At 36.5% G+C, this 62,587-nt stretch overlaps 3 protein-coding genes across 3 annotated transcripts; 2 read left to right on the top strand and 1 right to left on the bottom strand.

Annotated features, from left to right (window-relative positions):
• The first annotated feature begins 2,020 nt into the window (after positions 1-2,020).
• Positions 2,021-9,797, top strand: LOC145702415 (beta-1,3-galactosyl-O-glycosyl-glycoprotein beta-1,6-N-acetylglucosaminyltransferase-like). Its single transcript, XM_081779642.1, has 10 exons — positions 2,021-2,159; positions 2,211-2,332; positions 5,288-5,456; positions 5,591-5,807; positions 6,604-6,772; positions 7,232-7,553; positions 7,599-7,810; positions 8,087-8,200; positions 9,512-9,654; positions 9,698-9,797. Exons 1-10 carry the CDS (start codon positions 2,021-2,023, stop codon positions 9,795-9,797), a joined length of 1,707 nt encoding a protein of 568 aa, XP_081635768.1.
• An 8,573-nt stretch (positions 9,798-18,370) lies between these two features.
• LOC145702385 (UDP-GlcNAc:betaGal beta-1,3-N-acetylglucosaminyltransferase 7-like) lies at positions 18,371-32,691 on the bottom strand. The gene is made up of 6 exons (XM_081779610.1): positions 32,134-32,691; positions 23,557-23,737; positions 23,282-23,518; positions 20,264-20,399; positions 19,835-20,097; positions 18,371-18,892 (listed from the first exon to the last, which is right to left on the bottom strand). Exons 1-6 carry the CDS (start codon positions 32,161-32,163, stop codon positions 18,597-18,599), a joined length of 1,143 nt encoding a protein of 380 aa, XP_081635736.1. The 5' UTR covers positions 32,164-32,691; the 3' UTR covers positions 18,371-18,596.
• A 25,376-nt stretch (positions 32,692-58,067) lies between these two features.
• Positions 58,068-58,659, top strand: LOC145695370 (uncharacterized). The gene is made up of 4 exons (XM_081772367.1): positions 58,068-58,113; positions 58,157-58,250; positions 58,307-58,466; positions 58,513-58,659. The coding sequence occupies exons 2-4, from the start codon at positions 58,196-58,198 to the stop codon at positions 58,652-58,654; spliced, it is 357 nt and encodes a 118-aa protein (XP_081628493.1). The 5' UTR covers positions 58,068-58,113; positions 58,157-58,195; the 3' UTR covers positions 58,655-58,659.
• The last annotated feature ends 3,928 nt before the right edge of the window (positions 58,660-62,587 follow it).

Raw genomic sequence — 62,587 nt, 5'->3', positions numbered from 1 at the left:
TTGCGATAAAAACGGCGCCATTAAGGCTATGCGGCATAGCCTATGCCCGCAAGGGTATTCACAGAGCCAAAGTGACGAAAAATAGGAACAAATAAAATTCTTTCTTGATAAATGACATCAATGTAAATGATTGATGTTGATTATGATTAATAATAAGCGCGCACGCGGTAGCCAATTCATAATATTGCTCGCAATTTGAGATAAATTATCTCTCCTATAATTATTTAAATCAAACTTGATGTTATTTTTGCAACTTATATCAAATTTTAAAAGAGATGATTTAAAGTACATTGAGTCAAAGAAACGTCTCTTCTAATAGAAAATTGATAAAATTAATAAATTAATTAAGGGGGTAGAACTAGGTCTTTCGAAATGTAGTGATTTTTGAGAGGCGCTTTTAATAAGAAAAACCTGTTTTTACTTATGATCACGAATTTTCCTCATAAATGTTGCTAGATAAAGGGTTAAACTATCTAAAAATGAGATTTAAAAAAGTTCGCTAGTCACGTGACTCTAGAAATTTGAGGACGCGAATACGCTAAAATTGCGATTTTCGAAGAGGTGGGTTCACGCTTCGCTCTCTAGCCCCAGAATGTGTTGACGAAAAAAAATTTTAAGAAAAATGTTGTTAGATCTAGGTTTGTTCTATCTTCAGCCGAAGAGAGAATTTGAAAATCAAAGCTCTCCTGGCTTTGAGCGCCGGTCTAGAATCGACTTTTTTCGAAAAACCTACTTCTACCCCCAGGAGAGCTTTGATTTTCAAATTCTCTCTTTGACTGAAGATATAACAAACTTAGATCTAACAACATTTTTCTTAAAATTTTTTTTCGTCAACACATTCTGGGGCTAGAGAGCGAAGCGTGAACCCACCTCTTCGAAAATCGCAATTTTAGCGTATTCGCGTCCTCAAATTTCTAGAGTCACGTGACTAGCGAACTTTTTTAAATCTCATTTTTAGATAGTTTAACCCTTTATCTAGCAACATTTATGAGGAAAATTCGTGATCATAAGTAAAAATAGGTTTTTCTTATTAAAAGTGCCTCTCAAAAATCACTACATTTCGAAAAACCTAGTTCTACCCCCTTAAGGTAAAAAAGTATCCTATATAAATATCGTTCCTTGAGTCGCGCTAGTAGTATTTTGACCGGTTCCTGATAAATGTTTCATCTGAATAATATTTTTATGAAGAATACTGCTGATGAGTGCTTTCAAAAGAAAACAAATTTATTTGATCGGAGTGATCTTTTCTGCGATTACTTTTTCATCGCGCTGGACGGCTTTCCTAACCACGCTGACGAGTCACCTCATTTTCTGGATCAAACGAGCAGTTCGAGAGTTCCAAAGAGCATCAATGCGAAAATATCAAAGGAATCAGGCTTGAATTAAGATTCTCATCTTTTCAGGTTATGCTTAGGTCGTTATCGCTTACTTGAAATCTTCTTTTAAATAATATATTATTTTAAATACAGTTTTTTTCCTCTCTTGTGGATCCCAACTTTGTGGGCATTGTCTTCATTTTAAGGGGTTTTTATGGGAGACTTCTGCAAGGATAATGTTCCACTTTTGTGGACATTTGTCCAGCCGAAAAAATTTATTAGGAAGAAATAGGGTGTTTTTTTCAAAAATCAGGACGTTTTTGATAAGAAATCAATGTCTAATACAGTTTAATTGACCAAAAATGGGATAACAAGGAAAATAATGGCGTTTTGATGATAAAATTCGCCATTCTTCGAAGAAAAATTTATCGAAGAAAAAATTTTAAGGTCGTACAGTTTTACGTTTTTTTGGAGACTCTTGCCCACTTTTGTGGACATTTTTATGAAAATTTGGGACAAAAAATGTCCACAAAAGAGGAAAATAACTGTAAATGACTCTTTATAAGAGCTTGAAATAGTTTCATTTTCATTTCCCAGCTGATGAGTATTTTGGAGTAAATTGCGACGCGATCATCAATTCTTCATTATCAAATGCAGAATTGGACAAATTACAGCAAAGAATACAGAATACAAAGCAAGAAAACATGGCTGAGTACATAGCAACAATGTCGGACACGAGCTTGACTGAGTGGATAAAAAACAAGCAATGCGCCTCATTCATCAAAGACCGCAAATACGTTACATCAACATTGAGCAAACAAGAAGCTGACTTTCCGACCTGGGGTCGGGAACCCACGTCTGTGGTCAATCACACTATTTTCATAAAATTTTTAGATATCAAGTTTTTTGAAATTTACTGTTTGAACTGGGTGTGGGGCGGCTTCGTTCGCAATTTGCGAACGCCGTTCACAAAGAAAAAAAATCTTGCCTTGAGAATGCGCTTCGCGCACTTGCTGGTAAAGAACTCATTGGCTTGGCTGGAGCAGTCCTTTTCTACCGCTGGGACACATTTTGAAGAAAGTTGTGTACGATTTTCGGCAAAAAATTTTTCGTTTTTGCGAACGCCAGTCGCAAAATGGCCTTTGCGAACGAAGCCGCCCGCCACCCTTTGAACTAGCGAAATCCTAGGCAATACAGACTTCCACAATGTAAGATGAGACGCTCTCGAACAATTTTTTTGGAGTCAAATTTCTAACCCTTACCCGAATTTCAATTATATAAGTATTTTTTAAATGATTTTTATTTGCCGTTTTTCCCGCACGGCGCTACTTTTTGGGGCAGAGCCCGTTAATCCTCGATTTTCTCAAGTTTTTATGATCGAAAGTTTTCTTTACCTCACCGGGATTCGGGATAATTTTAACGAGAGAATGTCTTTTCTTTTTTGACGAAGACTTGTCTTGACTTAAGAATTCGCGCGAGTAAATTATACTTGCTAAAGACTGATTTGAGTTCGGGGCGCCGTGCGCTCATCTATAAAAAATTTTGTTGGTTCCCGCATGAATAAGGCAAAATATAGACCATCATGCTGCATGATTCATGCATTTTAAGTAACAAACAAGAGAGCTGCTTTTGGTCTTCTGGCCAATCAAAACCCTGATCCAAAACATCACTTCAAGTTTTGGTTTTGCTTAAAAATACACATTACTCAAAAGCTCGCTAATTCTACCCATAACCAATTTTTGACATTAATCCAAAACGGGTACCCAGTACCAAAAAGTGTCAAGATTAATCAAAAGGGTGAATTCGATCAATACGAGGAGGAGAATCACAGTTCAACCGCGGAACGGACTCTTGTTTTTTTTAATGAGCCAAAGAATTGTTAAAATTGGTTAACAATGATGTGGGTTCCTGACCCCAATTTTCGATCGCGTTTGCAATTGCTGTTTACGAAAATGCTGGAGAAGTTGAGGTCAGTTTTTTAGGTCTTAATCATAAATTGCCAATTTAAGGGTACAGGGGTCGACGTTATATGTGGTCTTAACTTGAAAGTATCACAATATCAATTATGCGACGTGAATTCTCCGCAAGAAATAAAGTAGACGTACAGTTGAAAGTGAGTTGTTAACATTTGTAGTTTCCGAGATACGAGCGCTAAAACTTTGACCGAAAAAAATTTTTGGCTTGGATTTTCGTCATTTGGGGCTCTTTCGAAAGCGCAGAGCACGAAAAATCTAATGGTAGCCTTGGTTTTTAATGATACCAGATATTTTGGATTTTACAGCAAAAATCGTTTATCGTTATTTCAAAAAATGCAATTTTTAACGAGATTCACTTTTCAAAAAATTAAATTCGATATTTTTATTGATTCTATCCGGGAACGGTCGGTTACAATACCAAAGCTTTTTTGGTATTCCAATACCAAATTTTTTAGACAATTTGGATTTTCCGCCCGAGAAATTATTAAAAACAATCCTAAAGTATCGTATAATACAGGCGCGGAGCGCACACCCGATTTTAAATTTTTAAAAATTGACATTTTTTGCGGACTTTGGTATTGGAATACCAAAATTCCAAATCTATCCACGATTTCTTTGTATACAAAGGCTTCAAAAGGTTTGAAATTTTATTTAAAAATATACTAAGTGTAGGTTTATAGGTTCAATTCTTCAGAATTGAAGCCAATTTTACCGGTTGTCACTTCCAACCTTTCGGGATCCCGAATCTTTCGGGATTTCCCGAATCTTTCGGGATTTCCGGAACCTTTCGGGATCGCCCGAATCTTTCGGGAGTTTTGGTGAGGATAACGTTAAAAAAAGTGGCCTAAATGCCGAATTAGGGCATTTTACTAACCAAAAAGATAACTCTACCTGCCTTCGTCGAATTCGATGGTCTAAGAAGTCCAGACCTTTTATAAATGTTGAATTTGTAGTCAAAGAGAATGTGTGCGCTCCGCGCCTGTTTTATAGAGAACTTCATGAGTTAAAGATCCATTTTTTCGAGTTAATTATTTTTTTTTCCTTCGCGCCTCCATTTTCTTCAATAAAGATGTACTTTGACGTTACTGTTTGGCTTAAAATATTTTCTAGGATAGAAACTATTGAAAATCATCCCCGAAAGGGTCGAAGACAAAAAGGCCCTTTTTTACTGCGAACGTTTCGGGAAATCCCGAAACATTCGGGATCCCGAAAGGTTGGAAGATTCAACCAATTTTACCCTAATATAGGTCGAGATGCCAACTTTGAAGCGATTTTTTGGCAAGAAAATGCCTATCAACTTTAGGTTTTCTTCTATACAAGTCATGATCTAAGTTCAAATTAACTATTAATGAAAGATTCAAGCCCCCAACTCTTTTGGGTTTCCCGGAATAAGGCCATGGTTAGAGCCTCGTCGACCCCCGTAGCCTTAAAATTGGAAATTATAAGATAAGAATACAGTCATTTGTATTCTTTTGTTATTGTTTTCCCATCTTTGATTTTCTTACCACTAAACCCGCGGAGCGGGCATTTAAAGCGCACATACTCAATAAAAATAGCTGATTACTCATAAATTTTCTATCTTTTAGCGCAGGGGTCTGGATTTCGGCCAAAAATGAAAAGCGAAAGCGAAGCGAAAGCGAAAATTTTTCAAAAATTTAAAGCGAAAGCGAATCAAAATTTCGAAAGCGAAGCGAAGCGAAAAAATTTTCCAAAAAGCGAAAGAAAAAGCTTAGTTCAATCAGCAAAATTTACAACTCTTAGAACGTTTTCTTATGGGCGATATTTTCGCGAAAATTTTTGGTAAAGCTCTGCTTCGCTTCGCTCATGAGCGAATTCGCTAAGCGAATCCAGACCCCTGATAAGCGTAAAAAATGTTGAAATAAGGAAATTTAAGTAAAAATGCTTATCGTTTCAAAATAGATTCATCCTATTTTATTGGTTCATTTTTTTGGTTAAACCCTTTTTAAAAAAAAATTTGGCTTATCTCTGTTTTAGCGCCTTTTACGGTCGATTTATCATCCGCAGAATGTCTACTGCATCCACGCTGATAAGAAATCTCCTGATGAGTTTTATGAAGCCCTTGAAAGCCTCGCCAGCTGCTTTCCGAATGTCTTTTTAGCGTCGAAAAGAGAAACCGTCACTTACGCTCATTATTCAAGGATAGGTTGCATTTATGACTTCCAAATTATTTAAGAATGCCTGATAAATTATCAGTGATAATTTATTCCCATAGCTAATTAAGACTCAAATTGTTCCAATTTAAATCGAGAATGCATAACCAGGTTATGCAAAATCCAGGAAAATGCATAACCTGGTTATGGCATAACCTCAGCGCCCGACACCCGATTTCAACCGTTCTGAGACTGCAAGCGGATTTAAACTGTATGAAAGATCTTTTAAATCACCCGATCAGATGGAAATACTACATCAATTTATGCGGAACGGACTTTCCTCTCAAGACGAATGCAGAAATGGTCCGCTATTTGTCTTATATCTTGGCTTTCCATGAACAAAAGTGAATTATTTCTAGCCATGAAAAAAGTGATCTTTCAGTAGCAGATTGTTAAATACGATTATTTATTAAAAACGTGCCAAATTAACAGGTGAAGCGGGACTGATTGGTCCGTCAATAAACGGGCACAAATTAAAAAAAGTAAGAATAAAGAAAGGAAGTGAGAAAAAAAGGACGTGCGTTTTTGGAAGACCAATAAGATGGCTTCATTTTGCCTACCGGCCAATGAAAACCCATTCCAAAAACATCACTTCCTTTTTTGTAACTTCCTATCTTTACACCTATTTTTTTGGTTTGGCCAAATAAACGGGGGTCATTCATAAGAGAAAGAAATCGGGTCAAAACAAGAAAAGGAACAAATAAGGCAAGAAGTGACGAGGTTGAAGTTTAAATTGAAAGTTTTTCTGCTAAGTTTTTACAAAACAGTATAAGTAAGAGGCTAGTTGGTGATTTTCTGGTCGAGGTGTCGGAATTGCTCGGGCTGCCTTATAATAGGTGAAAATATTTTTGTGAGATTAGTTGACACCTAAATGTTTTTTTTAGTCGCGGGTAATCCGAAAGGACCCGGAATCAACAGCCCTGGAGCTGATAATAATTGGAAGTGATTTATTTCAAAAATCTAACATCAAAAGACTTTAACGAAAGCGGCATCAGAATCAGAATCAAATTTTACCCTATCATGGAAGTTTTCAGAGAATTCTAATTTTTAGTCTTCCATATCTTCATTTTTGAAGATTATCCAGGCTGAGCTTGATCATGATTTCCGGCTCAACATGCACCTAATTTCTTTTTACTCAAGGATTCACACCGAGACTTGCGCCAACTTGGGCCCAGGAGCAGTCTCTGCAGGAGTTCACACCGGCGGCGTTGTCCCTTGCATCTCCTTCACTCGGCTTGACACCTCCTGCACGTTCACACTCGGCGGGAGTTGGGCCAACCGAGTCCGTTTTCCCCCGTCACTTCATGCCGTATTTATTCCTTGTCTTGGTTTGTACCAAAAGTGGTATTGATTCGGAAAAAACCGCACAGACCCGCACAATCTTGATCCGACTTTTTTTTGGGAAACGGTCGGACTCATTTCCAATTGGTAACACATTTCTAATTGGTAACACATTTCCAATTTTGGTAAGGCATTACGGTAAATTCGACGAAAAACTGTCAATTTTTTTTCATTCGAAGAGCGAATTTGTGCTCCCGCAATTTACTCGAAAAAATCAAAATAAATTGGTAATGAACGACCAAAAATTGGTAATGAGTTACCAAAATTTTCGGTAATGAGTCCGACCATCCCGTATTTTTTGGGTCGCAAAACTTTAACCGCATAGGTAAGAAGGGGGGGGGGGAGAGGCGCTGGGACAGAAAGTGCATTCCACTGTCATTCATTCCACTGATAATGTGTACCAAAATTTAGTTTCCTTTAATTCAAGCGCGAAGCGCACACTCGTTCGATGATTTCGATTTTGAATTTTTGTAACGCCGTTACAATTTTAACTACTTGTAACGTAGCCGCCCTACACCCGTTATTTGTCCACTGTGGGTCAATATCTGTGCAAGGCTTAATCATGGCTAGAAAAATAGTCAATGTTTTTCATGGAAAGCCTTCTTTTATAACACCACAGAACGAAATCGAATCCGTGCCGATGACTCCACAAAAAGAAGATCGACTAAGGTTGCGCTTCAAGTTGGAGAAAGGGGAAAACGGAGAGCTTGAGGTTGTTAGTACAAAGCGGGAGAATTCCTCACCACCACGTAAGAAATACATAAGCAATTTGAATTGTTAGAAATGTGTTTAAGACGGAATCGGAAAATTTGCAGGCTCCGCGTACAATATCCTCTCCCGTGCGTTCGTTGACTACACGCTTAACAATTCAACTGTGTTAGAGATTCTCCATTGGAGCCGCGATACGCTCACGCCAGACGAGTTTCTCTGGGCAGCACTAAGCAGATTTCCAGGAGCGCCAGGCTCCTTACCGTCAAATCGCCAATATGACAAGAATGAATTCCAGGTTCGCTTTTTACAAAAGATAAAAAAATCAATATACTCTTCGACATTTTTTTTCGTTGATCTGAGATCAATGATCTCCCAATGAATAAACATTTCGGCCCAACGACTAAACGTTAACCAGGGGTCTGGATTCGCTTAGCGAGTTCGCTCATAAGCGCTTTCGTTTTGGCCAAAATCCAGACCCGCGCGTCAACCAAAAATAATCACAAAACACGCACGAAGTCATCTTATTACAAAAAAATAATAACAGTCAAAAAACTAACAAATAAATTTTCAGAGTCTCGCAAGAATTGTTAAATGGCGAGGTCACGTTCAAAATGGACTCTATCCAAAGTGCTATGGAAGCTATCGCCATGGAATCTGCATCTATGGAGCAGGCGATTTGCCCTGGGTAATTTAAATAAGTCCTTAAGGCATGAACGCATGAATTAATTTTTCATTGAGAGAATATGGAAATATCCAAATTTTCAAACTAGGCCCTAGTTCAGAACCAGATCCAACGAACCTCTTCTTCACGAAAAACTCTTACGGTTTTGGCCAGAAGAGTTGTTGATAGTAATTAAAGATAGTAATATAATTCTGTAATGGTTTTGCAACCTATGCAAATGAGTGAACACAAGAGAAATATACAGACAAGTGAGCAAAGTTGGCTGTGTATAAAAGAGTAAAGTTTTTGAGCTTTTATTTGATCTATTCTCTGAGCGAGCAAAAGTGAGAATGACTGTGAGAGAGATGGTGAGCGGTTTTTATAGTTTTTCAAATTTTCGGGTTCCCAGTAGATTAATCGGCTGTTATTCGATCGTATCGTTTCCATCGGATAAATTGAACATTGAACGTAATAACTCGTTACCAACGGATTTTGTCACTGGAAAAGGAATAATTCCATTTTAGCGGACTAATCGGATTTCGAGCATCAGGACGTGAGAATAATTTGAAGAGCGGCGTTTAGAAACGGATTATTTGGTTTTTCAGGAAGAGCGCGCGTTTTAGAGTCGATTATTTCGCCAGCGCAAGTGCGCCATCATTTCACTTACGCGCCGTGCTCGCGTGGCAAACTTTGCTTTGCCCCGCGGCGTGATCGTAATTAGAGCAATTCTGTAAAACCACTACAATTCCTAAAAACCTCTCACAAAGTTTGACTGGTATCCTTTTTTTCTAGATTTGAAGAGATAGGCTCTTTCAAAGGAGAAGTGAAGCGGTTTCGGAAAAAATAGCCATTTTCAAACGGCCGTCACGCTCAGATGGGCAGGAAAAGTTTTAAAGAATATTTTTTGTTTGTAGCATTAATCGGGTGGCGACGGCTTCGTTCGCAAAGGCCATTCGCAAAATCGAAAAATTTTTGGCCGAAATTTGTTCACAACATTTTTCAAGATGTGTCCCAGCGGAAGAAAAAGACTGCTCCTGCCAAGCCAATGAGTTGTCTACAAGAAAATGCGCGAAGCGCACACTCACGGCAAGATTTTTTTTTGTTGCGAACGGCGTTCGCAAGATTACGAACGACGTTCACAAATTGCGAACGAAGCCGCCCTACACCCCATTAATTTTTAACTAGAATTTTTCAACTTTAGTTTTAAATTTTTGTTATCGAAACAATTTATCTTTGTTTTCCCCATCATCGAAGCTATTTAAAATCGAGAAAAAAAGTGTTAATTTTAATCAAGATTCACCAGGATAACGCCACTACTAACAGAGTTTCATTTAGCTACTCAAACAGAAGCACCTCTTTGCGAACAAGTTCAGCGCATGGAACGACGATTTGGCGCTACAGTGCTTAGAAAATTATTTGAGAAAAAAAGAGCTGTCTGAAACAATTGAATTTTCTAAAAAAAATAAAACTTATCATTTGTAAGACTTTTAAATTTTCTCTTTTTTCTAAGTTTGTTTATAGACCACTACGTCAAGTGGGTAGGCTTGACTCTCCCAGAAGCTTCATCTGCCCAGCCTGGGAGAATGAAGCTTCTGAGTCCAATGAAACAAAAGTTATGTAAGTAACTTTCTCCTAAGTTCAAAGTTATACCTAGGCTTACCGCGGTGTTTTCTATTTTGCAGGTTCTTTCGAAAAATCTTCCCATACTTTCAGAACATATGCATCGATTTTGAAAAAAGGCAATTTTTGAAAAGGAGCGGATTTTGAGTCTTTGCTAGATCGATTTTGATAATTTTAAGCATACAAATGACCACTCTAAGGAACGTCTCTTCTCAGAAAATACGTTAACCCCTGCCCGCATATCGACTTACGCGTAGGTAAATTGACTTTTTTACGCAATTTTACTTCTGGAAAAACGACATTTGTTCATATTTGACATTAGACATTAAAAAATTGATTATAATAATGAGCTTATATGCGCTCCGCGCCTGATTTGTAAGAATACTCTCTCATAAGGATGCCAATTTCGTTAACTTTCACGATTTCAATGATTTTAGCTCATATTTTGGTAAAGATTTGGTGAAGACAAAAGCCACCCACCCAGAGCATCAGTCACTCGAAAAATAGATTCTTTAGAGAATATAAATACTTTTTGCAGAATTCAAAATTTATTCACAGTACTGTCACGACAAGCATTGGCAGCTGCCAATTCTGGCAGTCAATTGACAGTGGCAGTCGGCATTTTAAAAAAACTTGCAGTTACGAGCAGCTGCCAACCTACTGTCACTTCGAAAGATATAAATTTCTATATAAAGTTTTCTTTCTTGAACCACAAAAAAACAAGAGAAATTGGCCTAGTCAATAAGTATGACGGGCTTGCAAAAATAAAAAAAAGTATGCTGGCTAGCGTTTTCCTCCACTGTTTGCCAACTGTTATAGTTTGGCCAACATCTTGGCGCTTGTATGACTTGCTCAATTTAAATACGACCAACGATTATAAATTTGTCTCTTATGGTCTTGAATCGAGAAAAAAAAACGTCTAGAAATGAGTCCACAATAAACATAAAATGCAAGCAAAACTACTTGCATATCTTAACTGGGGTCGGCAACTTACCACTTGCCAACTTGCCAACGACTTTTATTTGAGTATTTTTTTGTAGACATGAATCAATTTGTATGGCTTTAAAAATAATTTGAACATTGCTCTTGCTCATAATTTCCCGTAGTATGAATTCATAGAAATTTTATTCATCGGTCGTTGAAAATCAATGTATGATTTTTATTCAGGAAATCTAGAAAAAAAATTCAATCTTTGTTTCTTTTATATTTATTTGAGAGTGGAGGAAATTTTAACTCGTCTGGACATTTAAACCCATTCCGGCGTTCGCAAAACCGAAAAATTTTTGGCCGAAAATCGTTCACAATTTTTTTCGAAATGTGTCCAAGCGGTAGAAAAAGACTGCTCCTGCCAAGCCAATGAGTTCTTTACCAGAAAGTGCGCGAAGCGCACACTCGCAGCAAGATATTTTTTCGTTGCGAACGGCGATCGCAAGATGACGAACGGCGTTAGCAAATTGCGAACGAAGCCGCCCTACACCCGTAATAACGAAGAGTTACAAAAGAGACATTGTTGGTATCTACAATATTTATTACAGCTCTGATCACAGAAAAATGCAGAAATATTGAAGAGTGACAGGATATTTACAAATTCATTCTAGTTAATTGTAAAGTCGTCGAAGAATCCTCCTGATCCTCTTAAACAGTGAAAGAAACAGTGTGTCGGACCATTGGCAACTGCTTATTTAAATTAATTTCTTTGTTTCTCGCAAAATGCCGGGCCATTCCAGTTTAAATTTGTATGCCCTTGTCTTGAGCGATTTCTCGGAAGATTCCAGTAAACATCACATCCTCGAGGATGAAACCAGATAGGCTTTTAATTGGTCAAAAAGAGATCAAAATTATGATTTTAAAAGCGACCGTTCCGATGAGTTCTCGCAATTTCAAAAATGTCCTCTGAAGCTTTTTTCGAAAAAGATGCAGCAGGTCCATTCTGGGTTCGGCAAGCTGAGCTGTGTTAAAACCTGTCACAGGTCCTGTTTCCTGTTTTTGGGGAACCTGTCTGAGTACCTGTGTAAAATCGGGTAATAATGAGCCCAGGGTCCATTGGCAATGGACCATTGCAAAAGCAGCCATTTACTGCATTACAACATTACTACCCTACTTAATTTCTAACTTTGTTTTCGTCGGTTTTCGCTGTTTTTACGTGTCTTTCGGTAGGTTTTCTTAGTGTCAGCGGAAGGGCTGCAGCGTCGGAAAGATCTCTGGCGCTGCTGTGTACGGCCCTCATCTCTCTCTCGGAGAGGGATCACTCTTGTGAGGAGCCGCCCATGACTCCTTGTTAATGACGAAGAAAGAATGCCGCTCAGAAAAAATCAATAAGACTCTTATATTTATTTTCTTTTGCTTTATTACAATAAAAAAAAATTGAAAATGCACAAATAAAAGGCGCATCGAAGGTAGTATGACCTCAAAATTCGGCCAAAAGCCGAATTTTTATGAAATCATATATTAATATGGATCCATATGGATGAATAATTCGGCCAGCTTGGGCAGAATTTTTCACCAGAATACTTTGTAAAATCTGAGCAATAATTCGGTCAATTTGGCCGAATTTTTCACTCAGAATTTTTGAAAATATAGACGAATTATTCGGCTATAGGTGGCCGAATTTCGAGATCATACTACGGCATCGAATCATCGATCGCAGTCCAAGTTTTCAGTCGCAACTTTGTGAAATATCAATTCTAGTTCTGCAGGATTTGACATCTCGTGCGCCACAGGCACCTTCCGTAAAGCACAGAAATCACCTTCACGAATGGCATCCTTTGAATGAAGAATTCCTTCGCAGATTTCATTCGAGCTTCGCGCTTTTTCTCGCATTCCAGAGGCATCAATAAGGGAACCAATGTAAACATCGTCCAACGGCAACACAGATACATCGGAAATTGCTTTCGCCAAATTCATTGAAAATTTCCCAGTTGTCAAATAACCTGCGCCCAGAGTTCGAAAATCTGAAAGATAATGGCGACTGCCACTGCCAAGCGTCTGCCAGCTTTTAAAATGGCGACTGCCAATGCCAACTGACTGCCAAAATAGGCAGCTGCCACTGGCAGCCATAGTTGGAAAAACACCCAAAAATCGCGTGCGCGTGCGAATTATTATCGAAATCCGAGTGCGCGTGCGTGCGTGCGCGTGCGTGCGTGCGCGCACGTGCGAACACGCCTGCGTATTTTTCAAGGTATATTTTCAAGTATTTTTGGCGAAAATTTTGGTTTTTTTAAGAATTTTTCTTATGAATTATGTTTTATGAAGACTTTATACCTATAGAAGGTAATCAGGGGCTCTTCCAAAAGAACGAAAAATTATTTTTCTTTGTTAAGGTATTCGCAAAATTTCCGAGGAAGGAAAAAAACTCCAAATTCCGAATAAAAACCCTTTTTTATCCTATTCGTGCGCGCACGAGCGCGAGTTTTCGAAAATCTTGCGTGCGAGTTTGTGCGCGTGCGCCGTATTTTCAAACTATCCAGTGGCAGTTACCAGTCGACTGCCAAAAGCTGCCAATTTTGATACTATTTTTAAGAATTTTTAAAGTCAAACTAAGTTAAAAACAGTCTTTTTGACGGTTTAAACTTATAGAAGAGACAATATCTGAGATAAAAATGTCTCTTTTGATTAAAATGATTGAATAATTTAGGTCTCGAGACTCTCGAGTCGAGAGCGAATTTGGATCATAACTTATGATTCATAAGCGTTGTTTTTTTTGTGGTTCTTGAAAGAAAACTTTATAAAGAAATTAACATCTTTCGAAGTTGAAGTAGGTTGACAGCTGTCAGCCCTTGAAAAATTTAACTGCCACTGCCAAGTGACTGCCGATATTGGCAGCTGCCAGTGGCAGTCGTGGCAGTACTGCCAACGAATTTCGAACTCTGCCTGCGCCAGAATAGAAATCGGGAAGACCATCTTCTTCAAAGAGTTGTTTTGGGATAAAATACTTGCTCTTTAGGTTTCTTATTGCAAGAGATTCCTTTTTCAAGCAGCCGAGAGCTTCGAACTCGTCCGTGTTCCTGAGCTTGTCAATCTCTTGTTTGAGATTTCGAGGGATCAGAAGGATGTCATCATCGCCTTTGAACACGAATTGGACAGAAGAGCAGGATTCTTTGATGAACTTTAGGAAGGCGATGTGGTAGTATGACCTCAAAATTCGGCCAAGTATAATTTGATTTTTTTATTTTTCCTAATCCTACTCCTAACCCGGGGGCTTCGCTTCCTGGGACCCCCCTTGGGTAAAAGTACGCAGTTCCTAACCCTAAGGCCTAACCTAGGGGGCTTCGCCCCCTTGGAGCCCCCCTAACACTAACCTAAAATGAGGGTGGCCGAATTTTGAGATCATACTACGGGCGATGTCTTTGAAAGGTAGGTTGTGATGGCTTTCTTCCATGTCGAGTGTCAATATGTCATTGTTTTTCTCGATTTCTTCCTGAAGAGCATTCTGTTCTGATGATCTACCGTATTGTGGTCGGCAACTAGTCAGGAAAGCAAGGGATAGGCTTCAATAGTTTGAATTAAAAATGCAATTTTTTGAGTTCTTTAGCTTTTGCTAGGCTATTTCGCTGTCATGTAGTCTATAGAAATGGGGTAGACTATACGGGAGACCCTCGACTCGCCGGGATTTTCGCCTGATCCTCGACTCGCCGGGAAAAAATATGCAGACAGAATCCCGGCGAGTCGAGGGTCACCAACCCTAACCCTAACCCTAATCGCTAACACCATTTCTCAACACTAACCCTAAACCCTTACCTTAAACCCAAACTATAACTCCTACTGAACCATTTCTTAGGGAAATATTTGGTAAGGAATGATTTAAAATATCAAATATATCTGCGTTAAAAATGGGTTTAATTGATGATTCTAGCAATTTCTAGAAGACCCTCGACTCGCCGGGAAAAAAATGCAAACTCCCGGCGAGTCGAGAAAATCCCGGCGAGTCGAGGGTTCCCGGACTATACTGTATAGTCTATACAAGATTTTACGATACAGATGTAAAAAGACGTAAGGGGGTGGTGGTCGAGACTAAGATTTTTCAACCTAAAAACCTCAAATTTTTTCGAATAATATATTTTATCTCTCAGTGTACAGTGAAAACCCATTTTAAGGCCACTTTTTGGATGACAACGGATTTCAAAAATGGCCTTAAAATGGATATTTTGCCTTGCGTCGGATGACAACAAATTTTTCCATTTTTCGGACAAAAATGAATCATAACGGGGGTCTATACGGGAATGCCCGAGTCTACTGCATGTTTCTATCGCCCGAACAAAGTATGATTCATAGCAATTGCCAAAATATGTTGTTTAAATTGGACTATAGGTGATTCTTTCTTTCATTCTCTCAAAAATATTTTTTCTGCCAACATGTCAGAGAAATGGATCAAAAATCTCTATCGAAATCGTCATGCACTCGAAATCTTCGAGAGGATTATTTACGGATTAAAAGTTTTAAAGAATATTTTTTGTTTGTAGCATTAATCGGGTGGCGACGGCTTCGTTCGCAAAGGCCATTCGCAAAATCGAAAAATTTTTGGCCGAAATTTGTTCACAACATTTTTCAAGATGTGTCCCAGCGGAAGAAAAAGACTGCTCCTGCCAAGCCAATGAGTTGTCTACAAGAAAATGCGCGAAGCGCACACTCACGGCAAGATTTTTTTTTGTTGCGAACGGCGTTCGCAAGATTACGAACGACGTTCACAAATTGCGAACGAAGCCGCCCTACACCCCATTAATTTTTAACTAGAATTTTTCAACTTTAGTTTTAAATTTTTGTTATCGAAACAATTTATCTTTGTTTTCCCCATCATCGAAGCTATTTAAAATCGAGAAAAAAGTGTTAATTTTAATCAAGATTCACCAGGATAACGCCACTACTAACAGAGTTTCATTTAGCTACTCAAACAGAAGCACCTCTTTGCGAACAAGTTCAGCGCATGGAACGACGATTTGGCGCTACAGTGCTTAGAAAATTATTTGAGAAAAAAAGAGCTGTCTGAAACAATTGAATTTTCTAAAAAAAATAAAACTTATCATTTGTAAGACTTTTAAATTTTCTCTTTTTTCTAAGTTTGTTTATAGACCACTACGTCAAGTGGGTAGGCTTGACTCTCCCAGAAGCTTCATCTGCCCAGCCTGGGAGAATGAAGCTTCTGAGTCCAATGAAACAAAAGTTATGTAAGTAACTTTCTCCTAAGTTCAAAGTTATACCTAGGCTTACCGCGGTGTTTTCTATTTTGCAGGTTCTTTCGAAAAATCTTCCCATACTTTCAGAACATATGCATCGATTTTGAAAAAAGGCAATTTTTGAAAAGGAGCGGATTTTGAGTCTTTGCTAGATCGATTTTGATAATTTTAAGCATACAAATGACCACTCTAAGGAACGTCTCTTCTCAGAAAATACGTTAACCCCTGCCCGCATATCGACTTACGCGTAGGTAAATTGACTTTTTACGCAATTTTACTTCTGGAAAAACGACATTTGTTCATATTTGACATTAGACATTAAAAAATTGATTATAATAATGAGCTTATATGCGCTCCGCGCCTGATTTGTAAGAATACTCTCTCATAAGGATGCCAATTTCGTTAACTTTCACGATTTCAATGATTTTAGCTCATATTTTGGTAAAGATTTGGTGAAGACAAAAGCCACCCACCCAGAGCATCAGTCACTCGAAAAATAGATTCTTTAGAGAATATAAATACTTTTTGCAGAATTCAAAATTTATTCACAGTACTGTCACGACAAGCATTGGCAGCTGCCAATTCTGGCAGTCAATTGACAGTGGCAGTCGGCATTTTAAAAAAACTTGCAGTTACGAGCAGCTGCCAACCTACTGTCACTTCGAAAGATATAAATTTCTATATAAAGTTTTCTTTCTTGAACCACAAAAAAACAAGAGAAATTGGCCTAGTCAATAAGTATGACGGGCTTGCAAAAATAAAAAAAAGTATGCTGGCTAGCGTTTTCCTCCACTGTTTGCCAACTGTTATAGTTTGGCCAACATCTTGGCGCTTGTATGACTTGCTCAATTTAAATACGACCAACGATTATAAATTTGTCTCTTATGGTCTTGAATCGAGAAAAAAAAACGTCTAGAAATGAGTCCACAATAAACATAAAATGCAAGCAAAACTACTTGCATATCTTAACTGGGGTCGGCAACTTACCACTTGCCAACTTGCCAACGACTTTTATTTGAGTATTTTTTTGTAGACATGAATCAATTTGTATGGCTTTAAAAATAATTTGAACATTGCTCTTGCTCATAATTTCCCGTAGTATGAATTCATAGAAATTTTATTCATCGGTCGTTGAAAATCAATGTATGATTTTTATTCAGGAAATCTAGAAAAAAAATTCAATCTTTGTTTCTTTTATATTTATTTGAGAGTGGAGGAAATTTTAACTCGTCTGGACATTTAAACCCATTCCGGCGTTCGCAAAACCGAAAAATTTTTGGCCGAAAATCGTTCACAATTTTTTTCGAAATGTGTCCAAGCGGTAGAAAAAGACTGCTCCTGCCAAGCCAATGAGTTCTTTACCAGAAAGTGCGCGAAGCGCACACTCGCAGCAAGATATTTTTTCGTTGCGAACGGCGATCGCAAGATGACGAACGGCGTTAGCAAATTGCGAACGAAGCCGCCCTACACCCGTAATAACGAAGAGTTACAAAAGAGACATTGTTGGTATCTACAATATTTATTACAGCTCTGATCACAGAAAAATGCAGAAATATTGAAGAGTGACAGGATATTTACAAATTCATTCTAGTTAATTGTAAAGTCGTCGAAGAATCCTCCTGATCCTCTTAAACAGTGAAAGAAACAGTGTGTCGGACCATTGGCAACTGCTTATTTAAATTAATTTCTTTGTTTCTCGCAAAATGCCGGGCCATTCCAGTTTAAATTTGTATGCCCTTGTCTTGAGCGATTTCTCGGAAGATTCCAGTAAACATCACATCCTCGAGGATGAAACCAGATAGGCTTTTAATTGGTCAAAAAGAGATCAAAATTATGATTTTAAAAGCGACCGTTCCGATGAGTTCTCGCAATTTCAAAAATGTCCTCTGAAGCTTTTTTCGAAAAAGATGCAGCAGGTCCATTCTGGGTTCGGCAAGCTGAGCTGTGTTAAAACCTGTCACAGGTCCTGTTTCCTGTTTTTGGGGAACCTGTCTGAGTACCTGTGTAAAATCGGGTAATAATGAGCCCAGGGTCCATTGGCAATGGACCATTGCAAAAAGCAGCCATTTACTGCATTACAACATTACTACCCTACTTAATTTCTAACTTTGTTTTCGTCGGTTTTCGCTGTTTTTACGTGTCTTTCGGTAGGTTTTCTTAGTGTCAGCGGAAGGGCTGCAGCGTCGGAAAGATCTCTGGCGCTGCTGTGTACGGCCCTCATCTCTCTCTCGGAGAGGGATCACTCTTGTGAGGAGCCGCCCATGACTCCTTGTTAATGACGAAGAAAGAATGCCGCTCAGAAAAAAAATCAATAAGACTCTTATATTTATTTTCTTTTGCTTTATTACAATAGAAAAAAATTGAAAATGCACAAATAAAAGGCGCATCGAAGGTAGTATGACCTCAAAATTCGGCCAAAAGCCGAATTTTTATGAAATCATATATTAATATGGATCCATATGGATGAATAATTCGGCCAGCTTGGGCAGAATTTTTCACCAGAATACTTTGTAAAATCTGAGCAATAATTCGGTCAATTTGGCCGAATTTTTCACTCAGAATTTTTGAAAATATAGACGAATTATTCGGCTATAGGTGGCCGAATTTCGAGATCATACTACGGCATCGAATCATCGATCGCAGTCCAAGTTTTCAGTCGCAACTTTGTGAAATATCAATTCTAGTTCTGCAGGATTTGACATCTCGTGCGCCACAGGCACCTTCCGTAAAGCACAGAAATCACCTTCACGAATGGCATCCTTTGAATGAAGAATTCCTTCGCAGATTTCATTCGAGCTTCGCGCTTTTTCTCGCATTCCAGAGGCATCAATAAGGGAACCAATGTAAACATCGTCCAACGGCAACACAGATACATCGGAAATTGCTTTCGCCAAATTCATTGAAAATTTCCCAGTTGTCAAATAACCTGCGCCCAGAGTTCGAAAATCTGAAAGATAATGGCGACTGCCACTGCCAAGCGTCTGCCAGCTTTTTTAAAATGGCGACTGCCAATGCCAACTGACTGCCAAAATAGGCAGCTGCCACTGGCAGCCATAGTTGGAAAAACACCCAAAAATCGCGTGCGCGTGCGAATTATTATCGAAATCCGAGTGCGCGTGCGTGCGTGCGCGTGCGTGCGTGCGCGCACGTGCGAACACGCCTGCGTATTTTTCAAGGTATATTTTCAAGTATTTTTGGCGAAAATTTTGGTTTTTTTAAGAATTTTTCTTATGAATTATGTTTTATGAAGACTTTATACCTATAGAAGGTAATCAGGGGCTCTTCCAAAAGAACGAAAAATTATTTTTCTTTGTTAAGGTATTCGCAAAATTTCCGAGGAAGGAAAAAAACTCCAAATTCCGAATAAAAACCCTTTTTTATCCTATTCGTGCGCGCACGAGCGCGAGTTTTCGAAAATCTTGCGTGCGAGTTTGTGCGCGTGCGCCGTATTTTCAAACTATCCAGTGGCAGTTACCAGTCGACTGCCAAAAGCTGCCAATTTTGATACTATTTTTAAGAATTTTTAAAGTCAAACTAAGTTAAAAACAGTCTTTTTGACGGTTTAAACTTATAGAAGAGACAATATCTGAGATAAAAATGTCTCTTTTGATTAAAATGATTGAATAATTTAGGTCTCGAGACTCTCGAGTCGAGAGCGAATTTGGATCATAACTTATGATTCATAAGCGTTGTTTTTTTTGTGGTTCTTGAAAGAAAACTTTATAAAGAAATTAACATCTTTCGAAGTTGAAGTAGGTTGACAGCTGTCAGCCCTTGAAAAATTTAACTGCCACTGCCAAGTGACTGCCGATATTGGCAGCTGCCAGTGGCAGTCGTGGCAGTACTGCCAACGAATTTCGAACTCTGCCTGCGCCAGAATAGAAATCGGGAAGACCATCTTCTTCAAAGAGTTGTTTTGGGATAAAATACTTGCTCTTTAGGTTTCTTATTGCAAGAGATTCCTTTTTCAAGCAGCCGAGAGCTTCGAACTCGTCCGTGTTCCTGAGCTTGTCAATCTCTTGTTTGAGATTTCGAGGGATCAGAAGGATGTCATCATCGCCTTTGAACACGAATTGGACAGAAGAGCAGGATTCTTTGATGAACTTTAGGAAGGCGATGTGGTAGTATGACCTCAAAATTCGGCCAAGTATAATTTGATTTTTTTATTTTTCCTAATCCTACTCCTAACCCGGGGGCTTCGCTTCCTGGGACCCCCCCTTGGGTAAAAGTACGCAGTTCCTAACCCTAAGGCCTAACCTAGGGGGCTTCGCCCCCTTGGAGCCCCCCTAACACTAACCTAAAATGAGGGTGGCCGAATTTTGAGATCATACTACGGGCGATGTCTTTGAAAGGTAGGTTGTGATGGCTTTCTTCCATGTCGAGTGTCAATATGTCATTGTTTTTCTCGATTTCTTCCTGAAGAGCATTCTGTTCTGATGATCTACCGTATTGTGGTCGGCAACTAGTCAGGAAAGCAAGGGATAGGCTTCAATAGTTTGAATTAAAAATGCAATTTTTTGAGTTCTTTAGCTTTTGCTAGGCTATTTCGCTGTCATGTAGTCTATAGAAATGGGGTAGACTATACGGGAGACCCTCGACTCGCCGGGATTTTCGCCTGATCCTCGACTCGCCGGGAAAAAATATGCAGACAGAATCCCGGCGAGTCGAGGGTCACCAACCCTAACCCTAACCCTAATCGCTAACACCATTTCTCAACACTAACCCTAAACCCTTACCTTAAACCCAAACTATAACTCCTACTGAACCATTTCTTAGGGAAATATTTGGTAAGGAATGATTTAAAATATCAAATATATCTGCGTTAAAAATGGGTTTAATTGATGATTCTAGCAATTTCTAGAAGACCCTCGACTCGCCGGGAAAAAAAATGCAAACTCCCGGCGAGTCGAGGAAATCCCGGCGAGTCGAGGGTTCCCGGACTATACTGTATAGTCTATACAAGATTTTACGATACAGATGTAAAAAGACGTAAGGGGGTGGTGGTCGAGACTAAGATTTTTCAACCTAAAAACCTCAAATTTTTTCGAATAATATATTTTATCTCTCAGTGTACAGTGAAAACCCATTTTAAGGCCACTTTTTGGATGACAACGGATTTCAAAAATGGCCTTAAAATGGATATTTTTTGCCTTGCGTCGGATGACAACAAATTTTTCCATTTTTCGGACAAAAATGAATCATAACGGGGGTCTATACGGGAATGCCCGAGTCTACTGCATGTTTCTATCGCCCGAACAAAGTATGATTCATAGCAATTGCCAAAATATGTTGTTTAAATTGGACTATAGGTGATTCTTTCTTTCATTCTCTCAAAAATATTTTTTCTGCCAACATGTCAGAGAAATGGATCAAAAATCTCTATCGAAATCGTCATGCACTCGAAATCTTCGAGAGGATTATTTACGAGAAGAAATCGATCAGTTTGAAGATCTCGATGTTGAGTAAGTGTTCTGGACAAACAAGAAAAAGAATTTGTCGAGCATTTTCTGGCGCTTCAAATTGATGAAACGCGTCCAAGTACTCCTATAGAGATTGAAGAAGTGCCTCAAGTTCAAGTGACAGACAATGCCGACACTGAAAAGCCATCGACTTCAAAATGGTCGAGGATACAGTCGAAGGTAACTAGCTTTTTTCTAGCGAAACTGTAACTTTCGGAATTCGAAAAAAAAGTGGCCTTAAAGTGGATTTTTTTTAGGATGACAGATTTTGGAGATTTTTCGAAAACGTGGCCTTTAAAGAGTGGGCCTTAAAATGGGTTTTCACTGTAAATAAGTTAAAAAGGGTCCAATTTGTGTGGGCGGCTAATTTTGAAAAAAAAAATTTTCTCGAAAAAATGGCGAAAGATTCCCTCAAAGTAGACCCATCTCTTTACCTAAAAAAGTCCATCTCCTAATCATTTTTTTCTTAAGGGACCTTGGCGAGCAAGATCGGGCGCTACTTCAAGCGCGCCTCATATATTTTTCACTAGGTGTTTTTCAAATTTTTTTTTTGAAAAAAATATCTACAAACACTTGGCGTCCTATTCCAGCTTTCTGTTTTTCTCTATCATTTATAGTAGTTTAGCAGTAATTGCAAGAACGCCCGCCGCGGAACCGATCCACTCCGGAAAAAGCTCCCTTGATCTCGCCAGGTAATTGCTATCATAGACCCTCATAAGCAACTTTTGTAGAGAATTGTCTGCTCTTTCTGCTGAATGTGCTTTCAATTTCATACAGTGAAAAATGAGGGCGCTGAATCCTTTTGAACATGAACTTCTTTCTTTCGCAATTGCGGCTTAACTATAAATGATAGAGGAAAACAGATAGCTGAAAAAGGAAGCCAAGTGTTTGTAGATATTGTTTGCAAAAAAATTTTTGATAAACATCTAGTCAAAAACATATGAGGCGCACTTGAAGTAGCGTCTGATCTATCTCGCCAAGGTCCCTTAAGGAGCCTTTGCTTTTGGCCAATTCAAACACCCTTGCTTGAACAGTATGATATTTGAAAACATATCAAATCAAGGACTGCCAGGCTTTTTCAAGGACGCAACTGTAACTGCCAACAATTGCCATTTTTTTAATTTATTGAAGATTATCAAAAATTAAAAAAAATAATTTCTGTTATATCTCCGAGTGTTAAAAAAACTAAGAAAAATAAAATTTATCTAATAAAAAATCGTCTCTTTTCAGAAAAAATTGAGAGTTAAATGAGGTGGAGTGGCAAAATTTAATCTTTATATTTTTTACTATCCGTCAAGAAAAAAATGCTATTTTTTCGAATTGAGAATTGGTCGGGAATTGACAGTTTTTGTTCCTTTTTGTGGATGTTTGTTACGACAATTTTCGTTAAAATAGCCATTAAAGTTGGCAAGAATCCGGATAAAAATGTACCGCCGCAGTGTCAAAATATCTTCCCTAGTAGAGTGGCAAATTTAATCCTCGAAACGTTTTTCTGTTGCTTTTATTTGTCGTTTTTGTAACAGTTGGTTGCGCAGATTAAATACCCTTTGTGATTTTATGATTGGTGACGCTTTATCCGCTGAGCGGATTCCGCTCTTTCGGGGTTCACTACCTATTCAATCCACTTTAATCTTTATCTTTACAAATATAACATACACAAATGACGAAAATGTCAACAAAAGAGAAAAAAAACTGTACTGCTAATTCTTGAAGAAGAACGGCATAAATTGGCAGCTACAAGGGGCAGTCGTTGCAGTACTGCCAATAGACTTTCAACTGTGCTCCAAAGCAAGCAGTGACCTGGTGATTTTTTCTGATAAACAGGCCAACTCACAAGCTACTGGCTAGTTGCCGACCCCAGCTGCCGACGAGGAACACAACTTTTATCTGGACTCCTAACCATTCCCAGATATCTTCTCTGAGCCAGGTTTGTCGTATTATTTCTCTGGCAACAGTTGATTGAGGCATTGTCTTGATTCCAAAAATGATTGAAGTCCTGGTTGAATCAGCAAAATGACAGCTTTCAGGCTTTGCGAGGATCTTTGGGTTGAAATGACGATTGAATCTTATGATTGAATTTACGCTTGAATAGCCTTAATTCGATTATTAAATGAAAAAGAACTGAATGTACCTGGATAGAAGCATTTATTGGTGACAATGTCTTTTCTTCTGATTCCTTGAAGATCTGGATAATTTTCCTCAAGCTTTTCAAGATCAAGAAAAATGTCATTCACACTTTCTGAGCATTCATCATTGATTTTTATTGTTCCTTTGATCACTTGATCGTTTCCAAAGATTTTTATCAAAATAACCTTGAAAAAATTATTATTATTAAATTAAGGGGGGGGGGGGTCGTCAATATCCGGATTACGGAAAAACAAAAATGCGGGAAAACCTGATTCTATTGAAAATATTTGATTCCTTAGGTAAAAAGGGAAGGGTCGAAAAAAAATTTCTTGGAAAAATTTTTCAAAAATAAAGGTTAAGGGGGTCCCCATTGCTTTTGCAAAAGACGGAATTTTAAAATTCTTTAATAATTTTTAAAATGTAGGAGTTTATTGCAGTTTGCTTAGCAAACAACTCCTACATTTATCTACACGATGTCATTTATCAATTTTTAAAAAGCTAATGTAAAGAGCAACAAAAAATTTCTTGACCATTTTTCTTTATTGTCAAGAGAATGTCCCGAAAATTGAGCTTGAAGTCGCCGATTTTGATGTCTAAGTGTGAAAATGAAAAAATTATCCCATTTTTAAATCAGTCGTACTGCCTTATACGACACATTTTTAGAGAGCTTTTAAGCTCAGCTTTCTATGTATGCCAAAAAATAAGAGTCTGGGTTATGCCCGGAAGGCAATTCAAAGGGCCGAAATTTTTAAAATCGTACTTTTTTTTCATCGTCGATATTACATAAACATTTTTTGGGGTATCCAGCTATTCTTCATTACATTTTTAGATCAAGGTTAGTTGTTTCGAAAAACATACCTAGTTTGAAAAAAATCTGTTACTTTTTGGGCTTGAGGCGTGTTTGAAAATGACCCAAAATAGGTATTCTTCTCGAGTAAGACCTCTTTTGAGCTCTCTAGCGCCTAAACTGCTTGATAATTTTTTTTCTCCAAATTTACATTTTTAGTTGAAGGTTAGATCTACAATTTAAAAGTTGAAGAATTCAAAAATAAAAGAGCATCTGTTGGTCAGCGCTGTTCAAAAATGGGTGATTTCGCAAAAACCAATGGGGACCCCCTTAAAGTGGGGGCGTCTCCCGAACAAAAATTCTCAAAACCCTGACTTTTTTTCGCCAATCAAATATAATTAACAGATAGATGGGACCCTTAAGGGGGGGGGTCGTCAACATGGATCTTCATGGGTTATCAAAATCACACTTATACAAAAGTGTGCATATGAATAATATATTTTTGGAATTGTCAGATCCTGCTGAAATGAGACTTCACTTTTTTCTTGGCCTACCCTACTATTGAGCCTTAAATTTTCTGATAAAAATAAGTTTTAGGGGGTTAAATTGAGAAAATTGTTAAAAAATGATCGTTTTTGGTCGATTTTCGCGAAAATGGCCCTACTTTGACGGGATTTTCGACCCATTTTTTCTGGCAAAAAATTTTTCTAGTTTTCGCCGATGAATTATTTAAACCCTTTTCTATTCACCCGTAAATTCGAATTTCTCTCAACCAAGCAGGTTTTCCCGCTTTTTTGTTCAAGAGAAACCCCGATATTGACGACCTCCCCCTTAAGAATTAATCGGCAATCAAATAATTAAGGGTCAGTGTCTCAGAAAAAAATGGGTGTAGGGCGGCCACGTCCTGCAGCAGAACGGCGTTCTGAAAATGCAGAACCGCCGCACGCTTATAGTATAAGCTTATACTCAAAGCATAGTGCGAAAAAATACGTGCGCGTGCGGCGCACGTGCGCATGCGTGCGTGTTTTGCGCACGCGCACGCACTCGAACGCGAGATTTTCGAAGACTCACGCACGCGCACCCGGAGATAAAAAGAGCGCACGTGCGCGCACGCGTGCAAATGTGAAAAATAGGGAAAAATCTCTTCAAAATTTTGAGTTTTTGTCCTTCCAAAAAATTTTTCTCAAAAACCTAAACAAAGAAAAATCATTTTATTTATTTATATATATTTTTTGAAGAGCCCTTGACTTATTTCTATAGAATCAAAGTCAATATTAAACTTAATTTATACAAAAATTGATCACAATTACCTAAATTTTAGCTAAAAACACAAGAAAATATCATGTTAAAAGGTTCGCACGTGGGCGCACGTGCGCGCACGCACCCGCACGCGGGTTCTTAAAATCAATGCGCACGGGATTTTTAAAAATTCGCGCACGCGCACGCACGCGCACGCGGTTTTCGGGTGTTTTTTCCAATTTTGACTCAAAGTAAAACTCGATTTTTATCGGGTTTTACATGGACTAATAAAAAAAAAGCTAGAAACAAAGAATTTTTAGATTTTGATAAGGAATTCAAAAATATAGTCAAAATTATTTATTTCGAAAATTTCGTAAGTTTATTTTGACTTCTCGGTTGGGAAAAGAAGGGTATTAAGAATCTATCGGCTAAGAATTTCTCGAGTCTTCGCAGAAATTTCGTGCACTTCTTTACCAAACGTGTCCGAAAAAACACGACGAAAAAATCAGAAAATTGCCAAAATGGAAATTTTGGGTTCATTTTTAGACAAGTTTTGGACCATTTTTTCTGGTCAAAATTTTTTCTTCTTTTCGCCGATAGATTTTCAACCCTTTTATTATCACTCAAAAAGTCCAAATTTTTCCAGCCAATCAGGTTTTTCGGAATTTTGTTCCTAAAAATACCGATTCTCGTCGACCCCCGACTTAAAGGCTTTTTTCGCTTACTATTACGGTAACAAGAGCAAAAACAATATTCATAGTCTGCTTCTGGTTTCTCTTGTATCTTGTCATTGTGAATTACAGTGGCAACTAATTGCCCCAAAAACAAGCTCCTCTAGCTAGTTCTTCAATAACAACGTCTAGAAAATCATGATGCGAGATTCTTTGGCGTATTCTAGCGTGATTAAAAATGCCTGATTAAAGCACAAAAATTTAAACACCCCTTGCGCACGCAAAACGTTCTCTTTTCGACTCCTTGTGGCTTAAAAAAACCCATAAATTTTGGTTATTGGCGTTCATTATCGTTATCCTAGAACAAATCAATTTATTTTAATAAATTTTAACACATTCTTCCTTCTGAAAAATTGAGCAAAAATTTTTGGTAAAAAGCGAAAGCGAAGCGAATTCGCCTCGTGAAGCCAAGCGAATCCTGACGCCTGATTATAAGGATACTCAAGAGTATAGAACCAAAAACACAGAAGTTTTCTTTGTTGATTTTGAGGACCATAAATGCAAAAAATCAAGATGGGTTAATGAATTTTTCGGTTCAGTTTGAATCGTTGTAATCCTATCAACTACTGAAAATACTTGATATAAACAGAATCCATTTCTATTTTAATTGATTAGATATTATAAGTGACATCGTTGATAAATGATTAAAGAAAAAAATGCAAAAACTCAATCATTTTATTGATAAGTAATCGATTAATAAGAAATTGGTTTTTGCCATAGTTGAAAAAAATACCCGAAACTCGCGTGCGAATTTTTCTCGAAATTACAGTTTGTTTCCATTTTTCCGGAGTCCATTTTTCCGGACACTTTTCCGATTATAAGGCATTTAAGTTGGGCACTGCAAAATTAACCATGGTCCAATTTTCCGGACATTTTTCAACAAAACGTCTTTTGGGCCCCTAGGCTAATAGGTTTTCTTGTGTCATCGTTAGGTAAGAAGCCGAGTCATCGTCGGAGCTAGCTATTATTGCTATTATTGGGCTGTTAGGCGACGTGGCTTTACCAAGCATCTCTCGACCCACTCATATATTTAGCCTAGGGGCCCAAAAGACGTTTTGGGCCACACATGCAGCAACAGGAAAGACGTTTTAGGCCGCACATGCAGCAACTGGACGACGTTTTAGGCCACCACCTATTTTAGTAAACAAATTACATATTGACTGCTTTGTTAACGGGTTTATGATCGAGCATTTTATATCATTTCACCATGAAGATCCCTCAGAAGACCTGACCTTGATTTTAGTCAGTATTTGCGTATGGTCACCATATTATTTCGCGAGTTGCTGAGTGTAAGCGCTTATTTATCGCATCGATATTTTAAGAATATTTGTCTTATTATATGATATAGCATTCTTTTTAATTCTTGGAAGATGTTTTTGATAAGAATCAACCTAATAGAGAGTCAAAAGTAAATACAGACAGTTCATAGTTTCATATTATGGTCTTTTATTGTGCTCTTTTTTAAGATCTAGAATGATTTGGGTGATAATGAGTTTCTCATTTTCAAGAATCGAAATAAGGGTGAACGGCATTCTGCAAATGCAGAATGGCATTCTGTAAATACAGAACTGCGTTCTGCACTAAAAAAGATACCGATGAAAGAAGGGGGTTTCCCTGGACTCGAGCCCGAATAAACGACACCAAGTGTGCGTTTTTCGCTTTTTCACTAAGCGGAGAACAACGCGGAAGAACCCGCCAGAGGAAGACTTCCCTTTTACGAAAAGAAAATCCTCTCACTGAACACTTGCATTTTTGGATTTTTTGGAACTCAAAATACTCATATACCTCTATTCCTATATACGTCCTATACTACCTATATTCGTCATGAAATTTTTTTTTGAGAAAAATCGAAAATTTTCATTTTTTTTGAAAAGTAATAAAAATAATTTTAAAAACAGAAAGAACTGATTAAAATTGGACGATTTTTTGAATTTCTGCGCAAAAGCTCTTGATAATCTTTTTAATCTTTGTATTTAGAGCAAATCTACTGTCACAGTAAAATGCTTTGATTAGAGCGCCTTGTGAGAATGACAAATATTATAAAAATTTGATTTCTTGATCTTGATTTTGATTTTAAAAACCGAGTAATCCGATCAAAAACCCGAAAACCGAGCGACCAAAAAACGGACCAGACCGACCGAACCGACAACGGATACGGCCTCTTATAGCAGGGACTGTCCAAACGGGAAAAAAGAACTTCTCCACGCACTCGCTAGAGCGAATTCTAAAAGGGCGCGCGAGAGGCGCGAGGGTGGAGCAGCTGAGGCACACGCGAGTAACGCGGTAGGAGATGGGCACACCCGGTAGGTATAATGGGGGTAAGAGGGATTCGCCTGCCCCCCAGCGGGTGACAAGCCCTACACGGCCGAACTGCCCAACTCTGCGGGAAACAGCGAGGCTCACTGGGAAATCGCAAATTTATCGAGGAAAATACAAATTTGACCATGGTCCATGGAGATTCCAAAAATCACACTTAAAACTTCCGAAAACGTGAGTTTATTCAATAAAACCTCCATCAAAGTTCATCCTATTGTAATCAAATTTTAATCCAGCTGTCTTGTGATCTTCTCTTCTGTTTGAAAAGTCTTTTTTAATCATCCAGCTAATCTCTTATTACGTTTCATCCTCATCCAGCTGATCTGGGAGACTAAATCTTTCCACCCACCAAGACTGAGTCTCAACTTTCAATTTATCTGAAAATCATCTTGACCCGAACTGCCTAACCATACTGTATGGTATGGACCATACAGTATATCATATATAGCCCATTTCATCATGCATTGTTTTGCTGAAAATAACTCTTTTTCGATAATTGTGTATCTTGACTGAGTTTCATTAAAATTACCACTATTATAGCCCACAGGAATCAAGCACTCGCTCGAATGATGATGAGACTCCTCCCTACAATTTTTCTCACAGATATACAGGACACCACCATAGGCATTATTTGACGCATCTGTTTCAAGAACAAACAGTGCGTCTTCTACAGGGGTTATTTTAAGTTTCATCGCATTATCACAAATAATACTCTGAAGCTTTTTAAAGGCTTCAGTAGCATCATTCGTCCATAAAAACCCATTTCTCCAAGTTTTTGTTATAGGTAATGCGATAGCCGCAAAATTTTTAATAAAACGCCTATGAAAATTCAAAAGCCCAAAAAGGCTTTGTGCACTTTCTTTGGAGCATGGAATTTGTAAATTTTTTATTGCTTGAATTTTATCAGTTGAAGGAGAAATATTGCCATCCGAAATAAAATAGCCGCAAAATGTCACTGATCTCGTAAAAAATGAAGCTTTACGTGAATTTATTCTTAAATTATTTGCGTCTAGAATGTGAAAAAACTTTTTGATATTTAAGAAATGCTGTTCTTCTGTTTTACTATGAATAAGAATATCATCCATGTACGGTAAAATCTCAGATTTTTCTACGCCTCTAAGGGCCTGATCAATAACTCTCATGAAAAAACTTGGAGCATTTCGACAGCCCATCGGCATTCGCAAAAATCTAAATTGTCCAAATTCGTTTGAGAATGCGGTTTTATCTTTTGCCTCCTCTGAGAGAGCGATCTGGTGGAAACCCTTAATCAAATCTATCGAAGAAAAAATAGTGCTTTTATCTAAGTAAGACAAAGAATCCTCTAAATTTGGCAGTGGATGATGTATCTGTACTGTTTCATCGTTCAATTTTCTAAAATCGATAACGAGACGGAATTGCCCATTCTTTTTTCTGACCAAAATACATGGACTATTCCATGGGCTTGTGCATCGTTCTATCAATTTATTACCCATAAATTTGTCTAAAAGATCTCGAAGAACATTTCGTAAGCTAAAAGCGGTGCGATATGGAGCTGATGAGATTGGGAATTCTGTATCTGTGTCTATTGAAAATTTTTCAATCGTACATTCGGGGAGTTCATCATCATCATCCAAAAAAAGGTGAACAAAATCATCAAGAAGGGCGTCAAAATTCATTTTTATTTTTGGAGAGTTAATCCTTCCGACGGAAATATTTTTCAAGTTTTTATGCTTTATATTTTTGATTCTTGCAATCTCGACAATTTCGTGCAATTTAACAAAAATCGTACCCGCGGGGATTCTTATTACTGTATCTGTCGGATTAACAACAAGAAGACGAAACTTTGGGGAATTTTTATCGACAACCTGAAAGCTAGGAATAAGCTGCAATTTTGAATTTCCAAGATTAGATTGATCGAATGAGAGACTTTTTGAGCGGTCAAGATTGTCTATTTTTAAATCAATAATGAATTCTGATTTTGGCCTAAATAAAAAAGTTTCCGTCGAGAATGCATCATATTCACTGCTATTTTTCTTATCATCATTGTCCTCGACAGTGTCTTCCGCAACAACTTGATTTAATTTCGCAAAACGCTCTATCGGTCCAGATTGAATAATTCTACGGCGATGTAGATTAATCATTATTTCATTATCTTGTATAGCAGGAACACCCAAAATAGGGCTAAGATTATCGGGAACGACATAAAACTCTGATTTGCCCCAATTAACATTTTCGATAATTATATCCGCTTCGACTTTCCCCAAAATCTCAATATGTCCGCCGGAATAATTAACTGCTTCAGTTTTTGTTTTTTGAATTTTTATGTTTTTTGGTACATTTTTCTTACAAATACAATTTAATTGTGAACCGGTATCTAACAAAAATCGAACAGGTGAGTTAAAAATATTTACATTTACATAAAATTGCTCTCCAATTTTGTTAATTGAGATTTTTGGAACGGTTATTTGACCAGAATTCGCTCCAAAATCTAGTTTTTTGCCTGATCTTGGCTGTTATTCTCCCGTCTTTTCAAGCAGTATCTGCCAATATGACCAAAACCCTGACACTCATAACACTTAATCTTGGGGCACCTCGGTTTGACATGACCCCATTGTTGGCAATTTTGGCAAAAAGGGGCCGCTTGGGGCGGTTGTTGAAATCTCGGAAACGGAAACGGGGGGATAAAATTTGCTGAGGCAGGCGGGTTTGCAGGTCTGCTCATATCCTGATTTTTGGCCTTTTTTTCGAGTTCAATTTTAGCTACTGTCGCCGTAAGCTGTTTGATCTGTTCTAATAATTCGGCATTCTTGCGTTCATAATTTGTCTCCATCTGAGTCAATTTCGAATCCAAAAGGTCACTCGTTCGATCAACAAAGGATGCCAGATTAGCAGACTCAATCGAAGAAACATTGACACTTAAATATCTCTCTCGAGAATCCAAAAAGGTCGCAATTTCCTGAGCACTTTTCTTACCGAACCCGTGATCACGCAAAAATGATTTATTCGCCGGTTCCAGATTTTTCAAAAAATGAGCGTTGACGATAAACGCAACCGCATCTGGCTTATCAGAGATAATTTCCGCGACTGACTTTATTCGTGTCAAAAATGAGGAGAACTTTTCATTCATTTCCGATCTACGGCAAAGATTTTCAAGTTCGATCCCCGCCCGCTCTCGCTTTTCTTCCTCTGACTCTGTTCCAAAAACCGATTCCAAAAATTCAAAAGTTTCCTTCATGTTTTCAAAATTGGCCATCTCTCGCCCGTAATTATTCACGAATTCATGCGAGCAATTATTGCGAATGCAATCAACAACTTGTCGAGCAAAAGCTTTTTCCAAATTTTCTCGATCAGACTCTCGATTATGATCTTTTATACTTTTATCGAAAATTTTTTCCATCGCTTTAATTTTGTCGCTCAAATTATTTTTAGAAATCAAAAATTCATAAGAAAGCATATTCGGCCGAAAAAATTGACGAGAATTGAGGGAGGGAAATGAAGCGAAAAGTAATTCTTCGGGCATTTTATTCACCTTGAAGTTGGCTTCCGGCGTGGGCACCATGATGCCGATTAACTGCAAATCTCTCTAAGCTAGAATTCCTGCTGAAGAATGAGGCCAAAATACGAAACGTGGCTGTATTATTTTTGGTTTGAAGAGAGTGATTTCCAAATTTTCAAATTTTCAATTTTGCATTTCGCGCAGGTGCTTTCATTTCCAAATAAGGCGCAGCGCATTTCGCGCCGCTGTTTTTCTTTCCAAATATGGTGAAGCGCTTTCGCGCATTTGTTTTTCTTCGTTGATTTCAATTTCGCTTCAACAGCCACGTTCGCTTCGAATTTTATCGCAAAAATTCAATTTTATCAATAAGTTCAATTTCCAACTATGTTGCCATATCCCTTATCGATAAAAATCCTTTTCGTTAAAATGTTTACCAAAGCCAGTTCCATATTCGTTGTCAGTCCATTGCGTGATCGTTGTCGTTGGAGAAGAAGTCGCCGCCATTGTTGAAGCTGCAGTTTTGTCGGTTTTGAGGAGAATGGTCAGTTTCCCTAAAGCGAGCCAAAAAGGTGTTCAATCAATTTTGCCTACCAGGAGCACTTACAGACAGCGCCATCCCGAGGAGCACGGGGTCACACTGTCAAGCCGCGCAAAGCGGAACTCAGCTAGAGGATGAAAGTATCATGCAACAGCTTCGAAGTAGTTGAAGAAGAATACCAGTTGAATAGTCCAATTGTCGAGAAGATGTCGTCGTTTGAAATCATAGAAGAGTCAGCTTGATCCATCAAATAATATTTACCAGAGCAGAATATTGGAAAGAGATTGTGAGCACTAGAATTTTTTAACAAAAACCGTCGAAACGGGTGGCTAATGTGCCTTTGTGAGTGTGAAATAACGCGTACGTTATGAAGGAAAAATAGAGATTTTATGAACTCATGCATTATCCGAGATTTGGCTCCAAAATCATCAGAACAATTTAACCGTGAATTTCATGCTCGATCAACCTAATTGGCGTAAAATAATTTGTGAGAGATAAATTCAATTTTAATTTTTTTGTCTTAGTTCTTTCCCGTATTCGTATCAACGATGACCATCGAAAAAAATTTTTTTTTATTTGAATTTTTTTTCTGTTGGTTTTGAAAGGCTCTGAATCAACCAAAAGCACGCTCGGAGAACAGCAGAATTAATGCAAATATAATTAGGGCAAAAACGAAGTTTCAAAATTTTGACCTCGTTTTTGGGCGATTCATGATAACGATGACCATCGAAAAAATTTTTTTAATTTTTTCTGTTTGTTTTGAGAGGCTTAGAATCAACCAAAATGACGCTCGGTAAACGGCAGAAACAATGCAAATATAATTAGGGCAAAAACGAAGTTTCAAAATTTTGACCTCGTTTTTGGGCGATTCATGATAACGATGGCCATCGAAAAATTTTTTTTTCTGTTGGTTTTGAGAAGCTCAGAATCAACCAAAATGACGCTTGGAAGACGGCGAAAACGCTGCAAATAAAACTAGAGCAAAAAACGAATTTTCAAAATTTTGACCTCGTTTTTGGGCGATTCATGATAACGATGACCATCGAAAAAAAGAAATTTTTTTTAATTTTTTTTTCTGTTGGTTTTGAGAGGCTCAAAATCAACCAAAATGACGCTCAGAAGAGAACAAAAACAATGCAAATTAAATTAAGGCAAAAACGAAGTTTCAAAATTTTGACCTCGTTTTTGGGGGATTCATGATAACGATGACCATCGAAAATTTTTTTTTTTCTGTTGGTTTTGAGAAGCTCAGAATCAACCAAAATGACGCTTGGAAGACAACAGACACGCTGCAAATAAAATAAGGGCAAAGAACGAAGTTTCAAAATTTTGACCTCGTTTTAGGGCGATTCATGATAACGATGACCATCGAAAAAAAAATTTTTTTGCATCTTTTATCTATTGGTTTTGAGAGATCAGAATCAACCAAAATGACGCCCAGAAGATGGCAGAAATGCTGCAAATAAAATAAGGGCAAAAAACGAAGTTTCAAAATTTTGACCTCGTTTTTGGGCGATTCTTGATAACGATGACCATCGAAAAAAAAAATTTTTTTTTGGATTTTTTTCTGTTTACTTTGAGAGGCTCAGAATCAACCAAAATGACACTCGGAAGACGGCAGAAACGCTGCAAATAAAATAAGGGCAAAAAACCAAGTTTCAAAATTTTGACCTTGTTTTTGGTCGATTCATGATAACGATGACCATCGAAAAAAAATTTTTTTTTTGGATTTTTTTTTTCTGTTGGTTTTGAGAGACTCAGAATCAACCAAAATGACACTCGGAAGACGGCAGAAACGCTGCAAATAAAATAAGGGCAAAAACCAAGTTTCAAAATATTGACCTCGTTTTTGGGCGATTCATGATAACGATGACCATCGAAAAAAAATTTTTTTTCGAATTTTTTTCTTTTGGTTTTAAGAAGCTCAGAATCAACCATATGACGCTTGGAAGACGGCAGAAGCGCTGCAAATAAAATAAGGGCAAAAAACGAAGCTTCAAAATTTTGACCTCGTTTTTGGGCGATTCATGATAACGATGACCATCGAAAAAATTTTTTTTTTGAATTATTTTTCTGTTGGTTTTGAGAAGCTCAGAATCAACCAAAATGACGCTCGGAAGACGGCAGAAACGCTGCAAATAAAATAAGGGCCAAAAACACAGTTTCAAAATTTTCACCTCGTTTTTGGGCGATTCATGATAACGATGACCATCGAAAAAAAAATTTATTTTTTTGAATTTTTTTTTCTGTTGGTTTTGAGAAGCTCAGAATCAACCAAAATGACGCTTGGAAGACGGCAGAAACGCTGCAAATAAAATAAGGGCAAAAAACGAAGTTTCAAAATATTGACCTCGTTTTTGGGCGATTCATGATAACGATGACCATCGAAAAAATTTTTATTTTTTAATTTTTTTTCTGTTGGTTTTGAGAGGCTCAGAATCAACCAAAATGACGCTTGGAAGACGGCAGAAACAATGCAAATAAAATGAGGGCAAAAAACGAAGTTTCAAAATTTTGACCTCGTTTTCGGGCGATTCATGATAACGATGACCATCGAAAAAAAATTTTTTTTTAATTTTTTTTCTGTTGGTTTTGAGAGGCTCTGAATCAACCAAAATGACGCTTGGAAAACGGCAGAAACGCTACAAATGAAATTAGGGCAAAAAACGAAGTTTCAAAATTTTGACCTCGTTTTGGGCGATTCATGATAACGATGACCATCGAAAAAAAATTTTTATTTTTGAATTTTTTTCTGTTGGTTTTTAGAGGCTCAGAATCAATCAAAATAACGCTCGGAAGACGGCAGAAACGCTGCAAATAAAATTAGGGCAAAAAACGAAATTTCAAAATTTTTACCTCGTTTTTGGGCGATTCATGATAACGATGACCATCGAAAAAAGAATTTTTTTTTTGGATTTTTTTCTGCTGGTTTTGAGAAGCTCAGAATCAACCAAAATGACGCTTGGAAGACGGCAGAAACGCTGCAAATCAAATGAGAGCAAAAAACGAAGCTTCAAAATTTTGACCTCGTTTTTGGGCGATTCATGATAACGATGACCATCGATAAAAAGAAATTTTTTTTTAATTTTTTTTTCTGTTGGTTTTGAAAGGGTCAAAATCAACCAAAATGACGCTCGGAAGACGGCAGAAACGCTGCAAATAAAATTAGGGCAAAAAACGAAATTTTAAAATTTTGACCTCGTTTTTGGGCGATTCATGATAACGATGACCATCGAAAAAATTTTTTTTTTTGGATTATTTTTCTGTTGGTTTTGAGAAGCTCAGAATCAACCAAAATGACGCTCGGAAGACGGCAGACACGCTGCAAATAAAATAAGGGCAAAGAACAAAGTTTCAAAATTTTGACCTCGTTTTTGGGCGATTCATGATAACGATGACCATCGAAAAAAAAAAAATTTTTTTTAATTTTTTTTCTGTTGGTTTTGAGAGGCTCAAAATCAACCAAAATGACGCTCAGAAGACAACAAAAACAATGCAAATTAAATTAAGGCAAAAAACGAAGTTTCAAAATTTTGACCTCGTTTTGGGCGATTCATGATAACGATGACCATCGAAAAAAAATTTTTATTTTTGAATTTTTTTTCTGTTGGTTTTTAGAGGCTCTGAATCAACCAAAATGACGCTTGGAAAACGGCAGAAACGCTGCAAATAAAATAAGGGCAAAAAACGAAGTTTCAAAATTTTGACCTCGTTTTGGGCGATTCATGATAACGATGACCATCGAAAAAAATATTTATTTTTTAATTTTTTTTCTGTTGGTTTTGAGAGGCTCAGAATCAACCAAAATGACGCTCGGAGAACAGCAGAATTAATGCAAATATAATTAGGGCAAAAACGAAGTTTCAAAATTTTGACCTCGTTTTTGGGCGACTCATGATAACGACGACCATCGAAAAATTTTTTTTTAATTTTTTTCTGTTTGTTTTGAGAGGCTTAGAATCAACCTAAATGACGCTCGGTAAACGGCAGAAACAATGCAAATATAATAAGGGCAAAAACGAAGTTTCAAAATTTTGACCTCGTTTTTGGGCGATTCATGATAACGATGACCATCGAAAAAAAATTTTTTTTTTAATTTTTTTTCTGTTTGTTTTGAGAGGCTTAGAATCAACCAAAATGACGCTCGGTAAACGGCAGAAACAATGCAAATATAATTAGGGCAAAAACGAAGTTTCAAAATTTTGACCTCGTTTTTGGGCGATTCATGATAACGATGGCCATCGAAAAAAATTTTTTTTTTTTCTGTTGGTTTTGAGAAGCTCAGAATCAACCAAAATGACGCTTGGAAGACGGCAAAAACGCTGCAAATAAACTAGAGCAAAAAACGAATTTTCAAAATTTTGACCTCGTTTTTGGGCGATTCATGATAACGATGACCATCGAAAAAAAGAAATTTTTTTTAATTTTTTTTTCTGTTGGTTTTGAGAGGCTCAAAATCAACCAAAATGACGCTCAGAAGAGAACAAAAACAATGCAAATTAAATTAAGGCAAAAAACGAAGTTTCAAAATTTTGACCTCGTTTTTGGGGGATTCATGATAACGATGACCATCGAAAAAAAATTTTTTTTTTCTGTTTCTGTTGGTTTTGAGAAGCTCAGAATCAACCTAAATGACGCTTGGAAGACAACAGACACGCTGCAAATAAAATAAGGGCAAAGAACGAAGTTTCAAAATTTTGACCTCGTTTTAGGGCGATTCATGATAACGATGACCATCGAAAAAAAAATTTTTTTGCATCTTTTATCTATTGGTTTTGAGAGATCAGAATCAACCAAAATGACGCCCAGAAGATGGCAGAAATGCTGCAAATAAAATAAGGGCAAAAAACGAAGTTTCAAAATTTTGACCTCGTTTTTGGGCGATTCTTGATAACGATGACCATCGAAAAAAAAAATTTTTTTTTGGATTTTTTTCTGTTTATTTTGAGAGGCTCAGAATCAACCAAAATGACACTCGGAAGACGGCAGAAACGCTGCAAATAAAATAAGGGCAAAAACCAAGTTTCAAAATTTTGACCTTGTTTTTGGTCGATTCATGATAACGATGACCATCGAAAAAAAATTTTTTTTTTGGATTTTTTTTTCTGTTGGTTTTGAGAGACTCAGAATCAACCAAAATGACGCTTGGAAGACGACAGAAACGCTGCAAATAAAATTAGGGCAAAAAACGAAGTTTCAAAATATTGACCTCGTTTTTGGGCGATTCATGATAACGATGACCATCGAAAAACAATTTTTTTTCGAATTTTTTTCTTTTGGTTTTAAGAAGCTCAGAATCAACCATATGAGTCATATGATATGACGCTTGGAAGACGGCAGAAGCGCTGCAAATAAAATAAGGGCAAAAAACGAAGCTTCAAAATTTTGACCTCGTTTTTGGGCGATTCATGATAACGATGACCATCGAAAAAATTTTTTTTTTTGAATTATTTTTCTGTTGGTTTTGAGAAGCTCAGAATCAACCAAAATGACGCTCGGAAGACGGCAGACAAGCTGCTAATAAAATAAGGGCAAAAACGAAGTTTCAAAATTTTGACCTCGTTTTTGGGCGATTCATGATAACGATGACCATCGAAAAAATTTTTTTAATTTTTTCTGTTTGTTTTGAGAGGCTTAGAATCAATCCAAATAACGCTCGGAAGACGGCAGAAACGCTGCAAATAAAATAAGGGCCAAAAACACAGTTTCAAAATTTTCACCTCGTTTTTGGGCGATTCATGATAACGATGACCATCGAAAAAATTTATTTTTTGAATTTTTTTCTGTTGGTTTTGAGAAGCTCAGAATCAACCAAAATGACGCTTGGAAGACGGCAGAAACGCTGCAAATAAAATAAGGGCAAAAAACGAAGTTTCAAAATATTGACCTCGTTTTTGGGCGATTCATGATAACGATGACCATCGAAAAAAATTTTTATTTTTTAATTTTTTTTCTGTTGGTTTTGAGAGGCTCAGAATCAACCAAAATGACGCTTGGAAGACGGCAGAAACAATGCAAATAAAATGAGGGCAAAAAACGAAGTTTCAAAATTTTGACCTCGTTTTCGGGCGATTCATGATAACGATGACCATCGAAAAAAAATTTTTTTTTAATTTTTTTTCTGTTGGTTTTGAGAGGCTCTGAATCAACCAAAATGACGCTTGGAAAACGGCAGAAACGCTGCAAATGAAATTAGAGCAAAAAACGAAGTTTCAAAATTTTGACCTCGTTTTGGGCGATTCATGATAACGATGACCATCGAAAAAAAATTTTTATTTTTGAATTTTTTTCTGTTGGTTTTGAGAGGCTCTGAATCAACAAAAATGACGCTTGGAAAACGGCAGAAACGCTGCAAATGAAATTAAGGCAAAAAACGAAGTTTCAAAATTTTGACCTCGTTTTGGGCGATTCATTATAACGATGACCATCGAAAAAAAATTTTTATTTTTGAATTTTTTTCTCTTGGTTTTTAGAGGCTCAGAATCAATCAAAATAACGCTCGGAAGACGGCAGACACGCTGCAAATAAAATTAGGGCAAAAAACGAAATTTAAAAATTTTGACCTCGTTTTTGGGCGATTCATGATAACGATGACCATCGAAAAAAGAATTTTTTTTTTGGATTTTTTTCTGTTGGTTTTGATAAGCTCAGAATCGACCAAAATGACGCTTGGAAGACGGCAGAAACGCTGCAAATAAAATGAGAGCAAAAAACGAAGCTTCAAAATTTTGACCTCGTTTTTGGGCGATTCATGATAACGATGACTATCGATAAAAAGAATTTTTTTTTTAATTTTTTTTTCTGTTGGTTTTGAAAGGGTCAAAATCAACCAAAATGACGCTCGGAAGACGGCAGAAACGCTGCAAATAAAATTAGGGCAAAAACGAAATTTTAAAATTTTGACCTCGTTTTTGGGCGATTCATGATAACGATGACCATCGAAAAAATTTTTTGGATTTTTTCTGTTGGTTTTGAGAAGCTCAGAATCAACCAAAATGACGCTCGGAAGACGGCAGACACGCTGCAAATAAAATAAGGGCAAAGAACAAAGTTTCAAAATTTTGACCTCGTTTTTGGGCGATTCATGATAACGATGACCATCGAAAAAAATTTTTTTAAATTTTTTTTCTGTTGGTTTTGAGAGGCTCAAAATCAACCAAAATGACGCTCAAAAGACAACAAAAACAATGCAAATCAAATTAAGGCAAAAAACGAAGTTTCAAAATTTTGACCTCGTTTTGGGCGATTCATGATAACGATGACCATCGAAAAAAAATTTTTATTTTTGAATTTTTTTTCTGTTGGTTTTTAGAGGCTCTGAATCAACCAAAATGACGCTTGGAAAACGGCAGAAACGCTGCAAATAAAATAAGGGCAAAAAACGAAGTTTCAAAATTTTGACCTCGTTTTGGGCGATTCATGATAACGATGACCATCGAAAAAAATTTTTATTTTTTAATTTTTTTTCTGTTGGTTTTGAGAGGCTCAGAATCAACCAAAATGACGCTCGGAGAACAGCAGAATTAATGCAAATATAATAAGGGCAAAAAACGAAGTTTCAAAATTTTGACCTCGTTTTTGGGCGATTCATGATAACGATGACCATCAAAAAAAAATTTTTTTTTTTATTTTTTTTTCTGTTGGTTTTGAGAGGCTCAAAATCAACCAAAATGACGCTCGGAAGACGGCAGAAACGCTGCTAATAAAATTAGGGCAAAAAACGAAGTTTTAAAAATTTTGACCTCGTTTTTGGGCGATTCATGATAACGATGACCATCGAAAAAAAATTTTTTTTTTTATTTTTTTTCTGTTTGTTTTGAGAGGCTTAGAATCAACCAAAATGACGCTCGGAAAACGGCAGAAACAATGCAAATATAATTAGGGCAAAAACGAAGTTTCAAAATTTTGACCTCGTTTTTGGGCGATTCATGATAACGATGACCATCGAAAAAAATTTTTTTTTTTCTGTTGGTTTTGAGAAGCTCAGAATCAGCCAAAATGACGCTTTGAAGACGGCAAAAACGCTGCAAATAAAACTAGAGCAAAAAACGAATTTTCAAAATTTTGACCTCGTTTTTGGGCGATTCATGATAACAATGACCATCGAAAAAAAATTTTTTTTTTTATTTTTTTTCTGTTTGTTTTGAGAGGCTTAGAATCAACCAAAATGACGCTCGGAAAACGGCAGAAACAATGCAAATATAATTAGGGCAAAAACGAAGTTTCAAAATTTTGACCTCGTTTTTGGGCGATTCATGATAACGATGACCATCGAAAAAAATTTTTTTTTTTCTGTTGGTTTTGAGAAGCTCAGAATCAGCCAAAATGACGCTTTGAAGACGGCAAAAACGCTGCAAATAAAACTAGAGCAAAAAACGAATTTTCAAAATTTTGACCTCGTTTTTGGGCGATTCATGATAACGATGACCATCGAAAAAAAGAAATTTTTATTAATTTTTTTTTCTGTTGGTTTTGAGAGGCTCATAATCAACCAAAATGACGCTCAGAAGAGAACAAAAACAATGCAAATTAAATTAAGGCAAAAAACGAAGTTTCAAAATTTTGACCTCGTTTTTGGGGGATTCATGATAACGATGACCATCGAAAAAAATTATTTTTTTTTTTCTGTTGGTTTTGAGAAGCTCAGAATCAACCAAAATGACGCTTGGAAGACAACAGACACGCTGCAAATAAAATATGGGCAAAGAACGAAGTTTCAAAATTTTGACCTCGTTTTAGGGCGATTCATGATAACGATGACCATCGAAAAAAAAATTTTTTTGCATCTTTTATCTATTGGTTTTGAGAGATCAGAATCAACCAAAATGACGCCCAGAAGATGGCAGAAATGCTGCAAATAAAATAAGGGCAAAAAACCACATTTCAAAATTTTGACCTTGTTTTTGGTCGATTCATGATAACGATGACCATCGAAAAAAAATTTTTTTTTTGGATTTTTTTTTTTCTGTTGGTTTTGAGAGACTCAGAATCAACCAAAATGACGCTTGGAAGACGGCAGAAACAATGCAAATAAAATGAGGGCAAAAAACGAAGTTTCAAAATATTGACCTTGTTTTTGGTCGATTCATGATAACGATGACCATCGAAAAAAAAATTTTTTTTTTGGATTTTTTTTTTCTGTTGGTTTTGAGAGACTCAGAATCAACCAAAATGACGCTTGGAAGACGACAGAAACGCTGCAAATAAAATAAGGGCAAAAAACGAAGCTTCAAAATTTTGACCTCGTTTTTGGGCGATTCATGATAACGATGACCATCGAAAAAATTTTTTTTTTTGAATTATTTTTCTGTTGGTTTTGAGAAGCTCAGAATCAACCAAAATGACGCTCGGTAGACGGCAGACACGCTGCTTATAAAATTAGGGCCAAAAACGAAGTTTCAAAATTTTGACCCCGTTTTTGGGCGATTCATGATAACGATGACCATCGAAAAAAAATTTTTTTTTTTGAATTTTTTTTTCTGTTTGATTTGAGAGGCTTAGAATCAATCAAAATGACGCTCGGAAGACGGCAGAAACGCTGCAAATAAAATAAGGGCCAACAACGAAGTTTCAAAATTTTGACCTCGTTTTTGGGCGATTCATGATAACGATGACCATCGAAAAAAAAAATTTATTTTTTTGAATTTTTTTTTCTGTTGGTTTTGAGAAGCTCAGAATCAACCAAAATGACGCTTGGAAGACGGCAGAAACGCTGCAAATGAAATAAGGGCAAAAAACGAAGTTTCAAAATATTGACCTCGTTTTTGGGCGATTCATAATAACGATGACCATCGAAAAAAAATTTTTTTTTTGATTTTTTTTTCTGTTAGTTTTGAGAGGTCATGAATCAACCAAAATGACGCTTGGAAAACGGCAGAAACGCTGCAAATAAAATAAGGGCAAAAAACGAAGTCTCAAAATTTTGACCTCGTTTTTGGGCGATTCATGATAACGATGACCATCGAAAAAATTTGTTTTTTTTGGATTATTTTTCTGTTGGTTTTGAGAAGCTCAGAATCAACCAAAATGACGCTCAGAAGACGGCAGACACGCTGCAAATAAAATAAGGGCAAAAAACGAAGTTTCAAAATTTTGACCTCGTTTTGGGCGATTCATGATAACGATGACCATCGAAAAAAAATTTTTATTTTTGAATTTTTTTTCTGTTGGTTTTTAGAGGCTCTGAATCAACCAAAATGACGCTTGGGAAACGGCAGAAACGCTGCAAATGAAATTAGGGCAAAAAACGAAGTTTCAAAATTTTGACCTCGTTTTGGGCGATTCATGATAACGATGACCATCGAAAAAAATTTTTATTTTTTAATTTTTTTTCTGTTGGTTTTGAGAGGCTCAGAATCAACCAAAATGACGCTTGGAAGACGGCAGAAACAATGCAAATAATATGAGGGCAAAAAACGAAGTTTTAAAATTTTGACCTCATTTTTGGGCGACTCATGATAACGATGACCATCGAAAAAAAATTTTTTTTTGAATCTTTTTTCTGTTGGTTTTGAGAGGCTCTGAATCAACCAAAATAACGCTCGGAAGACGGCAGAAACGCTGCAAATAAAATTAGGGCAAAAAACGAAATTTCAAAATTTTGACCTCGTTTTTGGGCGATTCATGATAACGATGACCATCGAAAAAAGAATTTTTTTTTTGGATTTTTTTCTGTTGGTTTTGAGAAGCTCAGAATCAACCAAAATGACGCTTGGAAGACGGCAGAAACGCTGCAAATAAAATGAGAGCAAAAAACGAAGCTTCAAAATTTTGACCTCGTTTTTGGGCGATTCATGATAACGATGACCATCGATAAAAAGAAATTTTTTTTTTAATTTTTTTTTCTGTTGGTTTTGAGAGGCTCAAAATCAACCAAAATGACGCTCGGAAGACGGCAGAAACGCTGCAAATAAAATTAGGGCAAAAAACGAAATTTTAAAATTTTGACCTCGTTTTTGGGCGATTCATGATAACGATGACCATCGAAAAAATTTTTTTTTTTGGATTATTTTTCTGTTGGTTTTGAGAAGCTCAGAATCAACCAAAATGACGCTCGGAAGACGGCAGACACGCTGCAAATAAAATAAGGGCAAAGAACGAAGTTTCAAAATTTTGACCTCGTTTTTGGGCGATTCATGATAACGATGACCATCGAAAAAAAAAAAATTTGATTTAAATTTTTTTTCTGTTGGTTTTGAGAGGCTCAAAATCAACCAAAATGACGCTCAGAAGACAACAAAAACAATGCAAATTAAATTAAGGCAAAAAACGAAGTTTCAAAATTTTGACCTCGTTTTGGGCGATTCATGATAACGATGACCATCGAAAAAAAATTTTATTTTTTAATTTTTTTTCTGTTGGTTTTGAGATGCTCAGAATCAACCAAAATGACGCTCGGAGAACAGCAGAATTAATGCAAATATAATTAGGGCAAAAAACGAAGTTTCAAAATTTTGACGTCGTTTTTGGGCGATTCATGATAACGATGACCATCAAAAAAAAATTTTTTTTTTTATTTTTTTTTCTGTTGGTTTTGAGAGGCTCAAAATCAACCAAAATGACGCTCGGAAGACGGCAGAAACGCTGCTAATAAAATTAGGGCAAAAACGAAGTTACAAAATTTTGACCTCGTTTTTGGGCGATTCATGATAACGATGACCATCGAAAAAATTTTTTTTTTTCTGTTTGTTTTGAGAGGCTTAGAATCAACCAAAATGACGCTCGGAAAACGGCAGAAACAATGCAAATATAATTAGGGCAAAAACGAAGTTTCAAAATTTTGACCTCGTTTTTGGGCGATTCATGATAACGATGACCATCGAAAAAATTTTTTTCTGTTGGTTTTGAGAAGCTCAGAATCAGCCAAAATGACGCTTTGAAGACGGCAAAAACGCTGCAAATAAAACTAGAGCAAAAAACGAATTTTCAAAATTTTGACCTCGTTTTTGGGCGATTCATGATAACGATGACCATCGAAAAAAAGAAATTTTTTTTAATTTTTTTTCTGTTGGTTTTGAGAGGCTCAAAATCAACCAAAATGACGCTCAGAAGAGAACAAAAACAATGCAAATTAAATTAAGGCAAAAAACGAAGTTTCAAAATTTTGACCTCGTTTTTGGGGGATTCATGATAACGATGACCATCGAAAAAAATTATTTTTTTTTTTCTGTTGGTTTTGAGAAGCTCAGAATCAACCAAAATGACGCTTGGAAGACAACAGACACGCTGCAAATAAAATAAGGGCAAAGAACGAAGTTTCAAAATTTTGACCTCGTTTTAGGGCGATTCATGATAACGATGACCATCGAAAAAAAAATTTTTTTGCATCTTTTATCTATTGGTTTTGAGAGATCAGAATCAACCAAAATGACGCCCAGAAGATGGCAGAAATGCTGCAAATAAAATAAGGGCAAAAAACCAAGTTTCAAAATTTTGACCTTGTTTTTGGTCGATTCATGATAACGATGACCATCGAAAAAAAATTTTTTTTTTGGATTTTTTTTTTCTGTTGATTTTGAGAGACTCAGAATCAACCAAAATGACGCTTGGAAGACGACAGAAACGCTGCAAATAAAATAAGGGCAAAAAACGAAGTTTCAAAATATTGACCTCGTTTTTGGTCGATTCATGATAACGATGACCATCGAAAAAAAATTTTTTTTTGGATTTTTTTCTGTTGGTTTTGAGAGACTCAGAATCAACCAAAATGACGCTTGGAAGACGACAGAAACGCTGCAAATAAAATAAGGGCAAAAACGAAGCTTCAAAATTTTGACCTCGTTTTTGGGCGATTCATGATAACGATGACCATCGAAAAAATTTTTTTTTTGAATTATTTTTCTGTTGATTTTGAGAAGCTCAGAATCAACCAAAATGACGCTCGGAAGACGGAAGACACGCTGCTTATAAAATTAGGGCCAAAAACGAAGTTTCAAAATTTTGACCTCGTTTTTGGGCGATTCATGATAACGATGACCATCGAAAAAAATTTTTTTTTTTTAAATTTTTTTTCTGTTTGATTTGAGAGGCTTAGAATCAATCAAAATAACGCTCGGAAGACAGCAGAAACGCTGCAAATAAAATAAGGGCCAACAACGAAGTTTCAAAATTTTGACCTCGTTTTTGGGCGATTCATGATAACGATGACCATCGAAAAAAAAATTTATTTTTTTGAATTTTTTTTTTCTGTTAGTTTTGAGAGGTCATGAATCAACCAAAATGACGCTTGGAAAACGGCAGAAACGCTGCAAATAAAATAAGGGCAAAAAACGAAGTCTCAAAATTTTGACCTCGTTTTTGGGCGATAACGATGACCATCGAAAAAATTTTTTTTTTTGGATTATTTTTCTGTTGGTTTTGAGAAACTCAGAATCAACCAAAATGACACTCAGAAGACGGCAGACACGCTGCAAATAAAATAAGGGCAAAGAACGAAGTTTCAAAATTTTGATCTCGTTTTTGGGCGATTCATGATAACGATGACCATCGAAAAAAAGAAATTTTTTTTAATTTTTTTTCTGTTGGTTTTGATAGGCTCAAAATCAACCAAAATGACGCTCAGAAGACAACAAAAACAATGCAAATTAAATTAAGGCAAAAAACGAAGTTTCAAAATTTTGACCTCGTTTTGGGCGATTCATGATAACGATGACCATCGAAAAAATTTTTATTTTTGAATTTTTTCTGTTGGTTTTTAGAGGCTCTGAATCAACCAAAATGACGCTTGGGAAACGGCAGAAACGCTGCAAATGAAATAAGGGCAAAAAACGAAGTTTCAAAATATTGACCTCGTTTTTGGGCGATTCATGATAACGATGACCATCGAAAAAAAAATTTATTTTTTTGAATTTTTTTTTCTGTTGGTTTTGAGAGACTCAGAATCAACCAAAATGACGCTTGGAAGACGACAGAAACGCTGCAAATAAAATAAGGGCAAAAAACGAAGCTTCAAAATTTTGACCTCGTTTTTGGGCGATTCATGATAACGATGACCATCGAAAAAATTTTTTTTTTTGTATAATTTTTCTGTTGGTTTCGAGAAGCTCAGAATCAACCAAAATGACGCTCGGAAGACGGAAGACACGCTGCTTATAAAATTAGGGCCAAAAACGAAGTTTCAAAATTTTGACCTCGTTTTTGGGCGATTCATGATAACGATGACCATCGAAAAAAATTTTTTTTTTTTTAAATTTTTTTTCTGTTTGATTTGAGAGGCTTAGAATCAATCAAAATAACGCTCGGAAGACGGCAGAAACGCTGCAAATAAAATAAGGGCCAACAACGAAGTTTCAAAATTTTGACCTCGTTTTTGGGCGATTCATGATAACGATGACCATCGAAAAAAAAATTTATTTTTTTGAATTTTTTTTTCTGTTGGTTTTGAAAAGCTCAGAATCAACCAAAATGACGCTTGGAAGACGGCAGAAACGCTGCAAATGAAATAAGGGCAAAAACGAAGTTTCAAAATATTGACCTCGTTTTTGGGCGATTCATGATAACGATGACCATCGAAAAAAATTTTTTGATTTTTTTCTGTTAGTTTTGAGAGGTCATGAATCAACCAAAATGACGCTTGGAGAACGGCAGAAACGCTGCAAATAAAATAAGGGCAAAAAACGAAGTCTCAAAATTTTGACCTCGTTTTTGGGCGATAACGATGACCATCGAAAAAATTTTTTTTTTTTGATTATTTTTCTGTTGGTTTTGAGAAACTCAGAATCAACCAAAATGACGCTCAGAAGACGGCAGACACGCTGCAAATAAAATAAGGGCAAAGAACGAAGTTTCAAAATTTTGACCTCGTTTTGGGCGATTTATGATAACGATGACCATCGAAAAAAAATTTTTATTTTTGAATTTTTTTTCTGTTGGTTTTAAGAGGCTCTGAATCAACCAAAATGACGCTTGGGAAACGGCAGAAACGCTGCAAATGAAATTAGGGCAAAAAACGAAGTTTCAAAATTTTGACCTCGTTTTGGGCGATTCATGATAACGATGACCATCGATAAAAAGAAATTTTTTTTTTAATTTTTTTTTCTGTTTGTTTTGAGAGGCTCAAAATCAACCAGAATGACGCTCGGAAGACGGCAGAAACGCTGCAAATAAAATTAGGGCAAAAAACGAAATTTTAAAATTTTGACCTCGTTTTTGTGCGATTCATGATAACGATGACCATCGAAAAAAAATTTTTATTTTTGAATTTTTTTTCTGTTGGTTTTAAGAGACTCAGAATCAACCAAAATGACGCTTGGAAGACGACAGAAACGCTGCAAATAAAATAAGGGCAAAAAACGAAGCTTCAAAATTTTGACCTCGTTTTTGGGCGATTCATGATAACGATGACCATCGAAAAAATTTTTTTTTTGAATTATTTTTCTGTTGGTTTTGAGAAGCTCAGAATCAACCAAAATGACGCTCGGAAGACGGAAGACACGCTGCTTATAAAATTAGGGCCAAAAACGAAGTTTCAAAATTTTGACCTCGTTTTTGGGCGATTCATGATAACGATGACCATCGAAAAAAATTTTTTTTTTTTAAATTTTTTTTCTGTTTGATTTGAGAGGCTTAGAATCAATCAAAATAACGCTCGGAAGACAGCAGAAACGCTGCAAATAAAATAAGGGCCAACAACGAAGTTTCAAAATTTTGACCTCGTTTTTGGGCGATTCATGATAACGATGACCATCGAAAAAAAAATTTATTTTTTTGAATTTTTTTTTCTGTTGGTTTTGAGAAGCTCAGAATCAACCAAAATAACGCTTGGAAGACGGCAGAAACGCTGCAAATGAAATAAGGGCAAAAAACGAAGTTTCAAAATATTGACCTCGTTTTTGGGCGATTCATGATAACGATGACCATCGAAAAAAAATTTTTTTTTTGATTTTTTTTTTTCTGTTAGTTTTGAGAGGTCATGAATCAACCAAAATGACGCTTGGAAAACGGCAGAAACGCTGCAAATAAAATAAGGGCAAAAAACGAAGTCTCAAAATTTTGACCTCGTTTTTGGGCGATAACGATGACCATCGAAAAAATTTTTTTTTTTGGATTATTTTTCTGTTGGTTTTGAGAAACTCAGAATCAACCAAAATGACGCTCAGAAGACGGCAGACACGCTGCAAATAAAATAAGGGCAAAGAACGAAGTTTCAAAATTTTGATCTCGTTTTTGGGCGATTCATGATAACGATGACCATCGAAAAAAAGAAATTTTTTTTAATTTTTTTTCTGTTGGTTTTGATAGGCTCAAAATCAACCAAAATGACGCTCAGAAGACAACAAAAACAATGCAAATTAAATTAAGGCAAAAAACGAAGTTTCAAAATTTTGACCTCGTTTTGGGCGATTCATGATAACGATGACCATCGAAAAAAAATTTTTATTTTTGAATTTTTTTTCTGTTGGTTTTAAGAGGCTCTGAATCAACCAAAATGACGCTTGGGAAACGGCAGAAACGCTGCAAATAAAATAAGGGCAAAAAACGAAGTTTCAAAATATTGACCTCGTTTTTGGGCGATTCATGATAACGATGACCATCGAAAAAAAAAATTATTTTTTTGAATTTTTTTTTTGTTGGTTTTGAGAGACTCAGAATCAACCAAAATGACGCTTGGAAGACGACAGAAACGCTGCAAATAAAATAAGGGCAAAAAACGAAGCTTCAAAATTTTGACCTCGTTTTTGGGCGATTCATGATAACGATGACCATCGAAAAAATTTTTTTTTTTGAATAATTTTTCTGTTGGTTTTGAGAAGCTCAGAATCAACCAAAATGACGCTCGGAAGACGGAAGACACGCTGCTTATAAAATTAGGGCCAAAAACGAAGTTTCAAAATTTTGACCTCGTTTTTGGGCGATTCATGATAACGATGACCATCGAAAAAATTTTTTTAAATTTTTTTCTGTTTGATTTGAGAGGCTTAGAATCAATCAAAATAACGCTCGGAAGACGGCAGAAACGCTGCAAATAAAATAAGGGCCAACAACGAAGTTTCAAAATTTTGACCTCGTTTTTGGGCGATTCATGATAACGATGACCATCGAAAAAATTTATTTTTTGAATTTTTTTCTGTTGGTTTTGAAAAGCTCAGAATCAACCAAAATGACGCTTGGAAGACGGCAGAAACGCTGCAAATGAAATAAGGGCAAAAACGAAGTTTCAAAATATTGACCTCGTTTTTGGGCGATTCATGATAACGATGACCATCGAAAAAATTTTTTTGATTTTTTTCTGTTAGTTTTGAGAGGTCATGAATCAACCAAAATGACGCTTGGAAAACGGCAGAAACGCTGCAAATAAAATAAGGGCAAAAAACGAAGTCTCAAAATTTTGACCTCGTTTTTGGGCGATAACGATGACCATCGAAAAAATTTTTTTTTTTGGATTATTTTTCTGTTGGTTTTGAGAAACTCAGAATCAACCAAAATGACGCTCAGAAGACGGCAGACACGCTGCAAATAAAATAAGGGCAAAGAACGAAGTTTCAAAATTTTGACCCCGTTTTGGGCGATTTATGATAACGATGACCATCGAAAAAAAATTTTTATTTTTGAATTTTTTTTCTGTTGGTTTTAAGAGGCTCTGAATCAACCAAAATGACGCTTGGGAAACGGCAGAAACGCTGCAAATGAAATTAGGGCAAAAAACGAAGTTTCAAAATTTTGACCTCGTTTTGGGCGATTCATGATAACGATGACCATCGATAAAAAGAAATTTTTTTTTTAATTTTTTTTTCTGTTTGTTTTGATAGGCTCAAAATCAACCAGAATGACGCTCGGAAGACGGCAGAAACGCTGCAAATAAAATTAGGGCAAAAAACGAAATTTTAAAATTTTGATCTCGTTTTTGGGCGATTCATGATAACGATGACCATCGAAAAAATTTTTTTTTTTGGATTATTTTTCTGTTGGTTTTGAGAAGCTCAGAATCAACCAAAATGAAGCTCGGAAGACGGCAGACACGCTGCAAATAAAATAAGGGCAAAGAACGAAGTTTCAAAATTTTGACCTCGTTTTTGGGCGATTCATGATAACGATGACCATCGAAAAAAAGAATTTTTTTTTAATTTTTTTTCTGTTGGTTTTGAGATGCTCAAAATCAACCAAAATGACGCTCAGAAGACAACAAAAACAATGCAAATTAAATAAAGGCAAAAAACGAAGTTTCAAAATTTTGCCCTCGTTTTGGGCGATTCATGATAACGATGACCATCGAAAAAAAATTTTTATTTTTGAATTTTTTTTCTGTTGGTTTTTAGAGGCTCTGAATCAACCAAAATGACGCTTGGAAAACGGCAGAAACGCTGCAAATAAAATAAGGGCAAAAAACGAAGTTTCAAAATTTTGACCTCGTTTTGGGCGATTCATGATAACGATGACCATCGAAAAAAAATTTTTATTTTTGAATTTTTTTTCTGTTGGTTTTTAGAGGCTCTGAATCAACCAAAATGACGCTTGGAAAACGGCAGAAACGCTGCAAATAAAATAAGGGCAAAAAACGAAGTTTCAAAATTTTGACCTCGTTTTGGGCGATTCATGATAACGATGACCATCGAAAAAAATTTTTTTTTTTTAATTTTTTTTCTGTTGGTTTTGAGAGGCTCAGAATCAACCAAAATGACGCTTGGAATACGGCAGAAACAATGCAAATAAAATGAGGGCAAAAAACGAAGTAAACTGATAATGATAAGAAAAGGGAACACAAAAAAAATGATTTATTGATAATTCAGAGTCACGGTCTTCGCCAGTTAGAAATCACACAAAAAAAAAATCAAAAATCGATCAGAGTAAAACCGAAAAGTTTCTTCATTTCACGTCTATAATTCCTAACTAAGTGGGTAAGATCCGTTAATTTTAATTAAGATTAGTTAATTAGGGATTATAGACAAAACAAAACTAATTGGGGGAAAATAAACATCTGTTTATTTTGTAATTTTGGCACGTACGCGTGTGTTCACATCATCGCAACTAAGGCACATTAGCCGCCCGTTTCGACGGTTTTCTTTCATTATTTCTTATTGCATGAAAAAGGATGACAAAGCTCTATTTAAATAATTACTATTTTTGTTCATAATTATTGACAGTACAAATAGAAAAATTAATAATCGACGGATTTTGCTTCTACGACGCCGACAACTTGGTTCTCTTCTATGTCTTCACTGGAATTATTGCTCTTACTAGCTAGGCTTCCGGACATGAAATTGGTGGGTTATGTCCGGCTTTCCGCAAAGTGCCCGGGCCAGAAAATGCCAAAACGGTCAACCGCGGAAATAAGCGCCTCTAGGTAATCGAATCTTTTGAGCTTGTTACGGTTGCTGTTCTTTTCTAGCTGACCACCTCAAAACGACAACAATTACACAACGGCCATTTGGGACGACGGTGATGACAACAACTACAACAACTACCACCTGGACAACGAAACTTGCTTTGGAAACGACGACGAATTTGGATCTGGACTAAAACTGGAAATTACTGTCAATTCTTGAGGTCACATAGTGAGAATCTTGAATTGCAGTGATAAGAAAAGAAGCGATTTGGTGGTGTTTGGTGCGATTATTTGGAGCATTTGGAAAAGAAAAACAATCGCGCGAAATGCGCGCTGCGAATGAAAAACAACGAGGACGCGAAATTTTCCTTTTATGGAAATGTTATTGTTATTGAAAAACATCTGCATATGAAATTTCAAAAATTTCTGCTTTCGAAAAATCATTCTTTCCACAAATACATCCACCGCCACATCGTTTTAATTAAAAATTGAGTTTCTATTTTATCGCATGTGATTTGCATTCTAGCAGTTGAGAGACATTCTTAGGACATTTGCTTTCGATATCATGGCGACTACAAACGGACAAGGTAAATTCTCGAAGATGCCTGAGGAATATCTTTTTTCGAGTCTTCTTTCTGGTGGGCAAAATTTAATACGGCCAAATATGGAATTTTATGAGCTAGAAATAAGCCTTGCGGACGTCAAGGATAGAATAGGACAAATTCGTAACCTTTTTGAACAAGCCATGAAAGATCATAAGAGGGAAAACGAGACTGAATTAATCGCTCAATTCGAGCGACGAGCTACCGGTTTTGTTCGAAATTCTTGCAGCCAAGCTTTTTTAGAAATTTATGGTAGGGAATTAGCTCAGCAAAAAACAGCCAAGGAAGCTCTTGAATTTATTCGGTCTTTGTTCGGGGAAGAATCAGACGAAAACAAAGTGTCCCGCGCAAAAATAGAGCTAGAACAACTTACTCGTAGAACGGACTCAAACGAGCGATTCACGTCTTTTTTGAAGCGAATTGAAAGTCTTGCATCTATTATAACCTCCAAAAAAGACGCACAAGAATTTATCGTCGAGGATCATTTTAAAAAACAGATCGACCAAACTAACCGAGCCTTTCTTAGAGATCATTGCCAACTTAATGCTAATGCAAAAAGTATTGCCGATTTTCTTGACAAGCGCGATAGATTTTCTGTCCTTAATGTCTCGAAAATTGGTGAAAAATCAATCGAAAATTTTATGGATAGTGCATCCGATATGTTTGCACAACAGCTGGCAATGATTAATGAGAATAATCTGAAAATGCAGGAAGCGAGTGAAAAAAGGGCGGAAGAATTTTCTAAAACTCTCGCGGCGATCACTGCTTCTGTAGCCAAGCTCGAAGTGGATAGGGAAAACAGGGATAAGATGCAAATGAAATCAAATGCCCCTTCGACAGATTTTTCAAGTGGGTTCCAAGCCCAAAACAGTCAATTTCAGGGTTTTCAGCCAAGATTCCCCAGTGGCGGATTTCAGCCAAGATTTTCACAAATGGGTTACCAGCAAAATGGATTTCCACCCTTTTTTCAACCTCGCCCGACCCCGTTTTGCAATAATTGCGGCAAATATGGTCACTTTAAATCTCGCTGCCGATTAATCGAATGCCACGAATGTAAACAAAAAGGTCACATTGCCAGATTTTGCCCGAATAAAAATAATCAGAACCAGTCGGGAAACTAATTGTTGGAGCGCCTTCTGGTCAAAGTCTCGTTCCAAAAATTAGTTTTTCAAATCCAAAATCGGTTGGAAAACAATTCTTTGTAAATATTTCACTTTTTAATAAACCGGTCAAATTTTTAATAGACACTGGAAGTCAGTTAAATCTTATCCAAGAGTGCCTCGTTCCCGCTGATCAAGAAATTATAAAGTCAGATTTACCGCATGTTGTGAATTATACAGGCGGAAGCGTGGATATTCTTGGATATATTGAAGCTGATTTTACGATCGAAAATGAGAAATGGGGTAGATCAAGATTTTACGTAGTGAATAACCATCTTAATTCAATTTTTGGTAGCGCGTCAATTGAAGAAAATGGAATTTTGATAAATTTAAAACGCCAAAAATTGATTTTAAGTGGTCCAACTCAAAGATTAGCCTCTATAAACATGACAGAAATAGAAAAAGAAAATTTTGAGCTTGAAGGAAAATCAACGGAGAATTATACGTTTCGCCCTAATTCTGAATGTCTTATTGATCTATTTGTTACAAACGTTGATTCTTCTTTTTCGGTTTTCTTTGAGGATTCTAAATTAGAAGGATCCAAGCTAGAATTTATTCCCTCGCTTCAAGAAATAACTCCGGAATCTCCTATTTATCGATTAATGGTCATTAACCCAACAAATAACTCAATAAAAATCCCAAAAAACACCGTTTTTATAAAACTAGAAAAAGCCGTAGAAGTAGCCCGTCTCTCCTGCGACACAAAAAAATTCGAAAAAATTTTAAAGTCACTTAAATATGGCAACATAAAAAATCCAAAAGTCAAAAAAGAGTTCTTTGAACTCGTCAAAAAATTTTGTTTTTTACTTCTCGAAGAGGGCGATTATCTGCCAGAATGTACAGTCACAAAATTCTCGATTTATACGAAAACCGATGTTCCCATATCTTCTGCCCCTTACAGAACAGCATTTAGTCTAAGAGATACGCTTTGGTCAATTCTTAAAAATTACACCGAAAATGATATGATTATACCCATTTCATCCCCTTGGAATTCCCCCTGTTTATTAGTAAGGAAAAAATCCGGTGAATGGAGATTAGTTATAGATTATCGTAAATTAAACGAGGCGACAGAACAAGAGCATTTTCCTCTTCCAAACCTCGAAGATAGTTTAGCTTATTTAGAACAAAGCCGATTTTTTTCGTCGGCGGATTTGATGAAGGGATTCCATCAAGTCGCAATTGAGCCTGAATCAATCTCAAAAACGGCATTTAGCTGTGAATTTGGCCAATTCGCTTTTAAAAGAATGCCGATGGGCACCAAGAATAGTCCATCGGTATTTTGTAGGATTATGGAAACAGCATTTAAGGGTGTCCCAAAAACGAGTATTCTTTGCTATATGGTCCATAAATCATGGGTCATTCGATCGCATTTAGCTTCAAAAGTTGAGGAAAAAAATTTTATTTGAAATTCACTTTGAGGAGTATTTTTCGATCGCCTTTCGACTGGGAGGGGTTTTAATCCGTTTCAGATTGACCAGAATGTTGGCAGAGCCTCATTTTCACGAGAACTCAAGGCGCCATATATGGCGCCGGGTAATAAAAGGAGATACTCCCTATATGGCGTCCTTTGACCGGTACCCGAGCTTTTTCTCGGCAGCGGGCCGATAAGTTTTTCTCGAAATAGATGTTATAAAACTAGTTTTTTGTCATAATAATGATAAAATATGATTTTCATCTGGAAAACAAACAGAAAAAAGCATTATTTAGCGTTTTTTATCCGAAATCAGTTTTTGACTTTTTTCTCGTCAATGATCATCAGCAAGAAAATTTTTTCGGACTCATAATTTCTTGGAATTGACACGATTAATCCATGCTTACATTAATAGAAATGATTTTTAATAAATTAATATAAAAATTTTCAGGAAAAATTTTGATGATTTCTATTAAAAAAGCCGCGCGGCGCCATATTTGGCGCCTCTTGGCCGGTACCCGGGGAAAATCATTTTTGGCCGGCTAGGGTTAAAGTTAATTTACTTAAAATTAATTGATTTAAAATCAAAAAATAAAAACGCCTTTTACTTTGAATGGCATTCCTTGTTCTATATTTGTCAGTTTAAACGCTTTTGATTTCAGCGCGTGGCTCCGCAGCGCCTCTCACTATGAGGCTAGTAGCGCGTTGTGGTATCTTGCCTGAAGAGGTGTGTGATACAATTTCGAATGAATTCTCTAAGCTAACTGCAACTTGCGAAGGAAAAACTCTTGAAATTCGGAAACGCTGCTATTATATTTGGTAAGAAGAGAAGTGATTTTCAAATTTCAAAATTTTCAATTTCAATTTCGCGCAGATGCAATTATTTCCAAATAAGGCGCTCGCGCATTTCGCGCGCTTATTTTCATTTCCAAATATGGCGAAGCGCTTTTCGCACAATTGTTGTCCTCGTTTTGTTTTTCACACAGTCGCAATCACGTGACGCTAGCAGCAGTTTCCATGTTGAAATATGTTTTAATTCTTCTTTCTTATCAACAGATTAACTTCCCACTATGTGGCCATATCACTGCTGATAAGAAATAAAAATAAAGTTTAACCAAATCCATTGTCCAAATCGTTGTCAGTCCAGGCATAGTCGTTGTCGTTGTAGTTGAAGCTGTCGTTTTTGTTGAAGAAAGTGCAATTTTGTCGTTTTTGAAGAAGATGACCAGTCGTCCTTAAATCGAGCCAAAAAGGGATTCTAACAACAAAACCTACCAGGAGCACTTACAGACACCGCCATCCCGCGGTGCACGGGGTCACAGTGTCAAGCCGCTAAGCGGAACTCGGCTGGGGATGAGCTACATACGGCAGTCCAACTGAAATCAAAGAAGAAAAAGTAGCTTTCCATTGTAGATGAGAGTTTCCAGAAGAATTAGTCGAATTGTGAAATCAAGGAGGAGAATCCAGAATCGTCGAAGAAATAATATTTACCAGAATAATAATTTTCAGAAAAATATAAGAAAATAATTGGTTCGTTTGAATGTTCATGCTTTCCTAAAATTTGTGAGAGTTAAACGCCAAATGACGCTGGCTAATGTGCCTTTGATGATGTGAATATCGCGTACGTTATAACAAATAACAGTATTTTTGATTGTGATGATCTCATGCAAGCAATCCACGGAATTGGCTCAAGAATCCATGTTTAACCGGTTTTGTGTGTATTCATTCAAAAATCTATCCAAGTTGACGAAACGGGCCGTGAAAGAAAGGAATTCAATTTTTATTTTTTTTGTGTTCTTTCCAGTATAGCCTATACATATAGAATATAGATCTATATATATATATATATTATAGATATATCTATCTATATCATATAGAATTAAGTCTTAATGATTCATTATTTGATTTCAGAACGATTGATATGCATAAACAGGTGTTTCTAGTGAGATGATGATTGAACCGCGACGAAACGCGACGAACCGCCTGGTTAACCATCTGGTACAAACATATTTGTCCATATCTGGTCCTCGAAAAATACTATCTTGCATAATCATTCACAAAAAAGCGATATTTTTGGAAAAAAACGAGTAATCAAAATTATTTTTAAATAATTAATTAACTATTAAGAATAACTAATTATATGATTTTGATTCCAAATAGGCGAGCAAATATGCATTACCTACGCGTAAAAAAATATGAGCTTAATATATATCCCCTAAGGGTTCTAAAAAGATATCCTAAAATAACACGTTTTGGCTCTTTGAAGTGCCGCTCTTATCGCTCTAGAATGCGTCTCAGAACAATGTCAACGTGCTTCCTAGGTTTTCGACTACGGAGAATTCAATGGTGAAGAGAAAAAGATCAAATTCCAAAAAAAAAGTTTTTTTTCAAATTTCGATTTTTTTCACCCAAAGCCCAGCTATAGCCGATTCTTCCAGGATGTTCTTTTTGCCTCGTATGTTTGTCCGAAACTAGTTTATAGAAATTATAAGTAAAAAAAATATTTTATAAACATTATTTACATTTTTATGAAATAAACTTACGTTCAGAAGGGAATTGAAGGTCAAAACCAATGGCTTGACGGCATCTCGGGGGATCGTGGAGAGCAAAATTTTCATAAGCAAAGCCGCTTAGGAAATTATAAGCACGGAAAAGGGTGTCACCCAATGACAATTTTGTTCCATTATCCTTCAGTAAAGGAACTATGTCCGAAATATCTTGCTCTAATTCATATCGATAAGCATAAGAATCATGCTTTTGACATGAATTGACGAATCGGCAGAACAAAAAAAGGAAAACAAGCATCACAGTTTCTCTTCAAACTTTCTCTTGTAGTTTATTTCTCTTGTCACAAAGAATTTCTTTAATATATGTGAAGTCGGCGCGGATTTTATAGACGAAAAAATCACATGAGAAAAATAATGTCTGACGTCTGAAACGCATTGATCAAAGCATCTGAGGTATACAATTACTTTAAAAAAAAAAACTAAAAAAATCAGTTTTTAGAAGACGACACTAAACAAAGCGTTCCAAATCTTGAGGTAAAAGCATTTTTCAATAATTTCTATCTTTTCTTTTTAAAAGGCGATATACAAAGCAGCTTCGAAAGAAGAGAAAAAGTACATGAATGATGAAATTCACGAAAACGCATCTGAGATTCTTAAAAAGCTATTCAAAGGTACAGAGTAATGAAATTCTGATCTCATTTGAATATATATAAATTTTTATTACTAGATCATGCTGAGTGGAAAAATCTCAATATTGAACACAATTCCGTAATACTAAGCGACAACACTCTTCTTGAATCTGCTTTTTCAACGCTAAAAGCCAGACAGCGAGTCGATACAAAGAGTTTAAATATCAATATTTATCGATCGGCAGCTCTCAAAATAAGGTTTTTTGGAGTTTAAAAGTAAGAAATTTATAATGTTTTTTCGTAGCAAAACCAGCAAATGGCTTGACGACGAAGAAATAGACTTTAAGAAAAATCTGTACACGCGCGCTTGGTGTTCAAAATCAGAACAGCTTAAAAAAGACAGTAAAGCTGAGGAAGAAATAAAATTACAATATCTTTTGCCTTAAAACAAGTCAATTGAATAAACGGTTTTGAATTGAATTGCCATTTTATTCAAGAAGATTCAAGTGTCTTTACTCTAAGCAGCCTAAGATTTATTTTTCAGTCACGATCCATTTTATATAGATATTGGAGCATTTCTGACAGTTACAGTGCATTTACCGCAGAATTTACCGCGTGGTTCAGAATAATACTCGGTGAAAAAGATTAATCTTCTGATAAGAATCAATTTGATATACATATTGCCACACTTACACTGTAAGTGTGCTCGAACCGCCATGAACCGCGACGAACCGCGAAATTAACCACACGATACAGCAGCATTTTTGGTCAGAAAGAATCGTCTCTTGATAAGAGTTCATTTGATATACATATTGCCATTTCTCTGACTAAAAGTGTGCTCGAACCGCCTTGAACCGCGACGAACCGCGAAATTAACCACACGGTATAGCATAATTTTTGGTCAGAAAGAATTGTCTCTCGATAAGAGTTCATTTGATATACATGATGCCGGACTTCTTACTTTAAAAGTGCTTGAACCGCCATGAACCACCAAGAACCGCCAAATTTACCACGCGGTTATCTTTTTTCTTTGTTTTTAAGATCGGTTATACGATAAGAAGTCATTTGGTATACATATTGCCATATTTCGGACAGTTAAGATGCTTGAACCGCGATGAACCGCCTTATCAACCATCTGGTTAGTCAAAAATTTTCCCCTAAAAAGCTTTTATTTTAAAAAATTTATATTTTATTATGATATTCTATAAAAAAAATCAATAAAAATGGGATGAACCGCGATGAACCGCTAGAATGACCAGCTGGTACCTTAAAAACCGGTCAAGTGGATTCAGTAACTCATAAGCTTCAAGTTGAGCTATAGAACGTCATTCTAGCACGCGTTTTTCAAAAGTTGAAAATTTTGAAATTTCGTATCTGTCATTTTCAGTAAACTTTGAAGCGAAAAAAACTACTGATAAGTCCGAGGTGCAAACGCAAATTTCTGAGTATAAGTAGAACAGACCTTTAGCTTTCACCTAAGGGTACTCTTGTATCTCTTACTGAATAGGCAGGTACTTCTAATCGCCTTCTAATCACTTTGGTGCGATTTTTCTCCTCAAAAAACACCCAAAAAAGGCCCCAAGGACACTCATTTTGAAAAATCCGCTAGTGCAGTTTTTCATAGCTTGTCTTGATGCATATATCCAGCAAGTTTGGTTAGATTCGGCCAGAGATCCTGGAAAATAGAAAAATGGTGCGGCAAGCCTACTAATACCTATACAGTATATATTATATATCTGGCCTAGAATGCGGAATGCAATAAAAGAGTTTGTTAGAACATGTTCTTTTTGTCAAAAAGACAAGCCGAATTTTCACCCCAATAGAGCACCGATTCTGACTTTTAAAACACCGGACGGACCATTCGAAGTTTTTGGATTCGACCTTATTACACTCCCTCCAACTGATTTTGGGAATAAGTACGTTATGGTCATGATTGATTTTTTCTCAAAATTCGGCTATTGTGAGCCCTTGGAATCACGAAATTCAAAAAATTTTCTTGAAAAATTTAAAAGTGTAATTTTTAAAAACCCAGTTTTTCCCAAAATTGTTGTTCTTGACAATGCACGCAAACATTCTGAACTTGAAAAATTCATGAAAGAAAGCAAGATTGAACCCCATTTTACACCCCCAAGACATCCGTCCTCAAATGGGCAAGTCGAAAATTTCAATAGAACTCTCAAAAGTAGGCTTCGTGCTCGCTGTAATTTTGTTAACTGGGACTGCTTTCTTCAAGAAATCGTTCACGATCTAAATACATCTGAACATTCAGTGACTAAAACTTCCCCTTATTCGCTTCAAATGGGTGTAAAAAACACTCACGATATTTTTGATCCAAATTTTAGGGCCCCGTATCAAAAAATTGACATTAATTTCGAAGATATCAAAATTTTAATCGATGAAGAAAAGCAAAAGCGGCTAGAAAAATTTTCAAATTCAAAATTCTCCCCTTACCAAATTGATGATTTTGTTCTTATTAAAAATTTTGATGCAAAGAAACCCGCTTTTCTGGGTCCGTACAAGATTAAAAGTAAATCAAAAGAGGGAACGTGGTATACGGTCGAGTCTGAAAACAAAGAATATAGACGACATGCAGATCATTTGAGAAAATTTAATGTCAGGAAGGAAGAATTGCAAGATTTTGAGGCCCCTGTTATTTTCCCCGAAGTTCAAAGCAGTTTTTCTGATCCAAAAAAAAATATTTTTTGTGAGCCTGAGTCTTTCTCGAATGGGTTCTGTATTAGTTCGCCGATTTCATCGGAAGAGAAAGAAATCGAAAAAAGATATGACAAAATAGTTGATTTACTTGTTGAACAAGTCTTTGATAATATTTGCACAGATTGGATTATTGATACACTGGAATCTATGGAATCTTCGTCTGAAGAAAGCTCTTGTGTATCAATAATTGAAAATGAGCATATTAACACTGAGCCTGAAAACTCGGTAATTTTCGACGCTATTCCTAAACCAGATGATTTTCCATTTGTAGGATCTGTGAATTCCTCGGATTCTGAGTGGGAAATTGATACAAATTCGCATTGGGAAATAACTCTTGATGAGGACTTTTCGACAGTAGAAACAGAAACAGTTCACGAAAATTTTTTAACTGATAATCAAGAACCGCTTATCTCTTATGATAAATTAGACATTTCAGCGAATCGGAAACGTGATAGGGAATCATCCGCGGATTCTGTTCCTTGCTCTAAAATTCCAAATTTAGAAGCCGATAAAATAGCTAGCGAGGAGCCTCAAAATTGTTCGGAGATGGATTGTGAGCCAAATTTTAATATTTCAATAGCATTTAAATTTCAAAATGAGCATCAAGATTTTTTCGAGAGAATTGAAGCGAGAGTTGAGGAAATCAGGGAGGATATGGTTATAGAAAACGGGTGCATCTTGAAGTTGGGAGAACTTACAAAAGAAGCCTTAAGATATATCTTGCATAAGTTTGAGGTCGATTTCTTGACGACAGAAACAATTTCAGATCTAAGAATTAAAATCAGAGAGTATGTTTGGAAAAATCACCCTAATTGGCGTAAAAATGCATGCGGCGAATTATTATTCTTTTCAATATTAAATTTGAAAAAGGAAAAAACTCTTTTTGATCTGACAAAGTCTGAGCTCAAAGTTCTTATGGCTGAGTATAACTTGCCTAAATGTAGTCTGCAAAACAAATCGGAAATGATATTATTTATCACAACTGCTTTTGAAAAATTATATCCGAATCATCCGAAAAAAAACAATGAACTAATATTCGGACCTGATATCTAAAATTCAATTTGTTCTTGCCCAAAAAGATGCTCCACCAAAAAAAGAAACCCATGACGGGTCATACTGATACGAATACGGGAAAGAACTAAGACAAATAAAAATTAAAATTGAATTTATCTCTCACAAATTATTTTACGCCAATTAGGTTGATCGAGCATGAAATTCACGGTTAAATTGTTCTGATGATTTTGGAGCCAAATCTCGGATAATGCATGAGTTCATAAAATCTCTATTTTTCATAACGTACGCGTTATTTCACACTCACAAAAGGCACATTAGCCACCCGTTTCGACGGTTTTTGTTAAAAAATTCTAGTGCTCACAATCTCTTTTCAATATTCTGCTCTGGTAAATATTATTTGATGGATCAAGCTGACTCTTCTATGATTTCAAACGACGACATCTTCTCGACAATTGGACTATTCAACTGGTATTCTTCTTCAACTACTTCGAAGCTGTTGCATGATACTTTCATCCTCTAGCTGAGTTCCGCTTTGCGCGGCTTGACAGTGTGACCCCGTGCTCCTCGGGATGGCGCTGTCTGTAAGTGCTCCTGGTAGGCAAAATTGATTGAACACCTTTTTGGCTCGCTTTAGGGGAAACTGACCATTC

This window comes from Oikopleura dioica, chromosome 1 (genome assembly GCF_907165135.1).
Source record: "Oikopleura dioica chromosome 1, OKI2018_I68_1.0, whole genome shotgun sequence".
Taxonomy (NCBI): Eukaryota; Metazoa; Chordata; class Appendicularia; order Copelata; family Oikopleuridae; genus Oikopleura; species Oikopleura dioica.
This window is presented reverse-complemented; position numbering and strand designations above follow the sequence as displayed.

What these genes read in the sequence shown, in the direction of transcription:
- LOC145702415 (XM_081779642.1), top strand. Translation starts at nt 2,021, where the DNA reads ATGGCTGAGTACATAGCAACAATGTCGGACACGAGCTTGACTGAGTGG. An exon ending in TTCCCCCGTCACTTCATGCC is followed by an intron (nt 6,773 to 7,231) that starts GTATTTATTCCT and finishes CTTTAATTCAAG; the next exon opens with CGCGAAGCGCACACTCGTTC. An exon ending in ATGACAAGAATGAATTCCAG is followed by an intron (nt 7,811 to 8,086) that starts GTTCGCTTTTTA and finishes ATAAATTTTCAG; the next exon opens with AGTCTCGCAAGAATTGTTAA.
- LOC145702385 (XM_081779610.1), bottom strand. Translation starts at nt 32,163, where the DNA reads ATGGTGCCCACGCCGGAAGCCAACTTCAAG. An exon ending in TTCGGCCACCCTCATTTTAG is followed by an intron (nt 20,098 to 20,263) that starts GTTAGTGTTAGG and finishes CCGAATTTTGAG; the next exon opens with GTCATACTACCACATCGCCT. An exon ending in CGATTTCTATTCTGGCGCAG is followed by an intron (nt 18,893 to 19,834) that starts GCAGAGTTCGAA and finishes CTCTGGGCGCAG; the next exon opens with GTTATTTGACAACTGGGAAA.
- LOC145695370 (XM_081772367.1), top strand. Translation starts at nt 58,196, where the DNA reads ATGAATGATGAAATTCACGAAAACGCATCTGAGATTCTTAAAAAGCTA. An exon ending in TCTTAAAAAGCTATTCAAAG is followed by an intron (nt 58,251 to 58,306) that starts GTACAGAGTAAT and finishes TTTTATTACTAG; the next exon opens with ATCATGCTGAGTGGAAAAAT. An exon ending in TCGGCAGCTCTCAAAATAAG is followed by an intron (nt 58,467 to 58,512) that starts GTTTTTTGGAGT and finishes GTTTTTTCGTAG; the next exon opens with CAAAACCAGCAAATGGCTTG.